Genomic DNA, 72,089 nt, shown 5'->3' with positions numbered 1-72,089 from the left:
AGACTTCTCACCCAAACCAGCTATTCATAAGTCTGGAGCCCAAAGAGATGTCAGGGGCCATCTAGTCCAACTTTCTCATTTTATAGACAAGGAATCGGAAGCTCAAGGAGATTACATAACTTTCTTATGATCACATCAGCTAATATCAGTGGCAGAAATTGAATCCAGCTCTTCTGACTCCGAAATGCTCTTTTGACTATATTATACTGGATGGGGCCCCAGGGAGCCCTTCAGTTTCCTCATCTATCAAAATGGAGCCAATATGGAGCCAGTTAATCTTTAAGGTAGTAACCTTAAGGCTATGATTCAGCCCACATTTTTACCTACCATATTGGCTTATATTAGCAATATTAATATTAGAAATTACTATTACCAAGAAAATGGCATTAATTCTCGATTGTGGTGCTATGTCATTAGAATTGGGTTCAGATTTCACTTCTTGCATTATTATCTGTGAGATCTTGAAGTTACCTCCACGGTCGTTGATTTCCTCATCTGTAAAATGAAAGAGTTGGACTATCTGGTCTCTGCATTCCCTTCCCAGTGAAGGTCTATGATTCTGTGACTGAACCAGCCTGTGTCAAACTTAGTAATTAGTTAGTTCAATTCAATAAACATTTATTAGTCACCTTCTCTATGTAAGACACCATAGTAGGTATGGTAATGCTTGAGAGATTTAAAAAATGGGACATTGGTACCATGTTTTATGTTTCTAGTTACTTTTGGTCTTAGGCAGATGTTTGGGTGTTAGGTACCTAATGATGTGAAGAACATCTTAACTCTATCCCTTCCTTTATCCTTGTCCCACTGAAGTTGTGTCGATTCTCCTTGCCAAGCTCAACCCTCTACATACATAAGGGATCTCATTCTGTCTCATCTTCTCCAGCAGACACCAGTCCATCATCCCCACTTTCTCACTTATCTTCAGTCTCTCCCTGTCTACTGGCTACCTCCCTACTACCCACAAGCATGCCTATCTCTTCTCCATTCTCAAAAATATTTCACTTGACCCTTCGCTCATTATCTACCTAGTAGATAGCTCATATGTTTCCTCTTTTTTCAGCTTAAACTCCTTGAACACGCCAGCTACAGTCAATGCCCCTCTCACTTTCTTCTTAATTCTACAACATGGTTGCTAACTTCATTATTCAACTAAAACCAGTCTCCCGAAGGATATCAACAATCTTGCCAAATCTAATGACCTTTCCTCAGTCTTCATCCTTCTTGACTGCCATGCAGACTTTGAAATTATTGATTGCCTTCTTCTCCTTGATAATCTCTCTTAGTAGGTTTCCACTATATTACTCTTTCCTGACTCTCCTTCTACCTATTTGACTATTTGTTCTCAATCTCCTTTGCAGGATTTTTTCCAGGATATGCTCACTAATGGTGGGTGTCCCTATAGACTCTGTCCCAAACTCTTTTCTGACCTCCAGTCACACTTCTCTAGATGCCAATTAAATATCTTGGACTAGGTGTCCTATAGACATCTTAAATCATTTTTTCCTTCCAATCCATCCCCATTTCATAAATTTCCCATTACTGTTGAGGTTTCCACCCACTTCTGAGTTACCTAGGCTTACAACCTAGGGTTTATCCCTATATTCATTGCCAACATTTGTCAAGTTGACCTTATTATCTCTCATATATACCCCCTTCTCACCTCTAACATTGTTATCACCCTGGTCTAGGACCTCATCACCTCATTCCTGAACTATTCTGACCAGAGTCCATCTCACCTTTAGCTGTCAGACTGACCTTTTTAAAGCTTAGGCCTGACCATTCACTCCCAACACCCTTATTCATTACCTCCAGTAACTCACTATTACCTCCAGAATCAAATATATCTGTAAAATGAGTTGGAGAAGAAAATGGAAAACCATTCCAGTATTTTTGCCAAGAAAACCCCAAATAAAGTCATGAAGTCAGAAATGACTGAAACAACTGAACTACAACAATGTTTATTTAGTGCTTTCGAAATATGATCTCAACAACTCTATGAGGCAGATACTGTCCTCATTTTATACATGAGGTAACTGCTGCTCATAGAAGCCAAGTTATTTATCCAAGGACAAATAGGTAGTGAATATGAGAGGCAGGATTCAAAAACAGATCTTCCAGCTTTAACGTCACTTATTCTATTCACTGACATTGCCTCTCCATCAGTTCATCTAGTGGTCTGCAGCCTCCCTCAGGTTTTTTTCTTTTACTCAACAAAACTCAGCTCTTCTCTTTTGTTCAACAAAAATGGTTATAATTTCCTAGGAAACATCTTGTCTGAACCACAAAGCAGTCTATAGAATATTGCAGCCAGAAATCTTCTTCCTAATTTTCTATCAAAGCTACCTGCAGGACACGAAGAAATAAGCAACTCAGAATGATTGGGAATGAATGCTTTGAATCCTCTTGCTAATCTATAGAACTTGAGCCAGCTACAAGGAAAATAAACAGGTAACAGGAGGTATATAAAGGGTTAGAGAGTCATGAATTTAGGGCTAGAAGGGATCTAGTCCGACTCCTTAATTTTGCAGATGAGGAAATTGAGGTTGAATTAAGTAACTTGCCTGAAGTCACTCAGGGAGTAAATAGCAAAGCCAGGATTTGAATCTAGGACATCTGACTCAAAAACCAAAGCTTTTCCCTTCATTATCCACTGCACTTCTTTACATGTTCATTGTAATGGTGTCAGATCACTAACATGCTAGTTAAATCGTTGCCTTATACCTGTAGTTCTTAATTTGGGGTCTGATTTCAGAGAGTCTTTAAAACTTGAATGTTAAAAAAAAAGATTAGATATTTATTTTCATTAACCTTTAAATGAAATTTAGCATTTCATTCAATTGTTTAAAAGCGTTATCTTGAGAAAGGGTCCTTAGGAAAGGGCGCTGAGGAGATAAAAAGGATCACGGATCCTTGCCTTAATAATAACTGCCATTGGTTGTGGGAACCCAACCCCCTATTTCCAATACTTTTAATGTCATTGTCCATTTTTTTGCACAGTTTTCTAGGTATTACATTCATGAACAAATTAAATGCCAGATACTGAAGAAACACATAAGACAGTCCCTTGTCTAATGACAGCAAAGATCTGGAAAGAAAACAGATGCCCATCAACTGAGGAATGGCTAAACAAATTGCAGTACACCAATAATAATTAATAAACAATCATTTATTCTGCAATTACTATGTGCCAGCTACTGTGCTAATCTTTGAGGATAAAAAGAAAAACTCGACAGTCCCTGTCCTCTAGGAGATTACAATTTAATGGAAGAAGACAACATATAAAATGAAGCTGATGGGGAGAAGAGGGATGGAGGGCCAGAGTACCCAGGACAGGGACATGATGAAGTCCTGAGCTAGGATGGGAAGTGATCTGGGGAGGTGAGAGCTATAAAGTTGATTTCATCTAATGGGATGATGAGTTTCTGGAGATCATGAAGTCCAAGAGAATAGCCAAATGGGAAACGATGAGTTGAAAAGCCTGGGCGCCCTCTTCAGATGGAAGATCTGGGTGTAGTTCCCAAATGACCACCACCCCACTCTTTTCAACCAAAGAGAGGGAAGGGTCTCAGGGGCAGGGGGTGCTGAGGAGGCATGAATGTGACCAACAATTACAGTACTATAATAAATGACAAATATAATGATAATAAAGAAGCATGGAAAGGCTTGTATGAACTAATGCTGAACTAAATAAGTTGCCAAGAAAATAATATGATTAGTGACTAATTATGTAAATTGAAAGAACAAACACCACAAAATAACTGAAAAGGAATGTTGCAAAATTACAAAGAAGCTTGGCTTCAAATAAGATATATGAGAAAACATTTGCTCTAACTCTTTGTCAGAAATCAGGGCCCATACTGTGGAACATTACATATAGTCAGGTTGTTTTTTCCAATGTATTGATTGGTTTTTCTTTAAAAATATTTTTTCTTCCTCTTTATTGTTTTATTTTAAAATTAATTTTAAATTTTAACTTAATAAAAATTAATAAAAATTTAAAATTATTTTTATAAATGCATAGATCCCTAGAAGGAGAATTTGGAGGAGTATAGGGGGAAATTTAGGCAATATAGCAACAAAAGATATCAATAAAATAAAATAAAATAAAAAGAATCATTGGTGTGTGACCCTGGGCAAGTCACTTAACCCCCATTGCCTTATTGCTCTTCTCCTTTGGAACCAATACATGGTATTATTTCTAAGACAGAAGATAATTTTTGTGTGTGTTTGTTTTAATAAATGTGTTCAATTTCACATAGATAGAAAGTAGCTGCACTGGGCCAGTATTCTTTCCACTGAACAACAAAGACTGAGTACTGAAGGATAGCCAACCTTAGAGGATGTCTAATCCAACATTCTAAGTGTATAGATGAGGCAACTAAGGTCCAGCGAAAAGTGACTTGCCCAAGATCACATAGTCAAAGCCTAGAGCCAGTCCTAGAACCCTAGTCTCCTACCAGTTGGATTTGTTTCATTGTAGTGGTTTATTAATTTATTCTCAGGATCATTGTCAGACACAAAGTTCAGGCTGTAAGAGAACTGACTATTTCAGAAATATCACACCAAAGTGGAATATCAGTGGGAAGAAAAATGATGAAAACCCCTAGTTTTTCATAAGAGGGAATATAGAAATGAATATAAAGAGATCCTTTCATCTTGACTCTCTACAAGGTTCAATGTGGAAAAATGTGATAATTAATGTTTCTATAAGTCTATGCTTACGAGGTTGTCACAATCAGCCTTTGTCTACTCCGGACTTGGCAGCCTGGGTCTGCCCTCGCCATTCGAGAAGGGACGTCTGAGGGTCATTTCACTTGTCTCACTCTTGGTGATCCAAAAGCTGCTATAATTCTGCCAAGGAGTATAGAGGGTTCCCCAGTCTAGCTCCATCCGGATTTTGATTATTGTTTATCTCCAGTCCGTGTCTGAATAGTCGTAGTAAAATAGAGGAAGTTTTACTCCTGAATTTGAGGTCAGCTTGTAATGAACCATGGGTTCAATTGCATGAACAGCTGCTCCTTCACTAAGTAGAGAGGGTTCACTTACAGTTCAGGGTAACACAGTAATAATTTAAAGAACAAGGACGCTTCTATTCATGGCTTTATTTTTTTAAATGTTTTTTGAAACATTTTGACATTGGCATGCCTGTGGCCAACTCTTATGATGTCAATGTGGATTACCGACATTACAGTCCTGGTCCAAAAGGAAAAAAAAAAGAAATCAGTAAAGGAAATTTTTTTAAAAGAAATTTAGTATTTTTCTTCTGATCAATCATTATGAAAAGTTTCGCTTTTGGACAGAGGAAGTTAAAAAATTTGCCACACAGAAAGAATCAGATGCAATAGGCACATTTAAAAAATTAATCATACTATCAATTAAAAAACAAAACTCAACATAAAGAAAATATGAAATTCATTGATTCCTCCTGAAATAAGCCAATTAATTACATTTGTATAGTGTGTTATGGTTTACAATGTACTTTACATGTGCTATCTCGTTTGAGCCTCACAATAACCTAGTTGTTATTCCCATTTTATAGAGGAGGAAATAGAAATGCAAAGAAGTCCATCAAATTATCCCACTCACATGTATAGGATGCATCAGAGGCAAGAAGTAAACTCGGGTCTTCCATGATTCCAAATCCAGTATTCTCTTTATTATTCCATACTGCTTCTAGAATATTTTTGCCAGTTATCAACCAGATGAAAGGAGGAGAAAGCATTTTTAAAGATATACATTGTAAAGGTTTTCATTCAATTCACAAAAAGCTAGATGTTCCCAAAATCTTAGGGCAATTTAACATTGTACTAAGTCTTTTGAGACACCTTGTGACAAAAATCATATGTATGAATTATGAGAGAGAGAGGAAGAGAGAGAGAGAGAGAGAAAGAGAGAGAGAGAGAGAGAGAGAGAGAGAGAGAGAGAGAGAGAGAGAGAGAGAGATGAACTTAGAACTTTATGGATCATAGTTTAATGTTCTTAGACTGATAGAATACAGAGATGGAAAGGACTTCAAAATCTGAAGGTTCCTTACTTTTTTTTTTATTATGGATTCCATTGGCAGTCTAGCAAAACCTCTACTGTTTTTTTTAATTCATTATAGAAAGATAATGATAAATTTATAGAAAGAAATTATAAATTTCAGTTAGACTCTAAGAGGTTTATGCAAATAAAGATGCATTTTTCTCCCACTAAATTCACAGACTCCTGAAATTTATGCATAGACTAGAATGCGGATTAAAAACTCTTGTTCTACAATTTGGAATCATGCCCAAAGGGCTATAAAATTATGCATACTCTTTGATTTAGCAATACAACTAGTGGATCTGTATCCCAAAGAGGTTTTTGTTTTTTTTTGGTAATTCATTCATTCATTTATTTATTAGCAATTACATGTACTAACAAATTTCCACACACATTTTCTGAATTTATATGATCCAAATTATTTTCTTCCCTCCTCTCCCCTCTCCTGGAGCTGGCAAGCAGTTCAATCTGGGATCTATCTATCTATCTATCTATCTATCTATCTATCTATCTATCTATCTATCTATCTATCTATCTATCTATCTTTAATCATGCAAAAGATATTTCCATATTGTTCATTTTTGTCAGTGAATAATCTTATAAAAACAAAACCCCCAAATATGAACCCAAATAAACAAGTGATGAATTATATACTTTCATATACATTCCAACTCCAGCACTTCTTTCTCTGGAGGTGGACAGCGTTCTTTGTCATAAGTCTCTCAGAATGTCCTGGATCATTGTATTGCTGAGAATAGCTAAGTCTATCACAGTTGATCATTCCACAATATTGCTATTTAGTACTATGTACTATGTTCTCCTAGTCCTGCGTATTTCACTCTGCATCAGTTCATGTAGGTCCCAAAGAGATCTTTTAAAAAGGGAAAAGGATCTAGTTCTACAAAAATATAGCAGTTTTTTTTTTTGTGGTAGTAAAGAACTGGAAATTGAAGGGACACCCATCAATTATGGAATGATTGAACAATCTGTGGCATATGATTATGATGGAATACTATTGTACTATATAAGAAATGACAAACAGAATGGTTTCAGAAAAACTCGGAAAGACTTCTCCGAATTGATGCAAAACGAAGTGAGTAGAACCAGAAGAACATTGTATACAATAACAGCAACATTGTATGATATCAACTATTAATGATTTAGCTATTTTGAGCAATACAATGATTCAAGACAATTTCAAAGGGCTCATGATGAAAAATATTATCCACCTCTAGAGATGAAGTCTAAATACAGATTTTATTTTTCACTCTATTTTCTTTATTATTTTTATATGTCTTCTTCTACAACATGACTAATAAGAAAATGTGTTTTGTGTGGTTGCACATGTATAATCTATATCAAATTGCTTACCATCTCAGAGAGAAGACATTGGAAAGAGGGAGGGAGAGAATGTGGAGTTTGCAGTTTTAGAGAATGGATATTAAAAATTGTTTTTTACATGAAATTGAGAAAAATAAAGCATTATTTAAAAAAAAAAAGAACTTCTGCTCTAGTCCAACCACTCAATCCATGCTGATAAGTAAGTCACATCAGATATGAGAGTCAGCTCCTCTTAAAATAGCTTGTGGCATAGCTCCATTTTTAGGAGTTTCTGTCATATTGAATTGAAATCTACTTCCCTGTAAGTGCTCCCCAGCATCTACTCCCTCTTTAATATACAGCCCTTTAAATATTTGGAGAAAGCTATCATATCCAAGCTGGTACTAAAGTTCTCCACAATTTGGCTGTCACTTACCTTTCCAGTCTAATTTCATATCCCTGCTCTTCATACATCATCTGTTCCAAATTGTAAGGATAAAAATTGGGAGTTTTGACTCAATAAGAGAGTTATAAAATAATATTGTGGTCACAGATTTTAAAATATTATAGCTTAAGTCAAAATGACTTTTAGCAGCTTTTATTTACCAAGGTGGAAAGAGTGAAAGTGGGAAATGCAGATAAAGAGACAGATTCTTAACAAGTCTAGCAGCCCTAAAAGCTTCTCCAATGAAGTGAAGTCCAGTTCAGCACTCCAGCAGGAGACTTCCTCAGGTTTCAATCTCAGCCTGGAGCCTTTAGCCAGAAGTTCCAGCACAGTCTCCTCTACAGCCTGAACCACTCACCTAGCAAGTTGATGCAGGATCCAGGGAAAGAGTCTCCTCCAAAGACAAAGGAGGAATCTCAGACACTCACTCCAAACACCAGGAAAGGAATGGTAGAAGGTCCAAAACATGTTGGTCTTTTTTTATATCTCATTTTCCACATCATTGCCTGTCTCTCCCCTTCTTCACAGAAACCAATTACAGTCTTTCAATTTGCCTAGTACTGCCCAACTGGGGGCAATGCTTGTGGCCTTTGGGGGTATGAACTTGCAAGTGACTTGTGAGCTCCCCTTACCTAATGCTTAAGTGGGATACTTTAAGTTCTTGATTTGATTATATAAAAAATAGACAAAGGGAGAGTTACTCCTATCTTCATAATCCCCCCTGTGATTCCTTGGGAGACTAGTCTCCCCAATGAATCATTTAACATAACTAGCTTAGACCTCTAAAGATCTTCTAGCTAAACAACTATTGTAGTTTCCTCTTAGAAAGTGCAATATTGTACAGTAATAAGGAAATAAGAGGGAAATAGAAGAGAGAGAGCAAAACCAGTGTCTGCTAGATGCATTGACAAAAAGTCAATTAGGGGTAGTCCCCTTTGGCATAAGAGTTTACATTCAGAATACATAGTGTATTCAACCCCCTTTCAGTTCAGTTCATTATATCCCAAAGTTTATTCAGGATCTTTTGATGCACTGTAGGTTTCTTTACGGCACTTTCTTCAAACAGTTCATTTTCTTGATTCAGGGAGTTAATGAGCTTCTTTTTCCTAAAATTTCTCTCAAAAATGTTTAAATCTTGAATTTTACAAAAATTATACAAAATGAACTGACCTGCTGGCTCTCCGTGATATGGTAGGGCTACAATATAAATCTGGAGGGGAATAATGTGAGACAAAGCTTACAAGGTAACTTGGTACCAGAGTGTGGAAGGTCTTGAATGATGGGCAAGGAGTTTCAATTTTACTTGGTAGATAAAAGGGATCCTCTGAGGATTTTGGGCAGAGCAGCAACATATCCCATCTTGCTGTTAGAACAGATTATTCTGCCTGCAATATGATTGGAGCAATCAGAGAATGGAGGCAGGAAGCTGAGCTTGGAGCATCCATCCATCCATTCATTAATAAATCAATCAATATTTATTTATTTATTCATTCATTCATCTATTTATTTATTTATTTATTTGTTCGTTTATTCAATTATTTATTTATTTGTTTGTTTGTTGTTGGGTTTTTTTAGACCCTTAACTTCGGTGTATTGTCTCATAGGTGGAAGAGTGGTAAGGGTGGGCAATGGGGGTCAAGTGACTTGCCCAGGGTCACACAGCTGGGAAGTGGCTGAGGCTGGGTTTGAACCTAGGACCTCCCGACAATCAATATTTATTAAGCACCTACTATATGCCAGACACTGTACTAAGTACTGAATCATGATTATATAATATGAGATAAATGATTTAACATTTCTGCTCTTTCCTTAAATTCTTCCTCAGTGTAAGGAGGTTGGTTTTTATGTCACCTGGGACCAACAAGCTGCTGTTGGGAGGTATTAAGGAGGGCAAATTATGGCAGTGAATAATTTTCATTTTGAGTAGATTTATCTGTAACCTCAGAAAGAGAAATTGTTGCAGCTGTGGAGGAAATTGCAGCTCTACGTGGTAAGATTCTCATTTTTTAAGACCTACAGACATAGACACAGACTTTACAGAAGGCACTCCATTTCATAATCCTTTTCTGGCAGCTGTGAAATACTCCCTGTGATTCCAGTGTCTTGTTTAAACACAGGCTGTGTCTTCTTAAAATTTGGAGAGAACCTGAAAAATTCAACTGAAACAGACAAAGGTAGGTCGTTCTTGACAACCATGCCTTTCAAACTCTGAGTTTAAATTCTTTCCCTGCATTAATAAGAATATGCTGTTATTATCATTAATAATAATATTCATACTAGATAGCATTTATATAGCAATTTAAGGTTTACAAAATTCTTTATAAATATCATATTTGATAGGCACAACAACTCTGTGGGGTGCTATTTTACAGATAAGGAAACTGAGGCAGACACAGGTTTAATGATTTTGCCTACGGTCATGCCGCTAGCAAAATGTCTGCAGTTGGATTTGCACTTGAGTCTTCTTGACTCCAGTCCAATGCTCTATCTACTGTGCTATCTAGATGCTTATGACAAATACAGAGAAGCATGGAGACATCTAGATGAACTGATGCAAAATAAAATAAGCAGAAAAACAATAAACACACAATGACTTCCACCACAATTTAGCTGAAAAGGAGTGTTATCAATTACAAACAAAAAGTTTAGTCCCAAATAAGAAATGTGGAAATACCCCATTTCCTACTCCTTTGCAGAGGTGGATTATTACATACTTAGGAATTATCTGAAGTCAAATTTGAACCCAGGTCCTTTCAACAGAATCTGATCCTCTGTCCACTGTGCCACCTAGGTGCTCCTAAATATTATCTCTTTTGATCCTTACAACAACACCAGGAGGTAGATGCTATTATGATTCTAATTTTACAGTTGAAGAAACTGAGGCACACAGACAAATAACTTCCCCAAGGTCACACAACTAATAAGTGTCTGAGGTTTGGATTTAAACTCGGGACTTCCTGATTCCAGACCCAGATCTCTATCCACTGTACCACCTAGCTGCCTGTGGTGATTTATCAATGTGGTATGTTACATATTAATAATCAGATTTGGGTTTTTTTATGTATGAATAGATTAAAATTTTTGTTTTCTTCTTTTTCTCTTAAGAATTCTATATTATGAGGGATGGAGGGAAGGATGTAAGAGCTAATTTGATTGATATAAAAATAAAATCTATCCATAACAATATAATTAGTTTTAAAAAATTCTTCTCTTGCAAGTCCCAACTTGCTTTGGGTTTCCCAACTATCCAGCTTCATTTGGACTAGTTGACTCTGGGGCCATTCCTTGACCTCCTAATGAGCACCCCCTATTGATGGGCCCTCAAAGTCACTGCCAGGGGCAACCTGTCCATTCTTCAGCCTGATCTGGACCAAAAGCTCTTCCTAACTTTTGTCCTTGCCCTCCCACCCGTCTGTTTGGAATACATGCTGAGGAAAAGAGGCCAGAAACCCTTCATTCCCTTTGAGCTACAGGAAGGACTGAGATGACTATGATCCCTTTCCAGGCCAAAAGAATTTTCTTTCTTTTGGAATTACCGTGAGAGAATCCCTCTAGGACATCTCATCTCCTGAGGGAGGCAGAGTCATTTTCTATCTCGGCAGGGCAGATAAGCCTTTTGTGACACCAGCCAAAGTCATAGGATTAACTACTTTCCAGGCCAATCCCACAATCCCACAATGGGGCCTAACGGGTAAAAGGAAGTGCCAAGAAACCTCTTCTAAGACTAACAGATGAGTCCTCTTCGTTCCTAACTTGTAGGGGGAAAATGAGGGAGTTGAAAGCAGGAGCTCCTAATTTTTTGTGTGTTACAGGCTCCTTTGGCATTCTGGTGAAACCTATAGACCCTTTCCCAGAATAATGTATTTAAATACATAAAATAAAAGATGCAGGATTATGAAGTAAGTCAACTTCATTGAAATGTGGGTAGTTATCAAATAATATTTTTCCAAAAAGTTCACGGACCACGATGGGTCCATGGTTAAGAACACCTGGTTTAAAGTTACATCACTTGTCAAAGGAGTCTCTTACCTTGGGATAGGACTGGAAATACTCCAGACAGTTCCCTCTACAGCCATCCCCTCCTCTTGCCTGTCTCCCCTCTCTTCTTCATTAACTAGTGGGAGGACAGATAAGGTAGGTCTTTTTTCACTCCACGATGCAAGCTTTAATTCCTTAAACCCATCGATTGCTGTTTGAAATTCCCTCTCTGGCTCCTTCCCCATCAGTCCTTTCGACTGGGTCTGATTTTTACTCACCTTAATGTTTGACTTCAATGGACCAACTGATTTTTCTGACATACCCCTTTCTCCCATTCTCTGACATATCCCTTTCTCCCATAACATTCCTGGTGGATGTTATGTTCCTTTTGGCAGGTAAGTGGATCAGATCAGTAAAAAGAGAACAGACCCTGAGGTCAGGAACATTTGAATTCAAACCCAATCTCAGACACTTAGTAAATGCACGACTTTGAGACAGTCACTCTATCTGCCTGTGTTTTTTCATCCATAAAATGGAGATGATAATAGAACCTATCTCCCAAGGGCCATTGAGAGATCAAATGAGATAGTAATAATAAAGTCTAGTAAAAAAAAAAAAAAGGGAAAGAGAGGCATGATGCCTGACGCATAGTAGGTGCTATGTAAATGTTAGCTATTACCATTATCTTTTCTGCGAACCTTAAAATGGTATATAAATGCTACACATTGTTAATAAAAAGTGTAACCTGTTTTCTTGGATTTATTGCCTCAACTCCCCTTCCCTCATTGATCCTTATTTTCTGGTGACCACTAAGATGGTTACACCACTGACATCCAAATCTATTATAAGAGTCCTGGGGACTGGACTGAGGAGAGTCTGAACTAGGGTGGTGGCCGTGTGAATAGAGAGAAAGGGATAGGTGAGAGAGATGTGGCATGGATAGAAAAAGCAAGCTTTGGCACCTGAATGACTAGGGGGAGGGAAAAAAGAAGGAGGAATCAAGAAGAATTTTGAAGCTGGGAGACTGGCATGGTGAATGGTGATGCCCTCACAAGAAACAGTGAAGTTCAGGAGAGGGCTAGGTCTGGGAGAAATGATCATAAATTTTGTTTGGTGTATGTTGAGTTTGTGGTCTATGGAGCATCTGGTTTGCAATGTCAAATGGATTGTTGGTGAGGTGGCACTGGAGCTCAGGAGAGAGAAAAGGGTTGGATATATAATAATAATAGCTAGCATTTCTATATCACTTTAAGGTTTGTAAAGTGCTTTACATATATTATTTGTTCCTTACAAAAATCTTATCAACATCCTCATTTTACAGATGAGGAAACTGAAGCAAACAGAGGTTAAGGGACTGATTCCAGCTAATGTTGTCAGTAAGACAGGAGTTATGATTCCATGAGAGGTGCTTCCTGATTCCAAGAGAGGTGCTTAAGAAATGCTTAAATTGAATTACATAGTCTTGAATTGTACCTAAGTCACTGAATGACTAGATACAGCTTCCAGCTTCTGAATTGACTTCTGTTACTGCTTACTGGTTTTTACTCTCAAATTTGGCAACCATGATCATTCACCCAGAGTACTTACTATTCTTCTGTCACAGGATGAAAGCATATGGAGCTAGAAATGACCTTAGAGATTTAGTCCAACCACTGAAGTTGGTAGTAAAAGAAACAGACCCTGAGGGGTAAAAATGACCTTGCTAAGATCACTAAAACATTAAGTAAAGAGCAAACTCCAAGCTCACATCTCTCCTCCCCTCTCACAACAAATGTCCTAATTACTTCTTTCAAGAAGATAAGAGTCACCAGATGGGACCTTCCTTTGGTAACCATTAACCCAGCATTCCAATCTCTCACCTATCAGTCTATACTATTTACTTTCCCTGGTGCCAATAACAGAGAGAGGATCTGCTTCAACACTACACATCCCTCTACCTTTTTGAGGGACCCCGTCCTTCTTAAATAATTAGCCTCTCTTCGTGCTCTCTCACCCCCATCTTTAGGGTTACTCTTGGCCGCTTCTTTCCTTCAGTCTAAAACTATATTCCAGTTATAACTATTCCTAAATTCTGGGATTGACTGGAGGTTTCCAAGAGCTGGCTGTACCAGCTCTCAAGAGCTGATGCTAAATTTTCCGTATGATTATTAATGCCTTGGGAATCAGCAAATACTACAAATCAGGCCTTAGATTATTGATTTGTTAATGGTCTAAATTTAAGGAAGTGATAGAAAAATGTTAATAAGGCAGATTCAACTTAAAAGCATGTGGTGCTTTGGGGAGAGCCAGTTAAAACATTTACCAGCACTCTCCTGAATAGACTTATCTTCACCAGCCAAGTTTTGCCCCAATAATTTCCTTCCTTTCCCGTCCATGATCTTTAGCCTGATGCAAGTTGAAGGCTTCTGCCCCAGCTGTCTGAACCTCCTGACAATAAGTATATTCCTGAAGTGACCCAGTTAGGGCTTCCATGTCTTGGCACTCCACAAAAATCAACACTTCTCAGGATCCCATGTGGTTTTCACCACTTACAATTCAAAGGACTACATTGCCTTCGATTCTTTGGGTCTTTTGATCTCACATACCACTGCCTCTTTTCAACACCCATCTTGGCCTGGGATTTCAGGATATAGTTGACAAGTAATATATTTCTTACTTTGGGCCTCAATTTCCTTATCTGGATAAGGGGGGGGGTGTTAAACAGCATTGAAATGCTTTCCAGCTCAAAAATTCTTCTCTGCTGTTCTATTTCTGTGGCTGCTTCTACAAAGTTTCCTCCAGTGGGTTCTATATTGAATCCATTCTCTCTGACAGTGAGATTTCCCTGTTGTTTCATATATGGTATCTTTATTTTTATCACTACGTACAAGGATTCTGGGTTATCAGTTCATTAATGAGCATTGATGGATTCGGTAATTCTGTGTAAATCAATAACATACATTGGTCTTACAGTTAGCTCAGTTTTATATGTTCTGCTCAGCAATTAAAATATATCTGATTAATGAACCCTAATCAATTCGAAGGACTACAAAGAGAGAAATGTGACTGAAATTACTGAACAACCATCAGTTCAAACCAAACATGGACAGCCTAGAAGTGTCACTCTTCATTCATCTTTTATTTAGCTATGACAAGGTGTCTATCCTTTGCCCCAGACTGACCACAGAGCTTTAGGATGTTGAAATGGGTGGAAGTTCCTTCAAGAATCTCAGTCTCCCTTCAAGGAATCCCAGGATATCCAAACAACTACCTTACAAAGTGAATTCCTCCCAGAAAGGCTTGCAACCCTCAGGTAAATCACTCTGAAATCTGGTTTAGTGTCCAAAAGTAGATCCATACCTTTTTTTTTTAATTTGAAAATTTTTATTTAATTAATTAATTTAGAATATTTTTCCATGGTTACATGATTCATGTTTTTTCCCTCCTCCTGCCTCCCTCCCATAACCAATGAGCAATTCCACTGGGTTTTACATGTATCATTGATCAAGAACTATTTCCATATTATTAATATTTGTATTAGGGCAATCACTTAGAGTCTACATCCCCAATCATATTCCCATTGACCCATGTGATCAAGCAGTTGTTTTTCTTCTGTGTTTCTGTTCCCACAGTTCTTTCTCTGAATGGGGGTAGCATTCTTTTCCATAAATCCCTCAGGATTGTGCATTGCTGCTAGTGGAGAAGTCCATTACATTTGATTGTAACTGAGTGTATCTGTCTCTGTGTATAATGTTCTCCTGGTTCTGCTCCTTTCAGTCTAAAGCAGATCCATACCGATGACCATAGAATCCTCTGTGCCTGAAGAGAGTTTGAAGATTTCTAGATCAGTTTTGCTTATTTTTTTATTTTAAGAATTCTTGTTTTGGGACAGCTCACTGAGAAGGGAAAGAAGAAGGAACACAAGGGAAAATTTGGGTGCTGTACCAACAAAAGTTTTCAATAAAAATCATCATTTTATTTTATTTTTTTATTTTTAACATTCTTTTTTTAAATTTCAAGTTCCAGATTCTCTCCTTTCCTCTTACCCCTCCCACAACCAATGAGAAGGCAAGTAATATATTATTAATTATACATATGAAATAATATAAAATACATTTCCATGTTGCCCATCTCACAAAAAAAAAAAACCAGCAAGAAAAATAAAGGAAGCAAGGAAATTGTAATTCAATTTTGCACTCAAGAGTTCATCAGTTCTCTCTCTGGAGGTAGATGAGTCCTTTGGAATTGTCTTTGATCATTGTATTGCTAGCCAAGTCTTTCATAATTGATTATCATTGTGATATTGTTGTTACTGTACACAATGATCTCCTGGTTCTCACTTCACTTTATATCAGTTCATATTGGTGCTGCCATGTTTTTTTCTGAAATAATCCCTCTCATTATTTCTTATAGCACAATAGTACTCTATCAAAATCATATGCCACAACTTGTTCAGCCATTCCCCAAATTATGATTATCTCAATTTCTAATTCTTTGCACAAAAAGAATTGCTATAAATATTATTATACAAATAGCTCCTTTTCCTTTTCTTCTGATCTCATTGGAATACAGATTCAGTAGGGGTATTCTTGGGTCAAAGGATATGCATAATTTTATAGCAATTTGGGAATAATTCCAAATTGTTCTGCAGGATAATTTGACCAGTTTACAACTCCACCAACAGTTAATTAGTGTGTCTATTTTCCTTTATCCCCTTCAGCATTTGTCATTTCTGATAGGTGTGAGATGGTATTTCAGTTATTTTAATTTGCATTCTTTAATCAATAGTGATTTAAAGCATTTTTTCATATAACTATATGAAAAGCTTTGATTTTTTTCTTCTAAAAATTGCCTGTTCATATTTATCAATTTGGGTATTACTCTTCATTTTAGAAATCTGATTCAGTTCTTTATATATTTGATAAGTAGATCCCTTGTCAAGGAAATCTGTACTTAAATTTTTTTAAATTGCTTTGTTTTCTATGGCACTTTTTAGCAAAATGTAGTTTACTTGATTATCCCTTTTAATTAGATCTATTTTTGCTTTTGCTTTATCTGAGATCACAAGTGCTACTACTTCCCTTTTTATTTCACTTAAAGCATATTAATTTCTGCTCTAGTTCTTTATTTTAACTCAGTGTGTCCTTCTGTTTCAAATGTGTCTCTTGCAAACAACATATTGTTGTATTCTTGTTTCTTACCCGTTCTATTATCCGTTTCTGTTTCTGTTTTATGGGTGAGCTCATCCATTCACATTTGGTTATGATTACTATGTATTTCCCTCTATGATATTTTCTTCTATTTCTCCTTTTCTCTTTTCCCTCCTCAAAAGTTTGTTTTGTTTCTGACCACTGCCTCCCTTAATCTGCCCTCTTTTGTTATCTGCTATCCCATATCTCTTATCCCCTACCTCTCCTATTTTCTTATTGGATAAGATAGATTTCTACACTCAACTAAGTGTGTATGCCTATTTTTCTCTCTTTGAACCAGTTCTGATGAGAGTAAAGTTCAAGCATTGCCCCCATTTATCTCCCACCATTAAAGTTCTTCCTTGCAAGCCTGTGAGTGAATTCCCCTTATTTTACCTCTCCCTTCCCTCTTCTCTCAGTGCATCTCTCTTTCTCACTCCATTTTTAAAAAGAGATTATCCCAACATAATCAACTCATACCCGAGCCCTCTGTCTATAAAACCCTTCTAACTGCCTTACTGTTAATAAAGTTCTTAGGAGTTACATGTATTATCTTCCTATTTAAGAATAGAAATAGTTTAATTTTATTGAGTCCCTTATGGTTACTCTTTCATATTTACCTTTTTTTTTCTCTCTTGTGCTTGAATGTTAATTTTTTTTATTCAGCTGTGGTTTTTTCATCAGGAATGCTTAAAGCTCCTCTGTTTCATTAAATATCCATTTCCCCCCCTGAAAAATCATATTCGGTTTTGCTAAGTAGGCTTTTTTGTTTGTAATCCTAGTACTTTTGCCTTCTGAAATAACATGCTCTAAGTCTTCTGATCCTCTAACATGGAAATTGCTAAATATTGTGAGATCCTGACTGTGGTTCCATGATATTTGAATGGTTTGTTTCTGGCTGCTTCAATTATTTTCTCTTTGACCTGGAAGCTCTGAAATTTGGCTATAATATTCCTGGGAGTTTTTATTTGGCATCTCTTTTAGGAGGTGATCAGTAAATTCTTTCAATGTTTATTTTACTAAAATATCAAGGCAATTTTCCTTTATAATTTCTTGAAATATGATATCTAACCTCTTTCCCAAAATATATAGATTTCTCAAAGTACAATAATTCTTATATTCTCTCTCTTCAATCTGTTTTCTAGGTCACTTGTTTTTCCAGGAAAAAGTTCACATTTTCTTCTGATGTTTTTCCGTTCTTTTGACTTTGCTTTATTGAATCTTGATGTCTCCTGGAGTCATTAGCTTCCATTTGCCCAATTCTAATTTTTAAAGAATTATTTTCTTCAGTTAGATTTTGTAAATTTTTTCCCCATTTGGCCAATTCTGAATTCTAAGGAATTCTTTTCTTCAGTGAATTTTGATATCTTCTTTTCCATTTGCCCTATTCTGTTTTTTAAAGTGTTATTTTTGTCAATATTTTTGTGGCTCTTTTAGTAAGCTGCTAATTTTCTTTTCATAATTTTTTCATAATTGGCTTTGGTCCAATTTATGGTTTTCTTTAAGGTTTTATTTGTGACTGTTTTCACATTAATATCTTCTTCTGAGTTTATGTCTTAGTCTTCTCTGCCACTATAGTAGCTTTTAATGATCAAGTTACCTTTTTGTTGTTTGCTTATTTTCCCAGCCTATTTCTTAGCTTTGAATGTTATATTGAAATTGGGCTCTTTTCACCTTGGGGTAAGTAGGTAATGTCCCAAACTTCAGGATAGTTCTGATGATCTGCAAGTTTTTGGTGTTTCCAAAGTGGTGTGATCTGAGGAGAAGTGTGATCATTACTTTCCTAATCTGCTCTCTGCTCTTTACCCTGCTCCCCTGAAATGCAAGAATTAGCCCTTCTCTGGACCTTGACTCTGTGACCAGGTCCCCTACTCTCCTGTAGCCACAAAGGCTAGTGCTCCTTTCCATCTTGAAACTGAGACCAGGGCTCCTGCTCCCTTGTGACCAACCTTCAATGTTCCTCTCCACCCTAGAACCTCAACCATAATTACATTTGGGCCATAGAGTTGCCAATCAATACCAGCTGGCTCCAGGGGCAGCAAAAGGTACCCTGACTCTAATCAGTCATCCAACCCTCTTATTGTTTCTAGGCCAAAAAAATCCCAATGTTACTACTGCTGTTTCTACTGTCATAGCTGCCTCCAAAGCCCACCATTGGAGCTGCTGCCATGCTCTAGACTGGTTCCTACTCTGGTGTCACAGACCTTGCCTACTGATTGTCTAAGTTGTCTTGGACTGGAAAAATGTCTCATTCTTACCTTTTGTTGGCTTTACTGCTCCAAAATTTGATTTGAGGAGTCATTTTGGTTTTTTAATTAATTAGTTAGTTAATTAATTAAGAATCTTTTTCCATGTACATGATTCATGTTCTTTCCCTCCTCTCTTCCCTCCCCACTCCTGGAGCCAACAAGCAGTTCCACTGGGTTTTAGATGTATCATTGTTCAAAACCTATTTTTATATTATTAATATTTGCAATAGAGTGATCATTTTTTTGTTTTTTAATTTAATTTTATTGATTAAAAAAATTTTCCATGGTTACATGATTCCTATTCTTTCTCTCCCCTCCTCCCACCTCCCTCCCATAGCCAACACTCAATTCCATTGGATTTTAAATATGTCATTGATCAAGACCCATTTCCATATTATTGCTATTTGCACTAGAGTGATCATTTAGAGTCTACATCCCCAATCATATCTCCATCAATCCATGTGGTCAATCATATGTTTTTCTTCTGTGTTTCTTTCTCTGGATGTGGATAGTGTTCTTTCTCCTAGATCCCTTGGGATTGTCCTGGGTCATTGCATTGCTACTATTAAAGAAATTGAGAAGCTATTTAAAAAGTGGTTTAGAAGGGGATGTTGGGAGAAATTAACTGAGGGGCTGGCTCTAAACTGCCATCTGGATTCACAAAACAAAAATTTTTTTTCAATGAAAATCTGATGGAGTTGTGAAGCACCTGAAGGCTAATCTAAGTAAAAAAGTTTATTCTTCCTCTAAGCCACATTAGATAATAGATTTCAAGCCACCCTTCACACATATTCCATCTCCAGGCCTTTGCTGGCTATCCTTGCTGTCCAGAATGCTTTCCTTCCTTACTTCTGCCTTTTAGAATTCCTGGCTTCTTTCAAGATTCAGCTCAAGTAACCACCTCCTGAGGACAACCTTTCCTGTCTCTGCCCTCCCTTCCCCCTCCCTCTACTCTAGTCAAAACCACCAGGACAGCTCTTTGGCCACAGTTAACTCTGCTGGACAGGGCATAGAGATCAATTGAGCCTTCCCATCTCAATGCCTTACTGAATCCCTTCTTCCTCCTGGGGCATGGAGTTGCCATCTGAGGAGCCTAAGGCTAAGCCAGAGAAAGCTCAACAAGGCAATAAGACAGATATCTAGAGTTTTAAGGGCAATAAGTCACAAAGGATATATAGTATTATCCTGAGATTAGGAAGAATTTGGTTCAGATCCTGCCCATCAAAGGTGCCAAGATCATCTTCTGCATCCAGGCCACCACCAGTCATCCTGGATTTCTTCCTGCCATTGGACTTTGATGTCTGGAGGAGAGTGAGGCTCACTACTCTGTGCAGCTCTGCCTCACTTAAATCTGATTCGCTCCTAAGTCAAGACATCAATCACCCCGCCATGTCATTGGTCTTCTTCAAAAGCAAATGAAGAACAACAACACATTCTCTGCCCTTCAGAAATGAGGTAAAATTAGAATTAAGATGAACCAAATGGGAAAGAAAGCTTTCCTTAGAAATAACACAAATGCATTTGCTCACACACTTTGCCAGTTGCCATGACATGCTAATTCTCATTTGTTGAGATACAAGTGCAGAAAAATGCTGAGAATTGGCCATAAAGTTTCTGTGAATTCCCCTAAGTGCTTCTTTTCAGTGTATGAGTTTATTATCATAAGCTGGACCAATCACAGTGGATGGAGAAGCATTTCAAAGAAGTCTCTGTTACTTTCCCCTTCTGTTTTGATATGAATAAGGTGTTTCTAGACCTTCAGATAAAGGTCTTGGAAACTGTGATACCTTCTAGGAAATTCAATTGGGACACTGATGATTTCTAGGGATTCTCAAAGTGCAGAATCTTTTGTCTTGCCTTCAGCTCTATTAAAAGTAAGAAAATTTCTGCTCTTGGCATAACTTTTTTTAATTTAATATTTTTAGTTATTAAAAATTCAGTTTCTCTCCCACTTTCTCCATTAAAAAAAAAAGAAAAGAAAACCCAACCTCTTGTAACAAATATGTTAGCATTGCTTTTTTGGTTTTAACTGGCCATCATAAATATGGCCTAGAGTTTTACTATTCTTGGTTATATCATATAGACTACATACTATATTTATACATACATATATGTATATATATATACATATATATATATATATACTATTTTTATAGACAAAATATCACAAGAGATCTCTAACTCAATGGGTGCATTTTAAAGCCCCAGGAACTCCCCAGCACTATTGTACCTCACCTGACCCATACAGGGAGAAGATCAAGGACAGAGCTTCAGTAGAGCGAGGCCATCCATTCATGGATATTTAGCTGGTTCATATCCCAGTCAAGGGCAAAGGTGAGAGAATGAGTTGGATAGAGAAACAAGATAAATAACAGACCTGGATCTCAGCCAGGGTCGGAGCAGATGGCTCTGAAACAAAGTCCATGGAATAAAGCAGTTGGCAGAGAGATAATGAACCCAAGTAGGGCTATGAGAAATGATCCTCATCCGATGAGCCAAGATGGTAGTCTGAGTGGCTTGAGGTCTAAGTATCAATACTATATTTTATGCCTGGGGTTACTGCCTGATCACCCACCACTCCTTACACACACACACACACATACACACACACACACACACACACACACACACACACGTCCTGCTTAACACTGGGAAAGCAGCTGTGTGATATTTGCAGATGAGGCCATTTCAATGTAAATGGAAAATTGATGAATTTGGAATACATTTAACCTAGTCCCTTTAACAAGGGCTTTTAAGATAATATTTCTAATAAATGTAGATCTAGTTCACATCATACACTGCAATGCATTGAGTGAATTTTTTAAATGATAAAAAATAGCCTATGCTTATCCCCAGTGTGAAGAGGGAACAAATTTTTGACCACTGAAGCACTGAATAAAGTTATTGTAATATTTAAATTAAATGTCCAGTACTTGAAGTATTATATTTTATAAAGTTTATTTTCTGACAAAATAGAACCACGTGATGTAAGTTTTTCTATCTTCTCAAAAAGCTCCGCCAAAGCCACAACAGAAGGACAAAACCGGGAGAGACAGACCTCCACCCAATTTATATCCAGTCTACATCAGCACGTAATGACAAGATGTGAGTAGGGTTCTGGGAATTGTAGTTTTGCTGGGGATCATAGTTTTTAGGGAAACAGATTCTAATTACACAATATCAAGAATGAGGTTGATTGTTCCTATTATTTATTATTACTATTCATTTCATTCTAGTATTTTCTGATAGGTTCAAGTCCTGGAACAAGTCATTTTCCTGCTATTAAACTTTTAGATTTAATGTTTATTTTATTAATATTTAATGTATAATGATACATTAATATATTATGTGAATGTTTAATTCATTTTAATGAATTAAATTTTTATTAATTAAATTGAATATATTTAATGCTTAATGTAAATAAAATAAATGCTTTTCATAATTAATCATTATTGTATCTCATTCATCTCATCATAATTTTGGTTATTATCATCATTTTGGTCCATAGCTTTGATCCTATCCATGTGGGGATCTCCCAATGAAAATATGCTTTCCTCCAAAGCAGATCAACAACTTACCAGTAACTTCTTAGCTTAGGAGTCTCTGGGAGGTGCTGAGAGATTAAATGATTAACTGTCTAGTGTCCATCATGCCTTGAATTCCCTCTCTTCCCTCTGCTATACTATCTCAGCTAGTGCCTCAGTGGATAGAGCCCTGGGTTTAGAATGAGGAAGACTCTTCTTCCTGAGTTCAAATCTGTCCTCAGACACTTACTAGCTGTGTGACCCTTAGGCAAGTCACTTAACCCTTTTTACCTCCATTTCCTCATATGTAAAATGATCTGGAGAAGGAAAAGGCAAACTACTCCAGGATCTTTGCCAAGAAAACTCCAAATGGAGTCACAAAGAGTAAGAAACAACTGAAAAACAAATAACACACTTCTTAAATTATATTAAAATAATCTTTTGTAGGATGAAAAGTGATGTTATGGAGGGAGATATAAGTAATAAATAATAAGTAGTGCCCCATGGTAGATAGAGCATTGGATTTGAAGTCAAGAAAACTGGGTCTAAATCCTGCCTCAAATACTTATTAGCTATGTGACTATCAGCAAAGCCCTTAACCTCTCAGTTTTCTCATCTGCAATATCAGGAGGAGAACATCAATAACTACTTCACTCTAGTGTTATTCCCCTCCATCTCTCCCAGTGATGGTAATTATTGTCTTTTTCTATCCATCTTCATCTTTCTTTCCAAGCACAGCTACCAAAATCACAAGGCTGCTTGCTATCACTTGCCATGCCCATTTCAGAAATATAATACAGAATTATAGAATTGGGTCTCAGAGACCATTTAGTCCAACCTATATCTGATTAAGAATCACCTCCACAACATCTCTCTATGCCTCAGTTTCCTTATCTCTAAAATGAAGGAGTTCTATCCAATGACCTCTAAGGTCCCTCCCACCTCTAAATCTAGGATACTATAATACCCTGTAGGGTCTACTCAAGGCTGCCAGGACAATGGAGTAACCTGTAGGCATCATCCAAACTTCCTTTGGGCTCCAATGACTGAAAACTCACTTATAATAATGATCACAATAGCTAGCATTTATTCAGCACTCTAAAGTTTGCAAAGCAGTTTACAAATATGACTTCATTTGATTTTCATAACAACCCTGTGAGGTAGGTAGTATTTTTATCTTCACTTTATAGATGAAGAAACAAAGAGAGGTTAAGTGCCTTGCTCAGGGTTACCATGAATTACGTGTGTGAGGCAGAATCTCTAAATCCAATATGTTCCTTCCCTCCCTCCCTCAAATAGTCTGTTGTATTTTTAGAGAACACTAATTATTGAGAAGTCTTTCCTTTTATCAAATCCAACTTTGCCTTTCTATAAGTGTCCTCCAGGGCCAACTAGATGACATCATTTCTTCAAATGTCCTTTCAAACACTCCCAAATAGCAATTCCTCAAGTTTTCTCTTCTTTAGATATCTTTTAACCCTTACTTTCCATCTTGGAATCAATACTGTATATTGGTTCCAAGGCAGAAGAGTGGTAAGAGCTGGGCAATTGGGGGTGAAGTGACTTGCCCAGGGTCACACAGCTAGGAATCTTCTCCAGAGTTTTTAACACCCCCCAGGTCCTTCAAAGTGTCCTCACATGGTACCAACTCAAAGTCTAGCACCATCCTGATCCTTCTCTCCTGGACACTCTCTAGCTTATCAGTGCCTTTCCCAAGAGTTGTCACTGAGAACTGAGCATAATACTCAAGATGGAACCCAACCATGTCAGAGCAGAGTGGGACTTTCACCCCCCTAGTGTTTGACGTTCCACCAAAGCTCACAAGATGTCATTTTTGTTGTTGTTGTTGGGCTGCTATTCCACTCTGATGACTCTGTCAATAATCCATCTAATTCACTAAATCCGTCAGATGTTTTTCAGAAAAATTGCTTTCAAGGTATACTTTCCCCCCCTTACCCTGCATCTTGATTGATCGAATTACTTCCTTCAAGGAAGATGTTAGAGCGAATATGTGGCCACATGTTGCCTTCATGGAGGAGTCCTTTCCAAATATAGAACTTCCTTCTTAAAATTCCAAGTTTCCTTCAAAAGTTAGCCCAGGGGGCAGCTGGGTAGCTCAGTGGATTGAGAGCCAGACCTAGAGACGGGAGGTCCTAGGTTCAAATCTGGCCTCAGACACTTCCCACCTGTGTGACCCTGGGTAAGTCACTTGACCCTCATTGCCTAGCCCTTACCACTCTTCCACCTATGAGCCAATACACAGTATTGACTCCAAGACGGAAGGTAAGGGTTCTAAAAAAAAAAAAGTTAGCCCAAATGTCCCCTACTATTACAAGTCTTTCTTGATGGTCCACTTGCCAGCTGCTTCTACCCCCATATCATATAATTTTATATATATATATATATATATATATATATATATATATATACATATATATATACATATATAATACTTACCATATATTTATATAATCACATAAAATTTACATGTACATCTAATTATAAATTCACATGTCTTTCTATATAATTTATGTTACATAGCAAAATATATCCAAATATATTATGCTATAACTATAATTAATTATATATTAAGAGGCATCCAGGTGACTCAGTGGACTGAGAGCCAGGTCTAGAAATGGGAGGTCCTGGTTTCAAATCTGGCCTCAGATATTTCCTAGCTGTGCAAACCTGGGTAAGTCACTTAACATCCATTGCCTAACTCTTACCTCTCTTCTGCCTTGAAACCAATACACAGTATTGATTGCAAGATGGAAGGTAAGGGTTTAAAAAATTATATATTATACATAACTCTATATAATATAAAATTCCATGTACATACACATATATACACCACTTGCAATATGTAAACTATTATACTGTATATTAAAAAAACAAAGACAACTTCTATTCATTTTATATATACTTACAAGTATACACATTGTCTGTCTTCCCACCCCCGTGTAGAATGTAAGTTCTTTGAGGGCTGGGTCTTTTTCATTTGTCTCTTTATCCTTATGTCTAACATTGTACCTGGCATGTAGAAAGCATTTAATAAATATTTGTTAATTGATTGATTGATTCCCCCATCATTTACATAAAAAATTTTTCCTTGCATAAAAGGAAATAAAAGACTGGATTTCCATTCGTACCAGGTCAACATATGAGAGAAAATAAAGCAATCTCTAGTTCCAAGATTATTCTTTTATCTAGAAGAAATCTTACCAGCATCTCCTTAACGACCAACTCCAATATCAACCTAAGAAGTTGTTCCTTCGGTTGCCAAGATCTGGAAACAGTGGGCTGGGGCTATACTGTCAAGGGGCCACAGAATAGGTCTTTTGTCAGCATCTCCAAGGTGAAATTGTTCTCCTTATTGGCTACTCTTCACCACTGTTAAATGGGTGAGATAAAAGAAGTCTTCCTCTGCATAACTACTTGGAAGCTCAGATGGTAGCAGAGGAAGCTGGAAGCCCCTCCTGAAGCCCAGGAATGATGAACTTAATGCTGGAGATTGTAAATGAGCCATGGCTATGTAAGTAGAGCTTGAACTCAGCTCTTCTGACTCCTACTCTAGACCTCTTTCCCATTATACCACACTGTTTCTTATTGCTTAAGCTTTCCCACACTGGTTTTTCTCAAGGAATCATATCTTTAGAATGGAAAAAGATCTTAGAAACCATTAAATACAACCCTTTTAATTTTACGGATGAGAAAATCTTCCAGACCTTGGGAAGGCTAAATGGCTCACTTACCCAAAGTCACACAGCTAGTGAGTGCTGGAGGCAGAATTTGAAATGTGATTTCCTTGATTCCAAGTCCAGCGTTCCATCCACTGTGCCAGTAGTGGGCCAAAATGAGGATGAGAAGGGCCTGGATGTACGAGTCAATCACTCCCCTTGGACTCAGGCAGATTTTGCCTTTCTGTCCATGGGTCTGGGCTGGAGGTGGCCGTAGGAATCTGCCTCCCTTCAGAGCTTACAAATGATGTGCCCTGGATTAGGTCCAGACACTCTGGGGAGAGCTTGCCCACACGAAAGGCCAACCCTGAGCTGACTCATTATACTGAAGTGACAACAATAACCACCACAACCAGTAGGGCAGCCACAACCTCAACAGCCACAAACACAATTCACATTTACATCACATTTGAAGTACCTTATATAGAGTGTCTCATTTGGTTCCCTTTAAGAGAAATTTCAATAAGAGAAATCCATTAAACACTTGCAGTGGATAAAGCAGCATGTCACATATTAGAGAAAGAAAGGTTAAAATGACACCATTCCCTGACCTCAAAGAGCTTACATCCTATTCTACTAGGGGAAAAGGGTATATGGCACCTCTGAGTAAATATAATGTTAAGTAGGGAGTGATGGGGGAAAGAAGCAGAGCCAGAAAAAGTTATGGGAGAGTTTAAGAAGGAAAATGGCATAGTTAGATGGGAGATTAAGAGAAGGGGTTGAAAGCCAAGGATCTTGCTGATATAGTTTGAAAATCTTCTAGAGGTACACCATCCCTAGATAGTCTGACCATCTTGTCCTCGGGGATAGAGAGAAAGCTGGGCAAAGAAATCAGTCACTTACTGAATACCTAATGTGTGTAAAACACAAGCACAAGGAGACTATCGTGAAATCCTAGAATGTTAGGGTTGAAAGAGCAATTCCAATTCATTCATTTCAGTGGTGTGCTGTATCTAACCAATTTTCAAGAGCCAATTGTTACATTTTCAATGTGAACATTTACACCATGGGCATAGGCAAACGCTATCCATCAAGGCTTAATTTATTATTTTGTTGATTAAACTAAACTTAAAAAAATATTAATAATGCAGACTAAATTTCAAAGTATGTTATATGTACTTTTTTTTTGAGAGATGGTCGTTAAACATTTGCTATTACCCTCCTGATTTAGTCCAGCTCCCTTATTTTGTAGAGCAGGAAACTATTCCAGAGAGGGAAGGAGAAACAATTCACTCCTAGCTCCTGCAGCAAATTCATATCAGAGCTGGGACAGAGTTTATTCTCTGTAGCTGTTGAGGTTGGTGGTGGTGGTCCTTAGTTTTCAAAGAGGACCAATGGCATCATAGCGGTCGTCTTGACTTGTAGCATGGCTGGACCAACCATTCCTATAGCTCTACAGGGTTATAAATCCTCTGCTGGGAAGATGGCAATATAGCAGGCAACCTGGCCATTACAGCTGCAAGCCACATGGGAGTTCAGACAATAATGTCATGCATCACCTGAAGGAGGACCAGCAGGTTCCAGTTATTAGAAGAATCTCTGGGTAAGGGAGAGAGTAATCCTCAGCAGCTATGGGGTGGGGTGGGGGGAGTAGGATTAGGGAGGGAATGGGGTCAGTGTTATCCAAAGGCCAAGCCAGACTGTTCCCAAAGTGCCTGTGGGCTGCCAGTATCTAAATGGCTAAAATAAGCTGATGAATCAGTTCCCCTTTGGAGTTCAAAGCCAAGAGAATGTGGAAGATTAGGGAGTTAACATTTGAGGAGTATAAGAACACTGTCAAACTTTGGCCTGATTCCTGGAAGTTTAGGACTTTTTATTTCAGGGGGATCTGTGCCCTACTTGAGCTGACACAAATAGCATCCATGGTCCTTCCTGGTCAAACTGTACCAATTCCTTTTGCTTCAGCCACTCCTGCAGAGTCAAAGACCTGTACAAGAATCCAAGGTAAGACTAGAAACAAGAGGAAGATGTCAATCAAGGGATGGTCTAAGGATTAATATGAGTATGTGGTTCCAATAGCAGGAACAACTCAGAAGCTTTAGGTCAAAGCTGAATAGGGAGTCAAAAGCCAGACTAACTAGGCTGCCTTGATTTCTGGTTTGGTATTCTTCAGATCCATGTACATCAGTGGAGTCTAACAACAGCTTACCTGGTTCTTATAGAGGCAGTTGTGTCAGAGTCAGTCTCAAAGCTGGGAAGACCTTGGCTCAAAGTCCTAACTCTGATACATGCCAACTGTGTGATCCTGGGTAAATCATCTAACTTCTCAGTGCTCTAGAAAACTCTCTAAGACAGTAAGTTGTCTCCTACTTCCATCACATCCCCCTTCTCTCTCCCAGTTTAAAAAGGGACATGGAATGTGGAGAGAAACTGAAGAGGCCTTGGTGACTTAATAGGATTAAAAAGAGTGTCCTAGAGTGGTGGGAGAGATCTGAGAATGCCAGAGCTAAAGGGAGGGAGCTTCTTCCACCTGGGATTTAGTTCTTTATATCAATAAAGGCACAAGACCATTCCCTAACCCCATCCACATGCCAGTTAGCTGAGTCTTTTGAGGAGTTATATTATGCAAACAATCTCACCCAGTTGCCCAATTTCATGGGTGACTAAGAAAGACTCTTACCTCTACCTCCAGTCATCTCCTAACAGGGCAGGAGCACTGAAGAGTGATAGGTTCATATCCATACTGCTCAGAAGCAATACGTTGGACTAGAACGTCACAAACCCACGTGCTCCCTTGGGAGAAAGACTTTACTTTAGGGTCTTTCAAAAACAACTTTGTGATTAGCGTAGCCGGCCTCCCAACTGAAGGATTTTACCTGACCACAAGGCCTTCGAGTGTAGCCTTGTTCTCCTTCCAGGGCTAAGACACAAAGGGAGCTTTGCCTTAGGACTAACATTTACACAACAGAAGCAGCAGGTAGCCAATGGGGCAGAGACAGTGGCTGATCTGGAGGAAGCCAGCAGCAGCCCCAGCTACTGAGGCTCTGGCTTTAGCAGCTAGGGCCTGTCTGATGGGATTCACAGCCTTGGTGCTCTGCAGTCGTCCAAAGTTCACTGCAATTATCAGGTTTCCAGGGAGGGAGCTTGGTTCTGGAACATCTGGGTGTCCTTGAGTTGCCTTCTTGTCAGGAGTGTGACCACAAGAGAGTGGAATTTGGTCTGTACTTTGAGGGAATTTGCAAATACCTTAGGGAGGAGAATTTTGCCTTTTTGGGGTGAAGGAATTATAACTCCTTTGAAGAAGAGATTTCCTTCCCAGAAAATTAAAACTTAAGACAGGCTGCTAAATGTCCCTTGGCAGGCTGCCTCAAACCGTTTCCTGTCCAATTGCTACACTTGCTCCTGTGAGCCATCCCGCCAAGGATTAGCGCCTGGCCTGTTTATTCCCGGGCTTTCTTTGGCCTGATGTTAGCTAAATGCACATTTGATCAATGCTGCTCTCCATTAGAGCTGACATGGCTTTCCTGCCCGGCATCCGGACAGACAGGGCATTGAAGTAGAAGCAGGGAGCCCCTCCAGGTCTGCCGTTCTTTCTTTTTCTCTCTCCTTCCTCCCAGGGTCCAGCCTCTCCTCTCGTCCCACTCCCAGTTCCAATGGAGCTAAAATGTGGAGGGAGGATCCATTCCTGGCTCTGGGAGCTGGCAGAGGCATTGGTGACTTACAAAGATTATGAGGATTGTCCCAGACTAGCAGAAGAGATCCAGGAATGCAAAAGCAAATGGGAGTGAAGGAACAACTGCCTCAGATTCCCCAAACTTGAGGAGTATGTCTGGTACTCAGAAGGAGCATTCCAACCCACTCTCTAACTTCTATTCTCCTAGTGCTTTGAATCTGTTCATAACCAGCCCTATGTGTAGACAGAGTAGAGGGCTACCCTATGGAGTAAGTGTGTGTGTGTGTGTGTGTGTGTGTGTGTGTGTGTGTGTGTGTGTGTGTGTGTGTGTGTGTGTTTGTGACTTTAAGGAATCTCAAAAAAACCTCCTAAAAATGCAGTTCATAGGTTTGATTGCTAGAAGACATCTAGTACAATGTCTCATTTTACGTGCCTGAAGCCCAGAAAGAGAAAATAGTTTGCACACAGTCAGGGAAATAATAGAGAAAAGGGGCAGCCAGGTAGCATAGTGGGTAAAGCACCAGGCCTGAAATCAGGAGGAACTGGGTTCAAATGTGGCCTCAGACACTTTGCAGCTGGTGACTTTGGGCAAGTCACAACCCCATTTGCCTAGCCTTTGCCCTTCTGTCTTAGAGCAGTCACTAAGGCAGAAAATAAGGGTTTAAAAATGCATACATAATAAAGTAATGGAAAACTAGAACTTAGTCTTCTAGTTCCCAGTCTTTTTGCCTCCTCCCATTGGCACAGATTGAATCAAGGAGCCAAATATTACCTTCAGATGTTCACAAATGAGTCCTTGAAAGGATGAGACATAGGGAAAATAACCTTATGAAGGGGGATAGGAATAAAGCAGACCATATCTGGGCAGTAGGATGCTCTGATAGCCTGGGAAACATCATGGAGCATCACGGAGAGGATCCACTCTAAGGGGAAACCTAAATGGCAGCCCTGGCCTAGCCTGGTCTTGCAAGTAGGTGATTACTTATGCAGTGTGATTTTTCAGGACCTCTGGCAAAACTTTTTCTAGACCTTTGGAGCACTCTTCAGAGCTTCCAGATATTTGAAATATCAGAGTTTAATTCATTTGGCTTGAAGTATTACCTGCTGAAGAACAGATCTCCCTGGGGAAGTTAATATATTAAGCAAAACTATCCCTTTACACTTTAGTGTAAATGAATTTGTCAGAGCCTTTGTGAAAAGCATGATTTTTTTTAATGGGAAAGAAGAGGAGACAGCCTATGGACACAATAGCCTCAGGGGAAATGGAAAGAGATCTAGTTCAAGGAAAAAGGAAAAACCACAAGAAGACCATTTATCACCTTCAAAGTTCTAACTAGGGCTGGCCCTATGGCCTGGGCACCCACCCTGAAGATGTCAGGACAGGGAGGTCAGGTTCAACATATTAGAGTATTGAAGGAAAAAGCAGGGGGCAATTATGCTCAGAACCAAATCTAATAGATACCTTTATTATCTGTGGGTAAAAAGCAATTGTGAATGCAACCCTTTCATTTTACAGTTAAGACAACAAGAGAATACTCTGTCTGGTTCCCACTCCCTCCCTCCCCAAATACATCTCACATATACACCCCATCACTTCCAACCTGTGTATGATGCTTTAGCCTATGATTCTAGTTCTTGCTTTCCCACTAAATAGCTAGGTAGCCTTATATAGCCCGTATCATTATCAAAACAGAGCTTACCTATACAAGATACTTTATATATCATTATCAAAACATAGCTTCCATGCATACAGTGCTTTAGAGTTACAAAACGGTTTCACATACATCATCTTGTTCTTTCTCCTTGGGGCTCAGTTTCCTCTCTTGTAAAGGGAAAAAGTTCTAGCTCTAAAATTCTGACTATAATTCACAACACTTTTGTATGAACTCTCTAGTTTGACTCTCATGACCCCTCAATAGAATAGCTGCTCTCATTTTGCACTTGAGTGAACTAAGTCTGGGGAAAGTTTTCACCTTGAACTGTATGCCCCAAGTTCATGGCAGGGCCAGGGCCACAACCCACCAATCCTGTCTCTTAGTCCAAGTTGGTTCTTTCCGCTAGTTCACATTCCTTCACTTACCATTCCCAGTGCAATGAGATATCACTTTGTTTTTGAGCCACTGGGAAAAAACTTAGAATATAGAATGTTAAAACTGGAATTAGTCTTAGGACCCAGAGTATTGGAATGCAGGGACTTTAGAAAACAGAATATTAGAGCTGGAAGGAGCTTTAGGCTCTAAAACTTTAGGAAAAAGGGACTTTAAAGCATAGAGCATTAGCCCTGGGAATAGCCTTGGAATATAGAAAATTAAAACAAAGACTATGAAGGCTGGGAGGGACTTTAGAACATAAACTATTAGAGCTGGAAGTAACTTTAAGACAGAGACCATTAGAATTTAGAGTGTTAGAACTGGAGGCAACTTTAGAAATTAAAATGTTAAAATATCAAATCTTGGACCAATATGAGATCTTAGAACATAAACTATTAAAGTTAAAGACATTCTGAGACCATAGACCTCTAAGGCTAGAAGGGACTCTGGAGATCATCTAATCCAACCCTTTCATTTTACAGTTAAGATAACTATTAATAGTTTACCAAAGTTCACAAAATAATTTAAAAGCAGAGATGGAAATTGAACCCAGGTTCCCCAACTCCCACTTGGGGAATCTAGAGCCCTTTCTGGCACATCACACTGCCTCCATCTCAGCCTGACATTTGAAAAAACAACTTAAAATGACATTATTTTAGCAAATATATACTAAGAACTTAAGATATAAACCATTTTTTTAAATGATTACTTTTCTTTTCAGTTTGATATGGCTCTTCTTCCCTTTAGAGTCTCTGTGAATAGACCAGAAAGATAATCAGTCTCTGAGAAAAAGTGAGAAATAGTAGACAGTGGGCTAAAAACATAGAGTCAGGAAGAACTGAGTTCAAATCTTGCCTCTCATAGAACCATGAGCAATTCACCTAAATTCTCAGGGCTTAGAGAAGTCTCTAAGTGGTAAGATAGCTAGGTCAAAAGAGATATAGAAAAGTAGGCTTGGGGTCAAGGAAGACCTCAATTCAAATCTTACCTTAGATCTTTTCTAGCTGTGTGACCACAGGCAAGTCACTAAACCTTTCCTGGCCTTAATTTCCTCTCTGAAATGATAGGATTAGACCTGATTGCCTTGAAGGTCCCTCCTAGATCCAGCTCTATGATCCTACCAAGTTGCTTTTGAGTTGTTGATCTGTCTCAGTAAAGGAAGCTTTTTTCTATACTGATGAAATCAGAATCAAAGATTTGGAGCTGGAGGGGAACTTAGAGGTAATCAAGTTCCATACTCCATTCCACCCCCCAAACTCTACCATTTTAAAGGTGAAGAAACGGAGTAGTTACGTGACAACTCCCAGGGTCAAACAGGTAGTATCAGAGATACGCTGTATACCCAAGTCTTCTTGGCTCTAAACCCAGCAGTCCACCCCCTAAACAGGATGCAGTGGATGACCTTAGCATCTTCTATGTAGGACCAAAGCTCTAAGTGCTCCACATCTATTTTGGCTGCCTTCACAGCCATTGGAACAAATTGTTTTCATCTAACCATTCCAGATGGGGTAGGGGTGGGGGAAAGATGGGGATTGTCTTCACATGCCTAGGGTGAATAACTCCCTAACTCACAGACAAATTTGAGGCCTGTTAGTCACCCTCAACCTGGCTTAGCCCATGTGCCAAGATGGTTTTCCAGGGCCGTGGCTGTGTGCATGCCGTAGCTTCTTAGAGCCACAGGTGAGAGTTGGGAGGGAGATGGACACCAAATGTGATGAACAAAGGTGGTGAGAGCTTGCCAAGCTCTTCTCAGGGCTGCTCATTCACTTTTGGGGTCCATTTCAGTGGCATGTACATTTTAGAAAGGTCATAGACAGTGAACAAAGGAAGGAAGAAAAGAATGAAAGAAGAGATGGAGGGGAAAAGGAAGGAAAGAATTTATTTTATAAAATTTTATATTTTATAAAGATATTATAGAGTCTATACATTTGTATAAACTGTACTATGTGCCAAACACTGTGCCTTGAAGTGCTTTACAAATATTAATTCATTTGATTCTTACAAACCTTAGAAGGTAGATGCTATTATTATCCACATTTAATAGTTGGGGAAACTAAGGCAAAGATTAAATGACTTACCCAAGGCCACCCAGCTAGCAAGTGTCTGAGACTGGATTTGAAATCTGGTCTTTCTGACTCCAGGCCCAACACTATCCATTATGCCATCCAGCTGCCACTAGAAGTTAGAAAAGACTCTTATAAGCCATCCAGTTCAGTTCCCTGATTTTTACAGATGAGGAAAGAGAAGCCCAGAAAGGCCCAGTGTCACCTGGGTCGTAAATGTAGAACTGAGGCTTGGACTCAGATCCTTTGACTCCAAAGTTACCTATGCTTATTCTCTTAATAAGCAAATAATTTGATTCTGGCCCCATCTCCATGGGCAAAGAGAAGTGAGGGTCAAAGCAGTTTTACTTTGCCCATGGAAATGCAGCCTCCCTAGTTTTCCAGAAATGAATGCCAACATTTACAAAGGAGGAGGGCACATTTCCAGCTCAGATGAAAATGCAGAGTGTCTGTACCATTGCTTTCTCACTCAAAGGAATGACTTTTTGTGCCTAGTACAAAAAAAAAAGCCTATGAAATGCAAGGGCACCCAGCCCAATCCTCCAGCCCAGACTCTACGTGTCACTTTGGGTATTTAGTCTGACACTAACACAAGACAGACATGGAGCCAGCAAGGGGTGGAGAGAAGGCATGTGGGTGGCAAAGGATGAACAACTCCCCAAATTTAATGATAGCTGAGAGAACGAAACAGTATTTAACCAGGGAGGGAAGGGGAAGGTACAGTTTATCAACAAAGAAAATGGGTTAGAAATTTAGGGTTTAAGTAGCGTACAACACAGAAAGGGAGGGCCTCTCAGAAAACTCCTTGGGAATCAGGCCGACTCCTATTTTGCGATTGTAGTTAGTTAGGGTGATGAGCCCCACCAGCAAAATAAACTCAAATCTTACATACGTCCCACAACATCCCTAACCTACCTCTGTTCTCAACTTCCCTATTTCTGTCATCCGTTTTTGAAGTCACATAGACACAGTACCTTGGAGCCATCATTTACTTCCTTTATTTCCCAACCTCCAAATCAATCACCAAATCCTGTTGCTTCCAATGCCACCATATTTCTTGCTTGCATCTTCTCTTCTCATCTTACTTGATCAGAGCCCTAGCTGAGGCCTTCATGACCAAATCCTCCTCCCTAACTTCCCTGCCTCTCCTCTTTCTCCTCTCTCCAATCTCTCTTCTACACAGAATATAAAATAATTATCTCGATATCATTTTCCTATTCTACTCAAAAGCTCACTGTTGCTTTTATTCTCATATAAAGGAGGGAACCCTGTATGAAATTCCCAATACTTGCTACAATGTCCTTGAGTAAATCAGAGGTAGAGGCTGTATTGTGACTCAAGGGAGGCTTACGTTGTCTTAATTACCTACTTTGTTCACTCTTATCCTTATTAAGTCAGACCAAGAGCCTTTCCCCTAGCCCTCCCTGGGCATGGCTAGGTCCAGAGGGACTAAGAGATCCACCTGGGCTAAGCCCAGAAGGGCCTGGGAGGAGACAGACCTGGGCACCTGCCCCGGGGTCAAGACAAGAATATTAAAGTGTCCAATAGGCCAGTGGATGCCTCTTCTTCCACATGGGTTCCCTACAATTGAGTCTATGTCCCTCCAAAGTGATCAGAACCATAGACTGCAAGCCGTTGTTGCCAATAATAATAGCCCTTTTTTTTTTGGACTGGATCTGTGATTTCTTTGGCATAAGGAACTCACAGGGAGGAAGCTTCCTTTAGCGGTACCGATAGACACCATACTCTGAAACTTGGTCTCACAGAGTTGCCTGGGGGCCCAAGGGATGAAGTATATTTGCTGAGAGTCATCCTGACCAGTGTATGCCAGAGACAGGACTGTGATCCAGGGCTAGGAAGCTGCCAGCGCTCTCTTTCCACTAAGCCACAGAGTTTCTCTCACCCTCAGAGTTTACAAAGTGCTTTCTTCACCACAACCCTGGGAGGTAGGCAGTGCAGGTCTCATTTATCTCCATTTTATAATGAGGTAACTGAGTCTTGGAGAAGACTCATCCCTGATCATAAAGCTATTAAGTGGTGGAACCCATTTTACCTCATTTTCCCTCTAGCCTTGTTTCCAACAACCAAAGATCAAAGAAAGAGAAAATTGTGTTTTAAGTTCATTTCATCCAAATGATTGTGATCTTTTAAGAGCACCCATCTCAGGGCAGCTGGTGGCTCAGTGGATAGAGAGCCAGACCAAGAGGTGGGGTGTCCTGGGTTTAAATCTGGCCTCAGACGTTTCCTAGCTGTGTCACCCTGGGCAAACCACTTAGTCTCAATTGCCTAGTCCTTACTACTCTTCTGCCTTGTTACTGATACTTAGTAATGATTCTAAGATGGAAGGAAAGAGTTAAAAAAGAACCCCACCCCATCTAACGTGATGGAGTCACCTCCCACCTAAATTCTTCATATGTTACCCAAATGGTTCTGAGCCAAAGACAGCAAGGGAAACAGTACGGTATGATGGGGATGGTCCTGGAACTTGAATCAGAGGACTTTGGTCCCAATCCCATTTCTGCCACTTGCTAGCTATGGGGCATTGGGCAAGTCACTTAAACATTTCTGGGCCTTAGTTTCCTCGTTGATAAAATGAGGATGTTGAACTTAAAGGGTTCTATGGTCCCTTCCATCTCTAAAGCTATGACTTATGATACTATGACAGTCCCTCCTTCATCTGACACTACCCTAAGCAAAAAGTAGAAAAGGTCTTCTCCAGCAACACTCCATCTATTCTGCACCACACCAGAATTCTTGAAAACAACTTTGGTCTTACTCTAGGGAGACACTCATCAGGTGGGTTCATCAAGAATTGTCTGGAAACTCCCATCTAATCAGCATCCACTGATAATTGGTCAGGAATCTCAATCGTAGCTGAAGTTATAAAGTAAAGGAATATTAATGCCTCCAAAAGGGGGCAACTAGGTGGTATGGTGGCTAGAGCACCCCAGAGTCAGGAAGACCTGAATTCAAATATGACCTTGGGCACTTACTAGCTGTGTGACCCTGGGGAAGTCACTTAGCCCTGTTTGCTTCGGTTTGCTCATCTATAAAATGAGCTGGAGAAGGAAATGGCCAACCATTCCCATATCTTCATCAAGAAAACTGTGAATAGGGTCACAAAGAATTGGTCACAATGGAAATGTTTGAACAGCAAGAACAACAATGCCTCAAAGAAGGTATCCAGAATTTCTAAAGGTAAGGAACTCTTTAGTCCCAGTGGAAGTTGTAGTGAATCCCTATTAGGACCCCTGACAGATGTGGACAAGATAAATTTTGAGTTAGGAAGGAATATCCATTTGAGAAACAAATAGCCCCCATAGAGCACCTAACTTGTTCTGTGTGGAATCAGATTGATTCAGGTGCTTTGTGGCATTACAAATCCAAGTTGCCATAGTCTAAGAAATATTTCTGCCTACTTCTAATTTTATAATTGCTTTATAATTCACTATCCAACCATCCAACTGCTTGAAATGAATTTCACTAGGAAACCTTGAACAAAGCCCACTTTGGATTGGTCCTCATACAAATGAAAGAAAGGAAAAGGGAGCTAGGAGCCATGTCACACAGTTACCTTGGCTGGCATTAAGGTCTTGCCTTTGTTCCTGGTGCTCCATAGTTTCTGCCTTCTCTTTTCCTGATATCTCATTCCTTCCCAAGTCCTGGCTGTTGACTATCAGGATGGATTTTGGATTTCTAATGCCCTCCATTATTTTTATATTTTTGATGTCTGCTGCTTACTTAATGTAACCCAGAGCTTTGGGTTTGGGGGGAGCCTTGTGTCCCTCTATTTAGCATTTCTTCTGATCTCCTTGTGCTGTTGTTGCCCGTTTCCTGGTATAGTGCCCCTCTTTTTGTGTTAGGACCATGGGAGAAGCCATCCCTTGAGTGGATGCTTTAATGTCACATTTTAAGCAGGCATGACCATAGAAAACTTCTAGAAACTGATAAGATCCAGCTGAGTGACAAGATCATTCATCCCTCTAGTCTGAGAATCAGTGATTATTGTAGCAGCTCATGTTAACAGAGAACTTGGTGGTTCAAAAGTACATTATTATTAACATATATATGCATATATATATATAATGCATCCCACATCAGCAGCAAATTCAGTTCAGAGTCAAAGAGTTTTGGAGTTTGGAGATCTATTTAGTTCAGCTGATGTCCAAAAAGAAACTCTTCTACAACAAAGTGCTTCATCTAGCTTTTGCTTGAAGACCTCTAGTCAGAGGGAACACCACACCTCCAGTGGGAGCCCACTCTACTTTTGGACTGCTTTCACTGTAAGATGGAGAAGCTGCCTGATGCAGGAGCTAGAAAGCTGGTCTCAAATTCAGGAAGACTTGAGTTCAAATCCCTTTTTCTGATACCTACTAGCTCTGTGACTCTGGGCAAGTCGCCCAACCTCTCAGGGTTCTAGATTATAAACTGCAGAGCAGATGTCAATCTGCATTGGAAGAAGGAGTTCCCTCACAGAACTTTCCTAAAGTGAGTCTATTGGAAACAGAGGAGGAAAACTCCTCCTGCTAGATGGCATCTGTATGTAGATGTTTTTCTTGCCAACAAACTTATTACTTCTTTGCTCTCTACCTATTGCTGCCCTCTTGAGTAAGAAAAAAACAAATCTAACCTCCCTTCCCCATCACCACCCTTCAATTATTTAGAGACTATCTCAGGAGTTTTCTGCCTTCAAGCTAACATCCCCAATTTCCTTATATGCCTCCGAATCATGACTCTTCACCCTCGAGTTGTCTCCCATTCTCCCTCCAGCTTATTGGTGTTCTTAAACTGGGACTCTCCTACCTAAGATAATACTCCTCGATATGGTCTGATCAGGCAGAGTACACAGCAGCATTGTCACTCAATCACCTCCTTATTCCTGGGAGCTAGAACCTAACTTTTGGGGCTACCGTATCACACTGGACTCTTGGACCTCAGCAGGAGGGGGATACAGGGACCCCTCTACCCATCAGATGTAAATAGCCCCTAGAACTCTTAAGGGTGGATGGCTATGGAAGCCAGTCTTGCATCCCCTCCACATACACAGGCACCCCTTTTCCCCCCTAGAAGAAGCAGCTGGTTCCTAACAGTTGTTTTTTAATCACAGATCAGAAAAGAGAGAAAAAACAACTTTCAGGTAATATAGGAATCTGTTCTATTACCTTGACCTCAATTTTTTTTTATCATTATAAAACTGTGTTAGGAAAGCAGGAAGTCTCAGCCAGAAATACGTCAAGGAAAGATCATAATATTTCTCTTGCTGATTCGCTCTGACAGCTAGGACATCCCGCCTATTCACTACAGCAGTTATTATTAATGCAGATGAAACCACAGAGTAATTTTTAGGAAAAGGTGTGGGCAAGCTTTGAAGAGCTGAAGGCTAGATGAATCTGGCTGCCCAAGACTTGTCTGCCATTTCCAGGAGAGGAGGGGCAGAGGTAAGCCAGGGGCCAGGAAAGGGCTCCATTCATTCTCTGTGCTCTGGGGTTTGGGCTCCAACCTCAGCTTTTCCAGGAGTGAGAAGGACCTGGGAAAACTGGCTCAGTCCACTAGAGACCTGTCTGGAATTTGAATCCTGCCATTTACCTACTGTGTGACTTCGGACAAGTAACCAACTCTCTGAGTCTGTTCCTCATCTATAAACTTAGGGACAATAATATCTATACTTCCTATATCATGATTATCCACAGGATCTAAGAGTAGGAGGAGATCTCAGAGCCCATCTAGTCCAGCCTTTTCCTGACCAAGAATCCCCTTTTCAAAGTCCTTGATATTTGGGCTCTGCCAGAAGACCTCTAGTGAAACCCACTACCTTGTTGTAAAGGTCAAAATCGATCATGAAGACTTTTTATAAAACCATAATACAATATATATTAATAAATATATATGTTGATGTGAATCAACATAAAGATATAACAATATAATAATATAACAATATAAGATATGTTGTTTAAACTAGAAAGCCAATTTAGTAACTTACGATGAAAAATTCCATTTCTTATCTATAGTCCTTATATTGCAATAAACTCCTAGTTAGCCTCTCTGCCTCCAACGTCTTCCTCTTCCTCTTCAATACATCCTACATTACACTTCCAGATTCATATTTTTAATGTTCTGCTCTAATCAGAGCTCTCTGGTACCCAAAAACCTTTCAGGGCTCCCTATAACCTAGAAGATCACATCTAAATTCCTTAGCCAGGTATTCTAAAATCTCTACAAACTAATTATAGAATTAATTATTATTAATAATTATTCATTAATTCTAATTATAGAAAGTATAGAGAAGGGGAAAACCCTGAGCTTAAAGCAAGAACTGTTTCATTCTTTGTTTTTGCATCTCCAGGGTCTAGCACAGTGCCTGGCACAGAATGGGAGTCTAATAAATGTTTGTTGAATGATTGATTCTAGCCCTGGGATGGGCCACCAACAGGCTATAGGAGCTTTGGCAAGCTACTTACTCTTTCTGAAAAATAAGCTTGGGCTCCTCTGTTTTTTGTTTTGTTTTGTTTTTTTTTTAAAGGGGGGAGGTAAAGGGAGATAGATCTCAAATGTCCCATCAGGCCTGAAATTCAGGAAAAAAAAAAAGACTGAGAAAGGAACTCTCTTCTGCTGATACCTAACTTAAACATTCAGAACTGCTTGCAGTTAGCAGGAAGAAATTTGGCTGGTAACTAGCCCGATGTCGTGTTTACATATGAGACTTTCCTACCCAGGCAATTCATCGTCATTGTTTCGCTCATCAGTCATCCTATTTTTGACATTATTTTCTCCTTCTCATTGATCATATATCCCTCTTGTGATCTGAAGATCTTGGAAAGCTCCACAGACTGTTAAAATACTTAAGGAAAAGCATTAGTTTAATCTTTCCATTCAAGCGAAACAGTGTGTTCTATCAAGAATGAAAAACTGGTTTGCAGAGGCAGACGAAGGCTTGCTTGACACAGGAATGAACCCACAGAGTTTGGAAGTTTAAAGACAAAGGGTGTTAAAATAGGAGTGAAAAGTTTCAAGGAGTGTTTCCCCCTTAATGAATTACTAGGAGATTTGTAGCGGGCCAGCCAGGGTAAGTCTTTCAGCATGTGTATCCTGAAATGTCAAAGGCTTGCTGCATTATATCCTTGCTGCCCTCTCCATGAACTGGGCAGCCTGCCCTTCCCCAGTTTATTTTCACTTGTATTCTTGCAGCTGTCTGTGGCCATCAACAATCATTTTAAATAATTTGCTATTGATTAGAGAACTCTTGGTATATGGAGAGAGAAGAAGAAGGAAAATCATCATTTGTAGGATTTGGAAATCAAAATTAGCAAAAAAGAAAAAACTGTTCCCCTATTATTTTTTTTCAGTGGATGAAAAGACTAGTCAGATCTACAAAGCAAATAGGAGAGGAAAAATGTGAAATCTCTTTCACTGAACAGGTGGGATCTGAATTCAAATCTTGATTTAGTTATCTATTAGCTATATGACTTTAATTAAGTTACTTTATCTTTCCTGATCTCAATATCCTCATTGGTAAAAAGGAAGTGACAAGTTATAAATTACTTCCTGCTCAAATATTCTATGATTCTATGGGTACTTTTCCCAACTAAGGGACCGTAGTATTTTTTTCAGCTTTTGCTTAAAATTTTCTCTCCTCTACTCCCCACCCTATCCCTTTCAATGGAGATGGTTAGAAAACTGAATGATTTGGGGGATTTTTGTTCACACATCTCCTTGTTACCCATTGGGCCCAACCCTGGCCAATAGTTGAGTCATGGAATTGACTTTGCCCTCAAAGCTATATTTTTTGTTATTAAGAGACATACAATGTTAATGCAGGAATTGATGTTTGAGGTCATTTAATACAATCACCTCATTTTACAGGAAAGGAGAGTGAGGCTTAGAAAAATGGAGTATCCCATCCAATGGAAGCTCTTTGGGCATAAGTTTCATTTTGATCTTTATGTCCTAAATGACTAGCACAACAATTAGCACGCAGTAGATACTTAATAAATGGTTGTTGAATAAATGAGTGAAGGATGTGACCTGCCTAAGGCCATCCACCTAGTTAGAGGCAAAGCTGGAACTAGAGCCCAGGTCATACCTAGACTTGAGCTCTTTCCCCTTGGTTTTTTGGTTGTTTTGGAAGTTGTTTGAGAACATTTATTGACTTTCAGACTATGCCTTGGCGCTTGGAGCAAAACAAATCTACCATCTGTTCTAAAAACAATTTTACCATCTATTTTAAAAGCAATCGTAGGGCAATATGCCTTCTTAGGCTTCTATGATGCAAATAAGTTAACACATTCAAGTCTCTGAGGACCAAGATGCCAGGCAGACCAATAATTATGATTAGAGTCATCCTGCCATCTACCTCGTAGACACAAACTTTGAGGAAACCATTGGAAAATGCTGTCATGGTGGCTGGTCCAGTCCCAATCTCTGAAGGTGATTTATATAAAGATTTATATAAAGATCTCTCTTAAAAAGTTCAAAATACACACATGCACATGCACACAAGGTCATTCTTCAAATGCTTTTCTGAAAGACGTGGATGCAGATGAACTTAAAACTGAGGGGCCCTCACGATGGTCAACCAAAGTCAATTCTTCAAAAATGAAAAGTATTCTTATTGTGATGGGCTGGACTCAGAGTCCAAAGTTCCTAGTGTATAAGTGGAAATTTTGTACCTTTGAACTACGTTCCCCAGAATTCCTTTAGTATTTCCTAGAATTCCTTTTAATCTCTCCACCATGTTATGTGCTTACGTTGTTTATATATAGTTGACTGTAACTCTTCCCCTCTTTTCCTGCATGTGTGGCTGGGTTAGCACCCTCTTTACTCTAGCTTTTTAATTTTCTTTTTCTTCAAGTGATTATTAATAAATTGTGTTGAATGTAATATTTGGAGATATTGTATATTAATTTTAAATCTTACACTAGGTTGAGGATTTTACTAGCAGGGATATTTTATGGCCAAGATACATTAGCAAGATGAACACTGATATCAGAGCTTGGAGCTTGCTTAGTAATCACCTAGTTAGAGTATCCATATAATTGCACAATATGGAAAAAGGTTATAGTTATGTTATAACTACTTATAGTTCATTCTCCAAAAAATAAATAGCTGACCCTTCCCTTTATGAGCTAACCATTTAGTTTGAGAGACAAGAAGAAGAAAAAACATACTAACTGTTGGCTCAGTGGATTGAGAACTAGGCCTAGAGATAGGAAGTCCTGGGTTCAAACCTGACCTCAGACACTTAAATAGGGAGAAGAGGATTTGGATTACCAAAAACTATGGGCCCAAGCCAGTCTGTGTTCCTTGGTAGTTTATCTATATTCTAATACATCAGATACATGTTTGTGGTTCTAGAAACAGTAAATCATGTAAGCGTAGTCTTTTTTTTTTGTGAAAGAGACTCATCAGTGGGAGGGAACATTAGTGGAGAAGTATATACTGCATCAATTTATTAGGACAGCTGCATCTCAAAGATGGTTCCCTCCTTGCACAGCACATGGCTTATAAAGATCCTCTGGGATGAAGATTGCAGTAGAATTATCTTGAATTATATGTTCCATCCTGTAAGCATCAGGGGAGGGGGAAGCCCCTTCCCACCTTCCTTCTTTCTCTGTTCTCTCTGGGAGCTGACCACCCTGACAGCCTCTGGCTCCTAGGTAGAAAGGGCAATGGCAGGTGCCATGATGAGGGAGCAACTGCCTTGACTCTGCTCTTGGAAGCAGATACCTGACTGACCCCCTAAATAAACAAAGAAATAGAGAAGCTGCCTGCTACCTCCTCACCAATTCCCGAGATTCTTGCACAGAAGAGTTTTCCTAGAAGCACAGGAATTTAGGTTTAGAACATGAAGAGAATGCCAAGGTCATCTAGTCAAACACTTTCTTTTATAGAGCAGAAAATTAAGGCTAAATAAAAATTTTATCCAAAATCGTGGAAGTATATCAAGTGATAGAGATGGGACTTAAATCCAGGGCTCTTGAATCCAAACCCAGTGTTCTCGCTAACTAGGAAGGACTTCCTTACAACATGAGCACAATCTCTCAACTACACAGATGGAACGCAGTCAAGTGCAGAGGAATCGAGTTAAAATATAATCAGGATATTGATATCAGAAATTATGTAGATAGTTTTCCATATGTTTAACTATTCTGGAGTTCCTAGTATAAATCCCATTTAGTCACAATGTATAATCTTTGTGACCTATTATTGTAGTCTCCTAGCTAGTATTTTATTTAGGATTTTTTTGTATCCATATTCATTAATGAAATTGCTCTATAATTTTCTTTTTCTCTTTTTTCCCTTCCTGGTTTAGGTATCAGCAAGCACCATGTTTGTTTCATAAAAGGGGTTTGGTAGGACTCCTTCTTTACCTATTATTTAAAAAATGTATTTATTATTGGAATTCATTGATCTTTAAATGTTTGGCAGAATTCACTCATAAATCCATCTGGTGCTGATGTTTTTTTTTCTAAAGAAGTTCATTTGTGGTCTGTTTAGTTTCTTTTTCTAAAATAGATTTATTTAGATATTTTGTGTCCTCTAATAGTTTAGACAGTTTATATTTTTGTAAATATTCCTCCATTTCACTTACCTTGTTAAATCTGTTGGCATATAATTGGACAAAATTACATTTAATAATTGCTTTGATTTCATCTTCAATGGTGGTACATTCACCCTTTTCATTTTTAATAATAGTAATTTGGTTTACTTCTCTCTTTTTAAAACCATATAAACCAATGGTTTATCTATTTTGTTGATTTTTTCACAGAACCAACTCCTAGTTTTATTTATTAATTCAATGATTTTCCTAGAAAAATAAATTAAAATATAATAGAACAAAGATAATACTAATACGTAGTTTTCAAAGTCTATATGTGGCCTCCCAGCAATCCCTTTAAGGATTTAGTGGGCCCCATTTCTACTTGATTTTGACACCATTGGACTGGAGAATCAAAGCTTATTTATAATTTTCCAGAGTATAAAGAAACAGAATCACTTCACATATTTGTTGAAGAACTCATTGTGGTAGGTGCTAAAAAGAGTAACAGAAATATTAAAACATGTGATCTTTGCCCTCAAGGAGTTCATAATCTAATTGTACAGAGTAGACTTGATCCACAAGAAGGATCAAAGACTATAAGATAATATATAATTAAGAACTTAATTATGTGGTATAGACTATAACTGGTAAGAAGTTATAGTATTACAAGATCTCAGCTTTGGAAAGGACTCAGAAATCATCTAATTCAATCTATATATGAACCAGAAGTTGGCAAGGAAGAGACAATTGTGAAATCAACTGATGGGACTCGAATTTGGCTCTGAAAGTTGAGTAGTTCCTTCTTTAGTAGTTCCTTCTGATGAAAAGGTGATGGACCTAAAATTTTCATGATATGACATGTACAGAGTGTCCCAAAAGTCTTAGTGAAGTTGTAAGCCTTAATAATTTCAAAAATAAAATGCTACAAACTTTTTAAAATGATGTTTTAAAGATTAACTATTTTACATTTTAAAATATTGATATGTTTCTTATGACCATCATCTTGTATAATACATTGTTCTAGTGAATTTTATAATTTTGTAAAAACTTTCATTAGTTGTGTTCAATGAAAGGATTATATTTGTATTCTTAGCCTTAAGAACATTCAAAGAATGAAGTTACAATTCATATAAGACAGTTTTTAGATGACCTTACAAGAAAAAGTTTAATGGAGATAGATCAAAGTGACCAAGGTGGCCATCCAAGAAAATGTTCTCTACCAATCCACAAATCTGAAAAAGTTTTATCCAGAAACTGTTGTACATGCAATGTATAATGATATAGTATCCCTCTTTGTTAAAATTAAAATTCAAAATTATCATAAATTCCAAATAAGTGTAAAACAAATCTAAATAATAATTAACCTTTTATTTTTATAGGTTTGTAGAAAAAATACATTTCTGAAGTTATTAAAGTGTAAAATTGCACTAATACTTTGAGGACATGTTGTCTTTTCATACATGGCCAACATTGGGAATTTATTTTGCTTAGCTATGCATATCTGTTAAAAATATTTTGGTTTTTCCTTATTTGGATGGAGAAGAAGGGTGAAAAGAGAGGAGAGGTAGCAGTAGAGCTGTTCTTCCCCTCTAAAAAAAGAAAAACATTTTGACAAAATTTAGCAAATGCACAGAAGATAGCTCCAGAAGGAATGATAAACAGGAAAATAGTTTATTATGTACTTAAAAGCTAAATGAAAGCTATGTGTAACATTTATAACTTGACATATAATCCTTTTTTCAGTTCTACCTGATATATGGCACTTGTTAATTCCAAAATTTTAAATATATATATAAACAAATATTAAATGTATAACATATTTATCATACATGATATATTTATTTAAATAGCTCACATATAAATAAATATATTATATATTTAGATAAATATATTACATATATGTTAAATACATATATAGCTAAATATATATTTAAGTCAAGTAGAATTTTAATAGGTGTTTAGGAGAAGGGAGGACATTTCAGGCTGAGGGAATGGTGGTGCCTCTTTGCACCTTCCATTCATTGTTCCTAAGAATTAGTCACTGAGTCCAGGTAGAAAAAGTCTAATCCTTTTTTCACAGAACTTGGAAAGAACGTGACAATTATATTTCAGCTCTCTAGGCCAAACATTCCTGGTTTATTCAATCAGTCTTCAGATGCATTCTATATTAAAGATCAATTGATCTGATTTTCCAGATCATGGTCTCCAGGTGTTTCACTATTTTGGTTGCTCTTCTTTGGATATTTTCCAGCTTCTTAATGGTCTTTCTAAAATTTGCACACAGGATTACATGGGCCATACAACTGATATGATGTGACCAGAATAGAATATGGTGTGCCTCTACTTTCCATTACTCCCATCCATTGAAAAAAATGAAAAGAAAAATGTGATCTTTGTAATAAATATATATATATATAATCAAGTAAAATGAATTCCTGCATTGCCTACATCAAAAAAAAAATGTCTCAATCTGCAGCTTGAGTCTGTTACATCTCTTGTCAGGTGTGAGGTATATTTTACCATCTAGTCATTTATAGAACTGTTCTAACCAGTTTTTGAAATTAAATTTTTTTGGATTAAGAAAAATTTATTTTCATCCTTCCTACTACTCCCCATCCATTGAAAAAATAGAAGGAAGAACATTTCTCTTGTAAGAAGTATGCATAGTCTAGTAGACTGATGGAGGAATGACTAATTCCACCTAGTACCTTGGACAGCACCTTGATGATAGGAGAGGAGTGGCCTCCACAGAGGTGACATTTAGTGGGCTGCCTTCCTATGCTGGGAGATCATGGTATGACTCCGAGGTTGGTGTGATCAGCCAATTGGAGTGAGGGAATATGTTCCAGACTGCTTTCTTCAGTGATTGTTAATTGTGGAATTTGTGTCTAACCCAGTCACATTTATTCTTCACTCATTTTAGTCTCACTACATTCCCTCCTACTACTGTGCAAGCCCCCAGTCTCCTCTCTTTTTCTGTCATCTTTTGTAACCCCTCAGGACATTTTTTTAATTTTTATTTTGAACATTTTCCTCTAGTTACATTTTTCATGTTCTTTCCCTCTCCCTCAAGCCCCCCAAACCCCCTTAGCTGACACACAATTCCACTGGGTTTTACATGCATCATTGATCAAGACCTAATTCCATATTATTATAGTTGGACTAGTTATCATTTAGTGTCTACATCCCCAATAATATCCCCATCAGCCCATGTGTTTAAGCAGTTGTTTTTCTTCTGTGTTTCTCCTCCCACAGTGCTTCCTCTGAATGTGGCTAGTTTTCTTTCTCATAAAGGACATATTTTTAAAGTTATTAACATTAAATAAAAAGGAAGGTAAAAAAAGTATGTTTCAGTTGGAATTCAGACTCCATCAGTTCTTTCTCTGGAGGAATATAGTATTTTTTCATCATAAGTCCTTAGGGATTGTCCTGTATCCTTGTATTGCTGACAATAGCTAAGTCATTCATAGTTGATCAACATACAATATTGCTGTTACTGTGTACAACGTTCTCCTGGTTCTGCTCACTTCACTTTGCATCAGGTCGTGCAAGTCTTCTCAAGTTTTTCTTTTCTTTTTTTTCTTTCTTTTTTTTTAAACCCTTACCTTCCGTCTTAGAGTCAATACTTTTTATTGACTCCAAGGCAGAAGAGTGGTAAAGGCTAGGCAATGGGGGTCAAGTGACTTGCCCAGAGTCACACAGCTGGGAAGTGTCTGAGGCCAGATTTGAACCTAGGACTTCCCATCTCTAGGCCTGGCTCTCAAACCACTGAGCTACCCAGCTGTCCCCTTCTCAGGTTTTTCTAAAAGCATCCTGCTTATCATATCTTATAGCACAATAATATTCCACAACAATTATATATCACAACTTGTTTAGCCATTCCTCAGTCAATGGGCATCCCCTCAGTTTCTAATTCTTTGCCATCACAAAAAAGTTACTATAAAATTTTTTGTATATATAGGTCCTTTTCCTTTTGTCTCTTTGAAGTACAAAACTAAAAGTAACATTGTTGATTCAGAGGCTAAGCACAGTTTTATAGCCCTTTGGGCAGAGTTAAAACACATAATCTAATCTCAATTTAGTCACCCAGAGGAGTAGCTGTGCAGATACCATTGGGAAATTCCCTTCCATCTCTACTCCTACTGTATACCCATTATTTGCCTAGCACATACACCCCTTAGAGGACAGGCTCTGTTCTCTTGAAGTAACCTTCAATGAATCAGAGCACAGTGCCTCTGTGGGTCAGAACTCTGCCCTCCCCCTTTCCATTTGGATATGACAGAATAAATATCACAGGATGAGCAAGCATGGATAGATTACAACCTTCATCACAAATGTCATTAAATTATGTCCTCTCCAAACCCAAACCCATCCATCTTTGAACTTTGATATTTTTGTCTAGAAGCCAATCATCCTTCTAGACACTCAGATTCACAACTTACATGTTATTCCCAACTCCTTACTTTCATTCACTGCACCCATCCAAGCAGTAGCCAAATCTAGTTTCTCTCCAAAACATCTCATATCTACTCCCTTCTCTTGCACAGCTACCACATAGTCCAGGTCCTCTTGTCTGGATTATTGTGATAATCTTCTAATTGGTCACCCTACCTCAAGTCTCCCACCATTCCACATGGTTTGCAAAGTCATTTTCCTGATTGACATATAAATCCTTTTCCAATCTTACTTCAATCTACCTTTTCAGTCTCATTAGGCTACCCTACCCTTCCTTCACTCATCAAATTCACCTTTTGGCCATTCCTCATACTCCTACAAAAACATTCCTAGAAAATTGAATTAAGAATATTCACCAACAAATATTTATTAAGAACTTACTGGGGCAGCTGGGTAGCTCAGTGGAGTGAGAGTCAGGCCTAGAGACAGGAGGTCCTAGGTTCAAACCCAGCCTCAGCCACTTCCCAGCTGTGTGACCCTGGGCAAGTCACTTGACCCCCATTGCCCACCCTTACCAATCTTCCACCTATGAGACAATACACCGAAGTACAAGGGTTTAAAAAAAAAAAGAACTTACTATTTGCTGAGTACTGTGCTAAAATAAGATGCCAGGTCAAAGGATATGAATAAGCAGTTTTCAGTGAAAGAAATCAAAGCTATCAATAATCATATGAAAAAGCATTCTAAATCTCTCTTGATTTTACAGGTCACTTTTTTCATTTGGGTAAAGCAAACAGAGAAACACAGATCTTATGGGAAAAAAATTGCCCTATTCTCTGACCTATTGTTTAATTATTGCATTACATATATGGAAGAAAAAAGTTTCTATAAATGAGAAATGTATTTGTTGATCTAGTTCAAAATAACTGAATAACTAACAATTATTATTTGCAAATCCTTTCTATTACTTTGGGCATACATGATGATTAAAAAAATTAATCAATCACATTGCTTCCAAAAAGAAAAAAGATTTTCATATTTAATAAATAAAAATTTAAACTAATTAAAAAGTTAATATTTGAATATTTGATAATTTCTAATCAAAAAAGATAATTTTAGCTTATCTTTTTAGATATTTATTTTTGTGATTACTTTGTAAAGAATATAATATTTAGTAGAGTGGTACTTGTATAAAATTTATAGACATATATATTTTAGGGTTACATGATCAAATGGGGTACATGACAAGAAAGGTTTAGAAGTCTTGTAGTAAGGACGGGGCAATTGTTAATTTGATTTTGATGAAAGTAGAAGGAAGAATACCTACAAAGGTATCAGCAGTGGTGAATTGCTTTGAGTAACCTGCAGGGACTCAGAGACCCTTCTGGGAGTCAATTATCTTCCAGGCTGCAGATTTAGCTCCTGAGTTGATAATTACCAGCAGGGAGCCAAGAAAAATTCTCAGTCTCCCACCCATCCAATTTTAGTGACAAAAGAGGTCAAATTCTGTAAGCAAAAACCACAAACCATGTCTACATGAAGCCATCGGATCAAACATTTTGACCAAATGGGCAAGCCGTGCAGTTCAACAACTAATTTGGCTGATTTTCTCCACTCTATTGACCAATCTCCCTCAGATACCTCATCGTGGCATGGAGGTGACCTCTGGTCCTCAGAGGGTATGCCATTGGTGTGCAACGTCTGTTAGGTTCTTCTACCAAGCTGGAAAGGTTTTGAGCATGGGCCATTGATCATGGTGACTGTGCAAAGCAGCCTAATAAAGTATAGAAGAACTCATCATAAAGTTGGCCAAAGGGTGGTGATGTTTTTTTGTCTATAACTCACAGTGACCACCATGGAGGTTGCCATGAGTTGGCGAAGAATTGGGGGTTCTTCCAGTATTGACATCTTATTTTGCTGAAGTCAACAAGTATTTCTTTTCTTTTATTTTTATTTTAAAAATCTTTACCTTCCATCTTAAAATCAATACTGAGTATTAGTTCCAAGGCAGAAGAGCGGCAATAGCTAGGCAATTGGGGTTCAGTGATTTGTCCAGGTTCACACAGCTAAGAAGTGTCTGAGGTCACATTTGAACCCAGGACCTCTTGTCTTTGTGGCTGGCTCTCTATCTACCAAGTCTCCTATCTGCCCCTTAACAAGTATTTATTAAGCATTTACTAAGTACCAGGCACTGTGCTAAATTCTGGGAATAGAAGGCAAAAACAGTCCCTGCTCTGGAGGGGCTCATGATCTAATCTAGGAGACAGCCTGCAAACAGATATGTCTAAACAAGATCCAGACAAGATAACTTGAAGGGACTCTCAGAGGGAAGGCACGAGCACTGACGAGAGAGCAGCAAAGACTACTTGCAGAAGATGGGATTTTTTTAGCTGAGATTTTAAGAAAATCTGAAAAGCTCAGAAACAGAGGGGGAGAATTCTGGGCATGAGGGACAGCCAGTGAAAAGGCACTGAGTCAGGAGACTGAGAAACAGCAGAGTCCTGGACCATGAATCACACTGAGTACATGGAGGGGACTAAACTGTATAGAACCTGGAGAGGAAGAGGCTTGATCAGGCAAAAACTGTTTATTGGGTTTATTTGTTTGTTTGTTTTGGTGTTGGCCCCCAGATAACCACAGAGTAAATGGACAGAAAATAACCAAGGACACTAAAGCAGACAAAAGCAAAAGCCAGAGGATTAGTGTCACCCTTCATCTTCCAGATGGGGAGAAGGAGGCTCAGTGAAATGAAATCGTTTGCCCTAAGGCACATATAGCAAGTTAGTGGCAAAGGTAAGACGGGGACCCAGGCTTTCTGATTCCTGATCTAGTCAGTACTTTTCTTTTCTGTTGCCCCCCCCCCCGCCTTTAAGTACTCATGATGAAATAGGGCACTGGATCACAGCTCCAGAGCTGAAAGGGGTTTCAGAGACCGGCTAGTCCAACACGTTCATTGGACAGATAAAGAAACTGAGGCACAGGATAGCTAAATAACTTGTCCACGATCACACAAAGAACAAGTATCAGAAGCAGGATTTGAACCCAGTTCTTCTGACTCCAGAACTGGTACTCTTTCTCCTGTGCCAACCTGACTTTCAATACTCATCTCTGCTAAATAAAAAAAAGATGGCATGTAAGACAATACGAACTGGCACGTATACTCTCCATGTGTATTGCCTTAATAAATAAATACTAATGACAGTTATCTGTTTCCAGGAGTGAGCTCAAAGGCAGAAGACTCTTAGCTTTCAAAAATTCCAGCATAAAATATCAATAATATGGAAATAGGTCTTGATCAATGGCACATGTAAAACCCAGTAGAATTGCACATTGGCTATGGGAGGGAGGTGGGAGGAAGGGAGCAAAAGAACATGAATCCTGTAATCATGGAAAACTTTTCTTAATTAATCAATTCAAAAATTAAAAAAAAATTCCAGCATGCCTTTGAGCTCCTGCCATATAAATGGCTAGGAATGATTGGGAATAATGGAAAATCTTTCCTCAAACCACTTTTTTCTTTCTTTTTTTTAAAACCCTTACCTTTTATCTTAGTAACAGCTCTAAAACAGGAGGGCAAGGGCTAGGAAAACAGGGGTAAATGACTCATCCAGGATCATAAAGCTAGGAAGTGTCTGAGGTCAAATCTGAACCCAGGTCCTCCTATCTCAAGACCTGGCTCTCTACCCACTGAGCCATCTAGCTACCTCCACCCTTTCCTTTAAAAAACATTTTTTTTAAAGGACTCACAGTGAGGCAACATTGTATAATAGCTAGAGTTAGATTCTGAGTTAGAAAGAGCTGAATTAAAATCCCATCTCTGAAACATAAAAACTACATGGCTCTGGGCAAGTTGATTAATCTCTCAATGTCCTGGACTACTCTCAGGCTAGAGTGAATGGAATAGTTGGCAATATGCATTAATAGAAGAACATGAACTTGCATCTATAAAATGGAGATAAATACTCAGAATCACTATAAAAACCAAATGAGGTAAGGGAAGTAAAATGACTTGACAACCACACATTTAAAAAAACAAAAACCTTCACGTAGAGAAAGAGAACTGGTATTATTACAGGGGCGCCCCCATCTGCTCCCCCTGGTTCCCTAGGAGGAAGACCTGGTCAAGAGTTACTAAATTCAGACATTCACTCCAAGATCAGACTCATTCTGCTTCCACGTGTTGGTACAACACATCTCATGAAGCCTGGTAGTGAGACTCTCCAGAGTCCCTCAGGTAGGGGAGAAGAGAGGCAAAGACCCAGCACCCAACATAGTAACTACATTTCTCCCAATAGGGAATCCAGTAATATTGACTGAATCCAACATGGTAACCTGTACCTCTAATCCTACTACCAGAGAGGCTGTAGTTAGAGGATCTCTTTAGCTTGGGAGTGATGAGCTACAGTGGGCTAAGTTGCTAAAGTATCCTCAATAAATTCAGCATCAGCTTCCAGGAGCAGGGAGCTACCATGTTGCTTAAGGAGGGCCCAATTGGGGTCAGCTAAGTGGCTCAGTGGATAGAGAGCCAGGCCTGGAGAAAGGATATCCTGGGTTCAAACATTTCCTAGCTGTTTGACCCTGGGCAAGTCACTTAACCTCATTTGCCTATACTTTACCACTCTTCTACCTTGGAACTGTGAACAAGAATTTAAATATTTCTAGGCTATAAGTTTGGGGGCTTCTAGATTCCATGTTGACAGAACCAATATTTAGTAGTATCAATTCTAAGACAGAAGGTAAGAGTTTTTTAAAAGAACAACAACAACAAAAAAAAAAAAACCAAGGAAGGGCCCAAATGGCATAGGTCAAAATGTGGAGAAGATCAAAATTAATGCTGATCAGAATAGAGTAGCCTCTTGAACCGCCAGCCTGGGAGAGAGAAGAAAAACCCGTCTCCCAAAAAACCAACCACACAAACAAAATGGTTAAACTGAACCTAATTTTCTCCTTTCCCTTTTCCCCTCCACCTCCTAGAAACCCTCTGAGGGCTTCCCCCAATGGGTTTGCCCCCATCCTGCTCTCTGTTCCATGACTAAGTCAATCGGATGAATATACAGAAAGGCTCATATGTCGTTATAGTATATTTATTTTTACTTTCATGTAAAAACTTTCATAGGATTTTCCCCCTTGGATTTGAAGTGTTCAAAGCTCACTCCCCATTCTAAAGACGGTTTTGTTTTTGGAAAGCCTGAGAAATATCCCTTCAGCTATATTTGAGATGTGAGAGAGTAAAAAGAAAAAAAAAACTTTCAGCTTAAAAAAATTTCAGACATTTTTTACTAAAGCCATAAATCAACAGTGGTTGAATTAAAACAGCTCAAGCTTGGCTTGTGTTTAGACCTCTGTGAGGTCTTTGGCTAAGCTTGAAGTAAAAAAAAAAAATGGATTAAAAAAAAATTACTTCTGAGCATGTCCAATTGGAATCCGATTAAATCTGTAGTCGAGTTTAATCAACCTCAGTCCTCCTAGACAATAATCTCCCCTAAATTCGTGTCTACAGTACATTTCTTCTTTGTGTTGGCCTGATTTTTTTCCCTCTTCTTAGACACCCACCAAGACTAAAGTGGGAAAATGGAATTTGTTTTGAGAAAACACAGTCAGCCATCTAGAAGGTGTGGCCTACTCTGAGACATTGGGAAGTTGATGTCAGAGGTAGTATGGGATAGTAGATAGGAAGTCACAAAGACCTGGGTGACCTTGGGTGAGTCACTTAACTTTAGCCTTGGTTTTCTCATCTTCAAAAAGGGGATAATGCCATCTGTAATACTTAGTTCACAAAGTTGTGAGGCTCAAATGAAATTTTATTGTGTATAAAGTACTGTGCAAATTTTGTGTATAAAGTGTATAAATTGTGTATAAAGTCCTGTGCAAATTTTAATTAGAACTGATGTTTATATAGTATTTTAAGTCCTTGATATTAACTTATTTGAGGATACTGGTCTTCCGTATTATAAAGCTCTTTTCCATAGAAGGAAGTGTAGTGATTCAATTCTCTAGAGTCTTAATGAGTTCAGACCAGGACTGAAAGTCAGCAAAATGAGAGAACGTGGGTCTTCCCTTTTCTACCATAGGTGAGACCAATCAGAAACATCTGTGGCACTTTGAAGACTCTGAAAGCCAAAACTCAAACAAAAGCATTTTGGGATGATTTATAAAGGCTAAGCCCACATAAAGCCTCTGACTTAGAGCTTTCGGCCATCCATTTAAATAAAAAATAGAACTATCAGGGCGAGCATCACCCAGACTTCTCAAATGAATCAATTAGAGGGATGAACTAGGTGTGGACAAGGACTAGACATCTCCATTGAATCAATGGAGCAATAGAGCAATCTAAGGTATTGGAGTTGGGAGAAGTCCTCGTAAGCCATTGGATCCAATGGAACAACACACCTCAGGATATGTTGGTATTGGCAGAGGTGATTCAGTTACACCCTGTGGGTATTCTGTAAAACAGCGAGCCAGCCCAGAACCCAGGCATTCAATCCTCTGCCAGCATAGGGAAGAGCCATTCCAGACAGACCTCAAGCCTCTGAGAGGGAATCACTTGGAGAGGGGAAAAACTGAAACTCATCTTCTTTATATTATCCCCCTTCCCTTGACCAGAAGAGGATCTTGTGAAATATGAAAGGTCCAAAAGATGTGGACTACTCATGAGTGTCCTAATAGCATCCCAAGAATTGCCAGTCCCAGTACGGGGAACCTTCAAGAATCTATAAAGGAGCCCAGAAGAATCCTAAGAGAACTTTATAAGAAAGGAATTCTCTTTTTTAGAGTTTTTTTTTAGGGGCTGGCATTCTTGTAGGGGAATAAAGGATGGTAGGTTTGGAGCAAGAAGGGACCTCAGAGCTCCATCTAGTTTCACCACCATTCCCATCTTTATTTAAATGGCTTGTCCAAAATCACACAGGTGGCAAATGGCAGCACTAGGACTTAAAAGTAGGACTTCTGAAGCCACCCTACTGATCCTTGCTCTACTATTAGTGCTGTCTCCCCTTTTCCAGCTCTCCTTATACCTCTACTGGTAAAGTGGACACTTCTTTTCCCCGCTTTACTCTTAGCATTCCGAAGCAAATAGGAATTCCTCTCCTACTTCCATGGAAGAGGGTAGGCAGAAGAGGACCCCCTGCCAATCCAATCCTACCCAACATGGAGATATAGCACGCTTGCTATGTGTTAGTTGGCTAGTGCTGGGGATTAATTAACCCCTGCTTTCATAAAATTTACATTCTTCTGACTGTGCTTGAAATGCTCTCTCTGCTTAGCAACTCCTCTTGGCTTCCTTCAAATCCTAACTAAGATTTCATCTTCTACAAGAAACCTTTTCCAATCCTTAATATTAGTGCCTTTCCTCTATTATCTACAATTTATACTGTATCTATCTTGTTTGTAGTTATTTGCATGTTGTCCTCCCCAATAGACTTTGAGCTCCTTGAGATCAGGGGCTTAGCACAGGTGCCTGATATATAATAGGTACTTAATAAATGTTTTTCGATGACTTTTGTCCTACTCACTTGCCATAGCTTTGGGTGGTTGTGGGGGCTGAAGAACTATGGTGATGAGAAGGGATTTCTGCCACATATAAAGGAGTTTCTTAAAGCAGATGTTTAAATGGAGGGTGGCTGGTTCATTTAGTCCATTTAACAGATGGATTAACAGATTTATTCATATGTACATTGCCAAAAATCCATTTACAATTCTATCACTATGCTTCACCTTCAGCCCTTGCAGCAACCTTCTCCAATTGGTGAGTTTCTCTGAGAGCTTCCATTTTGAAAAAAAGTCCCAGACCTTTGTCTTTCAGTCTTTAGACCTTCCCACCATATTCCTCCCCAATACTTTATGTGTTGTCATCTTTCATTAGAATATGTTTCTTGAGGATTTGTATTTATATTCTAACTCCAAAACCAAGCTCCTTTTCATTTATGTAGAATATAATAAAAGCAGCTGACATTTATATAGTTCTTAAAATTTTAGAAAGGCTCACAGAATTGTGGAAAATGGACTAGCTCCAGAGATGGAGGGACTGGGTTCAAATCTGACCTTTTTTTTACTACCTTTGTAACTATCAACAAGTTGTTTTCCCTCTCTGGACCTCAGTTTCCCCATCTGTAAAATAAGAGAATTTGATTTGATGTTTCCTTTCCAGCTTTAAGTCTACAATCCTCAAAAATATTGTGGCATACAAAAATAAGATGGAACTGGGTTTCATCAGAGTAGACAGTATGTATCAGAAACAGGACTTGAACCAAGTCTTCCTGATACCACAGCCAGCTCCCTATCCACTATGCTATTCTGCCTCCCATGAATTATGAACTATGGATATGTTGATTATCCCCATTTTATTGATGAGAAACCTAAAGCTCAGAAAGTGACATAGCCATGGTCTCATGGCACCCAAATGACTGGGTCAATATTTGAACCCAGGTTTTACCTGGCTCCAAATCCATCAGGTCTTTCCTCTATCTCTCTGATTTTCACCTTTGTTCCAACCCATCCTTTCTCTGTGCTTGAGTGTGTGTGTGTGTGTGTGTGTGTGTGTGTGTGTGTGTGTGTGTGTGTGTGTGTGTGTGTGTGTTGGGGTATTCTCAAAAGAGTGAAATAAAGTTCAGGTGGCTTTAAATCATAGATTAATCATGGAAGTGTCAAATCCCTTTCAGATCACATTTATATGGTGCCATTCTTAGAGCAGGAGGAAAAGCAACTTGAGAGTAGAGTCAAAATGGGGGCTTAAACGTCAGGGCTGGAGAGAACAAGGGATACCTCTTTACTCTAGCAGATGGCAGCAAGGGAAGATCAAAGTTGCCTTCAGGGTGGGCCACTAATCCTTTAGCTCTGGGCTTTGGGGATGCTTTGCCTAAAAGGGGGGGGGGTGAGGAGAGGAAATTCAAGCAAATTTAGTCTCTGCGATCTAGCTAAAGGTAGAGTTTAGATAAGGACCCAGGGGAAATTGCAGGATTTACAAGAAAAGTTGAGGACAAGACTGTGAACAACGGGACTTAGAGGAAAAGAAATAAATCGAGAATACACACACACACACACACACACACACACACACACTCAGTTCAACCATTTTGACTAAAGAGATTGGTTAATTCAAGCAAATAATTATCTTGACTGATTTTGGGGGGGTTAAACCGACTGGGCTTTGATCCATCAGCCCAATAGACGCCATCCCAGTGGGAATGGAGGACACCAAGTAGTAGAACCTCCTTCTGGGGCATATAGATGCAGAGTAAAGAGCCAGGTCCGAATGCCGGATTCACAAGAGGGGATAAGCAGCAGAGCAAGCCAGGAGACTCATAACATAGCTCACAAGGCACATTTGTTTAGTGTCTTTAAAGTTTGCAAAGCAAAATCACATAGAACACAGACTTGGGTCCCCTCATCTCTTTTCCCACCCCCACAAATTTCCCTGATTCTACCACTAGAAGAAGCCAAGAGCCTAGAGCTCTCCCATAAGTGGAGAGATTCTTGCCACACGCGTGAGGGTCTCCACGTTGGAATCTGGTTCATCAGTCCTCACCCCGTATTGGGGTCAGGGGAATATGTAAAAAGCTGGAAGTCGAGTTGCCCAGCCCAACTTGATGCCCAGTTCTTCTCTCATTTTTAGACCACATCCACTGCTCTCTCCCTGAGTCCAACCAGCTTTGCCATGGATCCCAAGCTCCATACACAGATTCTCCCAAAACGACTTTTCCTCCCTAACCTCATGTGAACTCGGCTCCAGAATGCACGACACTCTCCCTCTTTAATCTTACTCAAATGCAAACCCCTGTGACCTATGGCCCAGAGCCCAGCTCTGGGCTTACTCAGATCAGGTTCAGTCTTGGAGTCAGCCCCCAAATATCATCTCTCTGGTTCTTTTAGTCCCCATCCAGAATTGCCTCTAGGAAATCTCAGAACGTGGTTCAAACATAGTTCATGTCTAGGTCTCCCCAGATGTGAGTAAAAGAGACCCAGCTGCTCTACAAGCACTCGAGTTAATACAGCGAGGTCACAATTAATGCAAGTTCAAATGATGTGAAACTTGATTCAATGCCAATTATAAAATGATACTAGGTTGAATTTAATTTGAGCCAAAATTTAATGAATGCAACGTGTGAGCTAGTCGGCGATCTTAACACAACTCTGTGTCATCAGTCTGCACTTGCCCACTGTTGTGTGTGGAGGTGATAGGATGCCGTATTCCATATTATCATTTTTTTTTAAAGAGTCCTTTCACAAAATGGACCAAAAAAGTTAAAGATTTCAGATGGAAGTTCAAAAAAGTTCAGTTCAAAAAAGAAGAGATTTGCTATTACATTAGGACAAAAATTTATTGCCTTTGATTGTGGTTGTGTTAACTTTAAAATAGGACAAGATGTTGGAATGCCTGAATCTGTGATATGGGATATTATAAAACATGCAGATAAAATAAAAGACAAAGACAAGGTTGCCCCAGCTTTTTGTGGTTTGTAAATAATTAGAAGGAATAGAAGTGTCTGCCTTTGGCATGGTTCAGTCATTTCAGTTGTGTCTGACTCTTCATGGCCCCATTTGGGGGTTTTCTTAGCAAAGATCCTAGAGCGGTTTGCCATTTCCTTCTCCAGCTCATATTACAGATGAGGAAACTGAGGCAAAGAGAGTAAAGTGACTTGCCTAGGGTCACACAGCTAGTGTCTGAAATCAGATTTAAACTTGGATCTTTCTGGCACTACACCCAGCACTCTATTCTCTATGTAATCTAGTTGATTAAAATGGAACATCTTTTGACTTTATGTATATAAATAAAATAAAATGCAGAAATAAAAACGGCATGCCCCTTAATAGAACAGCCATTTAGGCAAAAGCTTCAAGTTTATTTAAGAGGATAAAAGAAGATGGAAATGAAGTGGAGAATGAAGAAATTTTTACTTCAAGTGTTGATTGTTGGATCACTTTCAATTGTATAATATTAAAATTACTAGAGAGGCTACAGATCTGATGAGAATGCAACAGCCAACTATCCTGAAAGTTTGAAGAAAATGATCAAAGAATGTGGACACACTGATCAATATATTTTTCAGGTGAATGAAACAATTATTCGGGGAAAGTGTGCCTTAGAAATTGCATTTCTAAGAAAGAAAAAAAAACTCAACCTGAATTTGAAGTGTGTAAGAATCAATCCTGGCATTTTTATTGTGAGATAATGCTGAAGGGGATTTTAAACGAAAACCAATGCTTATTTTTCGCTATCAAAACCCTTGCTCCCTGAGAAGCTACAACCATCAATTACTTTCCGTCCTTCGATGGCCAATTAAGAAAGCAGAAGTGACTAAGGCTCTTTTCAAAAACTGGCTTTCAAATGATTTTATCAAAACTTTTGAAAAATATTGCAAGGACAGCAATACTGAATTTAGTTCAAAGCATTTTGATTTTAGATAATGTCCCAATTTATCGACTATACTTGGCTCATTGTGAGAGAATGTAAACAAGAAAATGAGTGGAGGTGTGGATAAACCTCTCTACACTTACCAGTATATGTATGAGGATTTCAAGAAAGATGACAGTTCAGTCTATACTGTTCAAATATGTTAAACAACTATCATGGCATTTTTATCATGCTGTCTGTATAGGCTTATCTTTGGGTATAATATTTAGTTATTTTTTTTTTATTTTTAGATTTTAGGTCTTGCTATCTATGCTCTTACTTGGTAATAAATTTTATTTTATCTTAGATTTTATTCAAAAAAATTTCAATTACATGTAGAAACAATTTTTGACAATTGTTTTCTGACATTTTGCAATTTAGATTCTCTCCTTCTCTCCTTCTTCCTGAAGGCAATAAATAGTTTGATATAGATTATGCCAGTGCTTTCGTGCAATTTTGTAATATATTTTAAATAAATGTTTCTTATCCCTTGCTGTTATATTACATTAACAGATAAAAAGGGGGCAGCTGTGTGGCTCAGTGAATTTGGATAGGGGAGATCCTAGGTTCAAATCTGGTCTCAAGACCCTTCTTAGCTGTGTGACCCTGGGCAAGTCACTTAATCCCTATTGCCTACCCCTACCATTCTTCTGCCTTGGAACCAGTACAAAGTATTGATTCTCAGAAGGAAGGTAAGAGTTTCAAAATAAAATAAAATAAACAGATTAAAAACCTTATTTTAAAAAATTTTCATTGTATATTTCCATTAGGCTAGAAACAATTGGCATATTTTATATGCAATATAACTTTGAATCATGTGAATTCAAATAATATGACCACTTTGGATAGGATTCATTATTCACCCTAATCAGAATCTGGCTGTACTGGACATTGGATAGAGGACAGTTTTTATATCTCACTGAAAATGTGGAAAACAAATAAAAAACCTCAAAGTAAAAGATAAAAAAATAAATCTTCCTTTCCTGACTGTTGTCTCATTTTTTTTCTATAGAGTCCCCAAGATTCATAGCACCACAATGTGATTTAGATTCTTCCTGGAAGGGGTACAAACTTGGGAATGTTTTCCATTCCCAACAATTCCAATAGTCTAATAAATCCTATTTTCTCTCCAGGTATAAACCACCAAACTCATTGACACTATTCTTTGAACTTAGATTTCTCCCTAGGAAGAAAAATAAACGTTGCTTGGGATTTCTAGAATGGTAACTCCCTTTTCATTGAACCTGCCTTGTTCTAACTACCTGCTGGTAACAGCAGAGAATAAAGTCCCGGTCTATTGTTTGCCCATAGTATAGTTTTAGCCTCTTTCTGCTCTTTTATCTGTAGTGACTTATGGACAGTCTCCTCCCTTGAACTGGTACTGCCCAGTTCCTCCTCCCTCTCTTTCTTTGGAGACTGAATTGAGGATCCTCTTCTCTCCAAGAGGCCAGCAATGTCAAGGAACATCTCTCTCTAGAGGTTTTGTCCCCAAATTCTCAAGGAACTTGGAACTGTCAAGAAAGAAATTATCTTTGCCAGAGAAAAAATTGCTGGGATTGGGAAGTCCAGGGCCAGGCACTCTCTCTTCTCTGGTCTTGTGGGTAAGAATCATTTCCAGCCTCAGTTTCCTAAACTATAAAGTGAGGATAATAATAGCACCTGTGTCGCAGGGTTGTTTGAAGATTAAATGAGGTAATATTTATAAAGGTACTTAGTACAATTCCTGGCATACTGTAGACTCAATATAAATACTTAGTCCTCTTGCTTCTCTCCCTCTTGTGCCTTTCCAAGTCTCTTGTTCCAGTATTGATCTCATGGTGCAAGAAGAAGTTCCCCCAAGGCAAAACCCTACAAAAATTGGGGAAGCCTAGTAATATTTGGCCAGCCATTTCTGTCCCTTCAAGTCTCTATAGTAACATCCCTGGGAAAGAGAAGACACCAGCCAGGTTTAACTTCCAGAGCTTGCATTTAGATGATCATAGCCATAAGAAACTCAGGATAACTACGCCTTCATGCCTTGACAAGGTATCAGAGTAAAATTTTTTTGAAGATAGAAAAATGAAAAAGAGATTTCTTAATTTTATTTTATTTATTTATTTATTTGTTGTTCTTGCTGGGTGGGGAAAGGGGTGTCAGAGAAGTGAAGGTTCAAAATTCAGATTAACTCCTTTTTCCCTGGGTAGAAGAGAATCAAGAAATGTTTATAAACAAACTGAATATTTATTGTTAGAAAGGGCTGACGACCATGGGGAAATTCAACCTATATGAGACAGGAAAAATGGGAGCTGTTTCCAGACCAGTGCTGCTTCTTCTTCTTTTTCTTTCTTTCTTTTTTTTTTAAAGCCCTTTACTTCCATTTTAGAAGCCATACTAAGTATTGGCTGCAAAGCAGAAGAGTGGTAAGGGCTAGGTAATAGAGATTAAATGACTTGCCCAGGGTCACAGAGTTGGGAAGTGTTTGAGGTCAAATTTGAACCCAAGGACCTCTCATCTCCAAGCCTGGCTCTCAACCCACTGAGCCACCCAGTTGGCCCCCCAGACCAGTGCTTCTTAAGGCTGGCCTGAGGATCCTTCAGATGGTGTGAAGGAAATCTTTTTGCTTTTTAATGTTTTGTGTCAGTCCAGGAGACCTCATTAGCAAAGACCAAGGAGATCTACTAGAACTATTCAACAGACCACCTTTGTTTGAAGGCTTCAGGATTTCTGTATGCCTTGCCTTACTATTGTACATAAACCTGAAGTTGTTTACACAACACTGGTACAGTAATTTCGGAAGCCTAGACTCCTCATCCACTGTAATAATGCTCCATTCTTATTGGAATGCCTCCTTTGCTCTGTCCAGTAAAATATTGGCAACCTTAGTCCTCAAGCAAGTGTCTTGGGTCCCCAGATCTCAAGTCTCCCAGGAAACTTTCCATTTGGTATAAAATATGTTAGGAACCTGCTGCCACACATTTCAGATTTCAGGAATGTTTGAACCTCCAGAATCAGTTGCAGTTAGAGAGCACATTTCTTCCTATAAGTACATTTTATTCCATAAAAAGTCTTAAGCAAATGAAGGGGCTTTCTTTTTTTTTTCTCCTAATTTCAATATCATCATTACTATTTTATATTTTTTCATTTTTATTGTTATGCAAAACACACTTCCATACTGATCATTGTTGTAAGAGCAAACTCACTCCCAAAATAAAACCATAAATACACTGATGTGAAGGACGACTCCAACAGTTCTTTCTCTGGAGGTGGATAGCATTCCCTGCCATGGCTTTCAGGATTGTCCCAGATCAGTGAGAACAGCCTGATTAGTGCTGAAAATAGCCAAGTTTTCACAGATGATCATCACCAATATTGCTGTTACTGTGTATGATGTTCTTCCAGTTCTGCTCATTTTGCTCCGCATCAGTTCATGCACATCTTTCCAGTTTTTTCTGAAATAATACTGCTTATCATTTCTTATAGCACAATAGTAGTATATCACCAATATGTACCACAGTTTGTTCAGCCATTCCCCAACTGATGAATACCCAAATAAGGGGGCTTTCAAGGCAAGTTCCCTTGCTCAACCAATGGCAAAGCTCTGAAAGAGCTTCCCAGTTCCATCACTATCTGTCTGTTATACACTTATAAAGTAACATTTTTAAAATGATTGTCAAAAATTGTTTCTACAGTAAATGAAAAAGATAAAATTTAACAAATTAAAATAAAAATGAAGTAACAGTTTCTATTTAGTTTTTTGGAGTGAATTAAAGGCATGCCTGTATAACATTTCCATAAGCAAAAGTCTAACAAAAGGCTTCATAACCTTTTTTTGTGTGTCAGAACCCTCCAACCATCTGGTGAAGACTATGGACCCCTTCTCAGAATAATGTTTTAAAATGTAAAAAATGTATAAAAAGTAAATTGTACAATATTACAAAGGAAACCAATTATATTGAAAAACATTTAACAAAATAACTAAAATAAGTTTGCAGACCCTAGATTAAGGATCTCTAATATTTTCTCCCTCAACATGTCAGAGTGTAGTCCTGTTGCAGTCAATAGACACCCTGACTCTCAGTGACTCAGTTCTACTTAACTCTGTCTCAGGATCCACCAACTCTCTCCTGTTCAGCTCAACCTAGACATTCTCATGTGCCCAAGAATGTTCCCAGGAATGTGCCATCTCCGATTTATAACTTTGTTCTCTTTGCACTCACTGCCCTTTATGATATTATTTCCCCTAATGTCATGTTTTCAAGAACCAAATAAAAATGTTGACTAGAAGCATGCCAACAATCTAATTATTGAGTAAAAACATAATAGTGCTTCTAGTGTAATGATGTGGGGATTAGAACTATCTGGGCTTTCTTAAGTGTTATTTTTCATATGGAAGTCTAGATTAGTTTAAAAAGTGTTTTTTTTTTCAGAGAGGGTCAGCAATTTTCGAAAAGATCATAAGATTTAGGGGTAGAAGAGGTTTTACTTACTATCAGATACAACCTCCCCTCCCTTTATTTTAGAGAGGGAGAAACTGAAATTCAGAAAAATTAAATGATTTCCCTAAAGTTGTATAGGTAGTGAGTAGGCAAATTGGGATTCAAACCCAGGTCCACTGACTCCAAATAATAATAAAAATTGAAATGAAATGATTACATAGATGAACTCATTTGAACTTCACATCAAATCTATGAGATAAGCACTTCAGGTTTTATTAACCCCATCTTACAGATCAAGAAATGGAACCTTAGTGATTTGTTGCACAGAGAATATCAGAGGTAAGAGTTGAGCATCTTTTTTCCTGATTCTGTATCTAACAATCTATACTCTGGACCATGATGACTTTTTCTTCCTACTATAAAATGCTTCTCAGAAGCATTGTAAGATCCATAGTACTGAGAGCCAGAAGACCTGAGTTCTCATCCCAATGGTTCCCCCAATCAGAAGCTGCGTGACTTTTGGCAAGTTATTTTTTCTCTCTAGACCTCAGTTTCTTAATCTGTAAGATAGGGATAAGAATATCTAGATTGCCTTCCTCCCAGGGTTCTTGAGAGGCATAAGTGAGATAATTGGTGTCAACTTCTAATTTAATTTCAGGTTTCATTATCATTTGGAACCAGAAGACCTTGGTTTGAATTCCACGCTGGCTATTTGACCTCTGTTTGGATGGATGACCTCAAAGAATCAAAAGCTCTGATGCTTTGGCATACCTTCAAAACCAATCTTCCTTCATTAACTCTAATTAGGGCTATTTTTTTTCCTTTCAGTGGCAAAGCAGGAGTCAAAAGGGTTGGGTCTTTGGGACTATTTATCTTGCCCCTATTAGTATTCCTGACACAGACTAGGCAATCATCCTTGAAAAAGGGTGGGGACTGGGCTAAGGGGAGAAATTTCCTTGAATTGTGATTATAGAGCCAAAATAAATAAGCAGGGTTACGAGAACACTGTTAAATAGTGTATGGTAGAAACATTACATTTTTAAAAGGAGGCCACTGATGTAACTGAATGGCATCAGTACTCGCCGCTCAAATGCAAGAAATTAAAAGTCAAACACTAGCAGGACCCAAATCTCGAGAATTTTCCCCAAAATCAAATTGGTTAACTGTATGTTGGTTTGGAGGCAGAGAGGTTAAGAGCAGATTTCTTTTAAATCTAGCAACACATTTAATGCAATCTAATTTTTGAGCTAAATATGGCTATTTCACATAGAATCAGAGGATATGAAAGCTAGAAAGCAACCAACTACCACATCACTTTACAGATAGAGAAACTGAGGCCCAGTGAAGTGACACGACCTACCCTAGATCAGTCGATGAATTAGTAGCCGGGCAGGGCAGTGTACAAATATTTACCCATGATTTCTTAGCAGCAGCACTGGTTGAACAGTCAAGTGAAAATACACATGGACAACTTGTGGATCTGAAAGGAAAACTCTGGAAGATAATCTTAGCAGAAAGTCATAAGAAGAGACAGAAACAATAAATCAGCCTGGCTGAAGGTCTGAGTTTGAAGGATGCTGCTGTTAGAGCCGTCATTCACTGGCAAGTAGGAGCAGCCATTTGTCACAGCTGACAGAGCCATGAACATCCTGCCAGCTCACTCAAGCTCAGAGACACTCCTGGCTCCTTCTTTTAAAGAACATCAGGCTAGCATAGGCTTTTTTTGGGACCAACCTTTAATCAAATAGAGCAGAGAACAGCATACAGTCTATTCCATCAGAAATAGCTTTGAAATAGTACAATTTGAAATATCTTGGAGAAGGAAAAGAAAATGGAGAGAGAGATAACCAGTCCTGGCCACTAAGACTTACCCTCGAGAGTTCCTGAGCTGCCAGATATTTAAGCTGACATGTTTGTTTGGCCAATAAAAATGGTTCTATTTGTTAGTGATGGCTATGGTCTCTGAATCTATTCCTAAGAAGGATTTCAGAAAGGCCAATATTTCCTAGGAAGCCTAGTATTTAATGGGGCAAAAAAATTCCATTTTGGGGTAATTGTTATGTCACTAGCCAGGGAGTGAAGTAGGGAGAGAATTGACATGCGTGAATACTAAGACTAGGACCCAACCCATTTCTAGATGATTATCCTAACTTAGCAAAGTGTTACTAAATCTAAAGATCATTTCCCATTCCTCTTTGGGATCTGAATCTAATTAGTGAAGGCATAAAATATTGGGTTATATTCTGGTTCAAATCCTAACTCTGCTGATTACCACTTTCATGGGATAAGCAAACCCACTTGAAACCTCTCTGGACCAGTTTTCTCATCTTACATATGAGGATGTTTGGACTTAATGATCTTTAAGGTACCTATTCCTTCTGATCCTCCCTTCAAGTGGCAAATCAGATATTCTTCTCCCAAGATCCATAGTTGTTTCCTTTTTCTGTTTCTCCAGTGGTAGAACACATAAGAGAGGGCTAGAAGGAAGAACATACAAAATTAATGCAAAAATTGTCAATATATGGTCTTTTTCCTTTTTAGGAAGTTATAATATGTGCATCCTAAATTTTCTTAGTTCTGTTCTATGTGGCTACAGCTTCTATTGTTCTAACATTTTAGGCTAAATGTTGATAGCATCCAATTGGCTAATGCTTGGTGCATAAGGTTAAAATGTATTCATTTTTAAATTGGAATTTGGCTGTGTTAAGTCCTATCAAACCAAATAAGTTTCACATATGGGCCCAGTGATGGACCATATATTTGTTGTCTGATAACCAGGTGAGGTAAATTCAGAGAGGGCCACCACTTTGTCTCAGACTGTCTACTAAATTTACCAAGGGATTATAATCTATGACCAAAAAAAATCACAGATCCTTGAAGCATAGTGGAATTGACCTTTGTCTCTAAACTTCTTAGTCTCCCTTAGCATTCACAAAAGATATGGTTTTATGTATCCATCTATCTATCCATGTATTCATCTCTCTCTCAGTCTCTCTGTCTTTCTGTCTCTCTCTCTCTATCTCTATCTCTATCTAGTTATCTTTCTGTTGATCTATCTGTTTATCTGAATTTTGGACTAATGGAGTCTCAAAAAATGTTATGGGGCCCCTAAAATAAAGGAAGATATCACTTTCTTTAGCATTCATTTCACCTTTAATAGTGTACAGAAAGCCCCCACTTCTACCCAACAAAGTTTGTGCAATAATTTTATCATTTTCAGTCTTTGACCTAGACACAGAAATGCAAATCGGGGGAGGTAGCCAAATGCTCTGCCGCCTTTGCCAAACCTTTTCATTACTTCTCCTTGGCTGACTCATGTTGAATTATATCATCACAGTTGAGGTGTCCTGGTCCCCACACAGCTCCTATAGGATTTTTCAGGTGATAGAGTGCCAAAAATTGATTTGAGGGATCTCAGTGGCAATCACTAATTTAATAGAAGTAAAAGGATCTTGTAATCCCCAGTCAAAAAGCTATATGTGGAGCCAAGAACTTCACTGGGAGCAGAGATTTGTGCTACTTCATATAGATCATATTCTCCCATGATTTTTAATATCTCAAAACAATGTTTGGTATGAACAGAAAGACAGTCAAAAGAATAGATTCAATATTAGCTTCAGGGGAGTCTGCTATTTAATTCTAATAGACCTCCATAATCTATATTATTGAGATCCCCTGAATAAACACAAAACATTAAGAGGAAAGATGTTCTGCATATCACCTGGAGAACTCTCAATTCTGCCTTGAACCTGTCTGTTTGAATGACTCTCTCACTTTTCACTGTCTCATATAGTTCACATTTTTCCAATGTCATTAACTGCTCATACTAACACTTGGCACCAGTATAAAGATAATCAAAAGAATAGAATTAATCTTAGCCTGGTGGCTTCTACTGGCTTTTGCTTATTGCATGGCTCATAATAGTCCTAGGTTACACACACACACACACACACACACACACACACACACACACACACACACAGTTTAACCAGTTTTTGTCAAAGAGAGGCTTCCTAGTCATTACATCCCAGCAGATGGTAGCAGAAAGTAATTCATCGGTTATGACACCAGTGGAGACTTTCAATAGATATGGTGTAATATCCATCAGAGAACAATGTGATGACATTATTAGAAGACGTTAGTAATTCTGAAGCTTCACAAGTGTGACTTGAACCTACCACACATGCATCCTTCCTCTGTGTATGCCTATGTTCATGCCCTGCATACTTAAGCCTTAGCCACACAGATTTCAGGAATAGGTGTCATTCCACAAAAGCTCCCTGTTTATGCATGTCTTCCAGGAATTGACCCTATCGCTATGAGTATGCCCTCCACCATTTGTGGTCTGATAATCTGTGGAAAATGTATCCCCAATGGGCTTGGAAGGGTATTTTCTCCTTGCTCAATTTGCTATGATATTTGATTAACTATATTTTTCATATAAATACTGTGTGCCCTAGTTAACTGGTAAAAATAAAATATAGTAGAGGGAACTTATGATCTGTGGTTTTGAATGAGTTCTGAATTAGAGAGTGCTTTGAACTTGAGGTAGCTTTCTGGGGGCCCATATATGAAAGGGATCCCAAGTGCTACAATTGATAGCGATCACTCAATAGCCTAATGCTCACTGACAGCTCAGTCTGCCAGTGATGAGGAATACAAGAAGCCCAGAGGGAGTCACATGGATTCTCTCTCCCTTTTGCTAATTCAGCATCATAAAGAAGTCTGTCACAGTTTGAGGACTCAGAAGGTATCTTTTTATTATTTATTTATTTGTATATATTTATTTTCTATTCTATAAACTTATCGATAATAAAATATTAATAAATAATATAATAATAATGTTGTTATATTTTATTATTGTTTATTTTATATATAATATATTATTATTTATTTTATCCTTTAGTGTCCTAAACACAAAGAGTGAACTTCTACTCTGGAAATACCAAAGCAATAGCAGACACATCAGAATCCTAAGACTACTGTTTGATGTATCTCTTTTATCTCCTCAGAAGTGACTGTTACGATTAAAAATGATAAAGACTGATATAAATATATAAATTAGTAGTTTAATTAAAGCCATGCTGATAGGGATAAAATCATTAGACCATGCGCCTGTAAGAATTCAAACTGCTGCCTCAGCCATTTTTACCTTTCATCTCTTCCCGTGCCTGCTAGCTAAGAGAGCAACTCCTCACCCAGGAGATTTAACCCCTCCCTTACATCATCATACTTCCTGTTTGCCATGAGGAATCATGGGAAATGTAGTTTCCAAGTCCCTCACATGTCCATAGGAAATATATAACATACTTTTAAATGGCATCTTCCCAATTCCAAATATACAGACTGTGGGTAAAAATGGCCCACCTGGGGCCTGGGCATCCCCAAATGGAGCAGTGTTCCAAGAGACCCCCATCTGTCTAAAGTCTTAGTTCTAAAGTTCCCCTTGAGGTTTTGGTTTTATAAGATTACTCTTTTACAAAAATGAATAATATGGAAATAGGTTTTGAGTGATAACATGTATAACCCAGTGGAATTGCTTGTCAGCTCCGGGAGAGGGGAGGGAAGAGAGGAGGGAGGCAACAAGAATCACGTAACTTTGGACAACCTATGTGTAAATTAGTTATTGGAATAAAATAAAGGGAAAAAAATCAAGTTCCCCATGAAAAAAGAAAAAGCTCATAAATGCTATATTATGCCACAATAATAATAAAAGGGGTTGGGAAGATAGATATAATAGCTATATATATAAGATAAAGATATAGATTCATGCACACACATATATGGGGGGGGAACCCCTCAAAAATGTAGATCTAAATTTCTGCCCAAGCTAACCCAATATTGGAGACCTCAGGGCCCTTCTGGGAAAGGGCAACAGTCTCACTAAGACAGTGCTGTTGAGTCCTTCCCTTTAAAGCCAACCCAGACTGAGAACAATTCTTTAGAGCCTCTAAAATACTTTCTAAGGAACCCCTTGTTAAGAGGGACAGGTCCACAGCAGAGCAAGAATTGTCCAGGGCCTCCCTAGAAGGTCTATGGGCTATGGAGTTCCTTCCTTCAGTGTGGTCATCCTCCAGGAACTCCTTGCCTTCCTTTCTTCCATTGCCACCCCTCCAAGTCTTCCTATGAGACCTCTTTTTTAGGCAATTGCCTTGAGTCTGGATTCTTGTCCTTTGGTTCTCTCTAATCTCTTGATTCAGTAGTGAATCATCTGTAAGAGCAGGCTCAGGCCAGTTATTTAGAAAGCAAAAAACTTTTTCACCCCAACCTGGGGAGGGGGTGGGTGGGAGGTCCTCCCTGTCCATAGATAGGCGGATTATAGATACCCAGCAAAGTAGCAGAGTCCAGCTTTAACTAGCTTAAAAGAGAATTTTATTCAAGGATTTATGCTTCTGTTCTTTATCACTAAGCTCTGCTTTTCTTATCCCAGGTCTTTCTTTGGCTAGCTGTGGATTCTGGCTACCTGGGAAATCCTTTTAAGCTAACATAGTTGTCCTTAGTTTGGCCTTGGATCTGCATGACCTGGCCTGCTTTTAATCTATTTGCACATGCCCTTTTGTCCCAAAAAAGAGATATAGTATCTTCTAGGTGGTTCTTCAGGTATGAACATAAGGGTCTGGCCAGGCTCTTTCCTAACTTTCTGGTAATTCTTTCTCTGGTTCCCACACAGAGATAACTTATTTTCCAACTCTTCTTCTCCTACCCATTTATTCTTCTAGAGCCAAAAGCTCAATAAATGCTCCTTTAACTAACTGAATGAACAGAGTCTTGACCTTATTCACTCTCCTACAAACGGTTAAGAAGGATATCAACTCCCTGTTCTTTCCATCTCTTTCTTCAAGAGATGCCAAACTCTGTCTATACACAGCTAGTCAACCATAAACAGAGCTATAAATTCTGGTCAGCTCAACTCCTCAGGCTACAAAAGCAGAGATCTTTTGGGCCTGCAACATGGATCCATTGAGAAAAGAGGACTCACTTCCCTGGCCCAGGGATCTTTTAGAATCTCAACTTCATTCTCCCTTTTCTTCTTGAAATGGTCTCTTCCCTTCCAGATGTGACTGACCTGGTAAGAGATCAAAATAAATAAATCCTCCTTTTTTCCCCCTAAACATGAGAGACATTGTGATACCATGGAA

Source organism: Gracilinanus agilis, chromosome 2 (genome assembly GCF_016433145.1).
Source record: "Gracilinanus agilis isolate LMUSP501 chromosome 2, AgileGrace, whole genome shotgun sequence".
Taxonomy (NCBI): domain Eukaryota; kingdom Metazoa; phylum Chordata; class Mammalia; order Didelphimorphia; family Didelphidae; genus Gracilinanus; species Gracilinanus agilis.
This window is presented reverse-complemented; position numbering follows the sequence as displayed.